Source organism: Taudactylus pleione, unplaced genomic scaffold (assembly GCF_031769625.1).
Source record: "Taudactylus pleione unplaced genomic scaffold, aTauple2 ptg001027l, whole genome shotgun sequence".
Lineage (NCBI taxonomy): Eukaryota > Metazoa > Chordata > Amphibia > Anura > Myobatrachidae > Taudactylus > Taudactylus pleione.
Genome location: NW_028285428.1, coordinates 1681813 through 1746510, shown reverse-complemented (window position 1 = coordinate 1746510; position 64698 = coordinate 1681813). Strand labels below are relative to the sequence as shown.

The following is a 64698-nucleotide window of genomic DNA, read 5'->3' as shown; positions in this document are numbered from 1 at the left end:
CCCCAATATGTACTAGTTAAATTGTTTCCAAGTTTCTTGCTTTCTTTGGATGTATCCCAATGCCAGAGGTATGTCAGTGATACACAATGACACTTTCTAGTAATTCTCTATATAGGACTTGTGACCAATTGTATCACTGAATTATCTACAGTATGAACTGGTGCAGAACACTTTAAATGGAGGGGGGGGGGGTAAATGGATCTATACAACTTGGAGGTCTATTTACTAAGCAGTGTTAGGAGACAGAGTGAAAAGTGATAAGGTGCCAGCCAATCAGCTCCTAACTGTCATTTTTCAAACACAGCCTGTGAGATGACAGTTGGGAGCTGATTGGCTGGCACCTTATCACTTTCCACTCTGTCTCCTAACACTGCTTAGTAACTAGACTCCTTACAATCTGTGACTAAAGCTACTCCTTCTCCTAGTGACAAAGCAATGACCTGTTGTCTACAGTCCTCATACCAAAAATAACTGCATGGGTTCTATTACCAAGAATGCTTTTTATTTGCTCTCCGTAAACTGTAGATCACATAGCTTTAAACCCCCGCCATTGGTTTTTTTTTTTTATTATTATTATTATTATTATTATTAAAACCTGGACCATGAATTCTGAACTCTGACCTCTGTTCCTGTAGATGAAGGCTAGCCTACTACCAATGGCTCCTTCTGCTCATTTGTGTGCGTTTAAAAACACATCTGATCTGACTCAGAGGTGGAGACTGCTGCGTCCGCTCTTGTTGCGGGAGTTGCGGGAGTGTAAATATGCAAATGCTGATACCAGTCGTCCCCTGGTGTAGTAGCCTGCGTGTGAAACTGTGAATGAGCAAGCCCTGAGATGCCCACTTTCAGCATCTTTGCGCGTTGTAACACTGCAGGTGGTTTGTGACACACCACCATCGGCGCACTATCGCATGCACCATCGGATCTTGCACCGGCCCCATGGCAGGTGCAGCTACTCCATCTGACTATGGTCTCTGTGGCCGCGGCGGTACACTGAGAACGCAGACGCTTTCACTGACATCCTCGCCACACTCCCACAACATGCCCATGTGTACAATTCTAATCATCTCCCAATCACCGCCCAGGAGCGCCCATCGCGCTGCCGCTCCATTTCTGATACCGTCTGACCCGATCGCGACAGTGCCTTTGTGCGTACACACCAGGTAATGCATGCACCGTAGGGGTTTTCTGTAGTCTCCGCACATGCGCAGTTGCAAAAAATTTGCTACACTGCATCCAAAATCTGCATCGCTTCCACCTCTGATCAGGCCCATATTGTTAGACTGAAATGTAGATACCCCATTCCACTCCAACAACCTTTATACAAAGATATTTAAGTTGTTTTATTATTGTTTTTTTTGGTGTGTATTTTTTTTGTGTTGTTTTGACATTTTTGTCTCCATTAAACAAACTTTTAAGAATATGTGTAGTCTGATTCTGTTGATCTTCATATATTATAGCTACAGCTTTATGATCGGGAATTGATATATTGCCTATATGTAATGTAAGCTTGGCTGAATACTATGTACAATCTTTCATTTACAATAGTCTATGGGGTCTATTTACTTAGCATTGTTAGGAGACAGAGTGAAAAGTGATAAGGTGCCAGCCAATCAGCTCCTAACTGCCATCTCACAGGCCGTGTTTGAAAAATGACAGTTGGGAGCTGATTGGCTGGCACCTTATCACTTTTCACTCTGTCTCCTAACACTGCTTAGTAAATAGACCCCTATGAATGGTAACACAATGACTTTACTGGTATCCTAGACAGGAAATGAAAATATATTTGCAAATAAAATACCCAATACAGAACCATTAGCTATTCAAGAAGAATGAACTCTGCTGGCTGTATAGCTGTCTCTAAATTAAAAAAAATCGGATAGCGGTGGAGATTTTAATTCAAGCTCTCAGTATGTGGACTGAGCTACTGTACATAAGCAAAATAAAGTTGGTGGAGGCGGAACAGTAACAGTAGGAGCAACAAAATGTCTCCTGGTAGACGTACGACAAGGAAAAGGTTATTGTGTTCTCACATATATTTTTTGCATTTAATATTTCATTAGTGGTGAATGCAGAATTAGACCTGTTTGGGTGTACGTAATAATGCTTGCCTACCTTCCCGAAAAGGCCTGGTAGACTCCCAAAAATCAAGTTGCGCTTCCAGGCGCCCAGAAAAGTGGGCAAGTCTCCCGGAGTATTATTAACACAATAAACCAAAGAAAAAACCAGACACTGTCTTTTTAAATGGGCTCAAAATACGCAGATATATAATGATATGTGTATACAAATTCAATTAAATTAACTAACAGCTGTCTCCACCTGATGGAGAACTGTATCCCCAACCCCAACAATAGCAGCAAACTGAACAAAGAGTAAGAAGGTGCTAAAGAGTAAGAAGGTGCTTATCAGTTAATAATATTTATTACATGAAAAATGCATATAAACATAGTCCAGCACCAATATATAAATATAGTGTCGAAGCTGGATTATTGGCTGAGACAAGATCAGTTTAAAATTGAATCGTAGCGACGCCATCTTGTGAATGACAGCTAGACTCCATTTAAGAAACAAGAATCTGCAAGACGCCATTTTGCGACCAGCGCCATTTTTAAGTTACAATTCACCAGCTAAGTACAGATGACAATGTTTTAGATAATCTACCAAGGGCAACTGGAAGAACAGCCCCTGAGAAAAAGTAAATAGAATAGACAATGCACCTGAAAACTGTGTTTTACATACAAATTGGGAATCCCTGTATGTAAACAAGTATAGTTGTGGCAATTGTAATATAACCCAGGCATTGATCTACACAATTGAATTTGTCTGAATCCTAAACAGGTTTTAGTCCCACTCCCAGACAGAATGGCCCCAGCTTCACAGCTGGGAGTAACACATTTGCATTACAGTTTGAAACTGTAAATAAGGAATGAGATATGTGTGTGTGTATGTGTGTACATACATATATATATATATATATATGTGTGTATGGAATCTCATGCATGAACAACGCATATTACGCACAGTTGAGCTGCTAACATGACGCTCAGTAGCGAATGCACAATATCCTGCATGCGAACGCTGTTTATTGGCTGCATGCGTGCACATCTGCCCCAAATCAGATAAACCTAACTAGCGTATTTTCCCATATCCCTAATACTTACATAATGCACACTTACACAAAAGGTTCCATAGCTATAAAGTAAAAGATTCAAGTTGTATTCATTTATTACAAATGCTGTGAAATAAAAACTATTTTGGTATCTAAGGTTTAATACATGATAAGTAAGCCGTGTTTGATATTATACTGATCTGCACTTTATCCACAGCTTCCCGGTATCAACGGTGTGAATATCGGAACATGCGTTCGCAACTTATGGACCGTAAAGACATAAAGAACCAAAATTTATTTTTGTGCATGCAGGGGAAATAGAGGCGGCAACAAGCTGTTAGAGGCTGTTCTGTGTCCATTTGAACCAACCTGTTAAATGCTCTGTAACAGATGCGTCCCCCTTGGGAACCAATGGCATCAGCAAAAGCCTTTCTATTGTGTTGTCTATTTCTGGGGGGGTATAAATATGTGTGCTCCAACACTGGGTCTTAGTCTTCGTGCTGAATGCTGATTGACGAAGGGTTTCTTGCTGATGTCTAAAATCTGCTCCGGAAGCGCTGCGTATGTATACTGTACTTGGCCCTCATTCAGAGCCGCTCAGTACGCTCGTAGCGTTCCAATGTTGTGAAACCATGCATGCGCCGGTGTTACACTGCGCATGTGCGTACGGCTGATTGCGATCTTTTTTTTAGTCGTTCTTCGAATAGCGAACAGGAAGTGACATGTCAAATGTGATTGACAGAACAGGCCGTTTTTGGGCGTTGACGGGGGTGGAGATGGGAAAACGCAGGCGTGTCGAGGCATTTTTTGGGCGTACATAAATTATCTCATGCGAACGGCCAATGTGATCGGAACAAGTCATACATCACTGTCTGATCCACTTTCCATTCAAACTGCTCACACAGCTTGTGGTCTGGTATACTCTACCACAATGACGATGGTCTCGTCCTCCTTCTGGTGCCTCTTCGATGTATGATCGATTTATCATTTCTTGCCCGAAAAGCAATCAACTTAGAATTGAAAACAAGCTTGTAATGTGTTTAGCAAATAGTTTTTTTTTAGTAGCACAAAACCGTACCCAGGTGAAATACTAATGCTAATTTCTGGATTAGACAATCAATTAGCGTACCAATTTTTATTTATTTTTTTGCATTTTTTTTTTGGTTTTCTGTTATTGCAACAATATTGTCATCATGTTTGTGTTTTAGCAACATTTTTAATGGGCCAGGAAAATTCGCATCCATTTTGTTTTGGCAAAATGTTCCTTAAAACTCCTAAATGGTTTTTAACCCTTTGGAATCTGAATTAATATTAATGTTTTTTTTGTTGTTGTTTTTTTTTGGCCGGGATTACCTATAAACCATTTTTAGAATAATGTCACAATACAATGGAGCAGATTTTGAAATGTTTTTATTTTTTAGACACATTTTTATTTTTTCATGTGCATTTGCCAGTTTTCAGTTCTGGCTAACGTAAAAAAAAATTTGAAATTAAAATTACAAACACAACAACAGTGGCATTTGCCCAAAAGAAAATAACACACAGTAAAAACAATTCACAAGAAAGGAGAGGGAAGTTTTGGCCCTTAAGGAATATGGGGCAAGCACAGAAGGATTGTGGGAAAATTAGCCAGTGCTGTCATCGCTTTTTGCCCCGTTTGGCCGGGGTAGGGTGGGAGCCTGACCTGGTCCGGGATGTCCTTTGGCTGGCCTGTCCAGAGGCAGATGTTGTGGCCTCTGGACTAGGCAGAGGGCTAGGCACATTTGGAGGGATGGCTGTTGTTGTGCCAGAGGTGGAGGATCCTGATGTTCCGGCAGGAAGGGAGGCCGGCTCCACCATGTGCTGGCGAACGAGCTGCTCCAGGGCATTGGCAATTCGGATGTTGGCACTGGTATTTTCGGCCAGGGCCTGAGCAATGGTCACGTTGGCCGCAGCATTTTGCTCCATGGCCTCAGCCACCCGTAGCAGACTGGCGTCCATCCTCAGCAGAATCTCCGTGTGGTGATCCGATTTAAAATTGAGATCTGTGAGGAGGGCCATTGCCTGCGAGGGGGATTGCCCTGGACTGGCTTCTGCAGGGTCCTCAGCCGGATCTACTGCTTCCTCCCCTGCAGAGCCAGCAGAAATTCTGCGGCCAAGGCTTCCCTCTGGAGCAGACTCATCCGCCTGTGTCTCTGTGAGAAAAAAGAGAAAAGAGGAACATTAGAATCTACATATTTTCACAAACACATTTCAGAGTTGGTAACATAACAACATTTACCTAGGACAACATGAGGAGCCGCAAAGTCTGGCATGTCCGTATCCATGTTGGACACGCCAAACACCTCCTCTTCCTGCACACACCCCTGTGCCAGCTCTTCCAAGTCATTCAGCTCCAATGACACAGGGGTGGGACCCCCACCTGTCCCCCTTGCATGCCTAGCCCTGTCAGCCAGTTTTTGCTTCAGGCGATATTTAAAATCGGTCCATCTGTGGGTGAAAAAGTTGGCATTATTCCTGCAGTATTTGGCCCTGTAACCACTTTTTATTAAAATGTAGTTTTTACGTACCGGCGTTTGACATCCCGCGTTAGACGGTCCAACTCACCCACCCTATTGACAGCACTGGCTATCTCATCCCACATTCTCCACTTCTGGCTTGCACCCATATTCCTTTCTGCCTGTGGCAGGGTGTCAACACACATTTGGACCAAAACCTCCATCTCCTTTCTTGTGAATTGTGGCTGCCTTTTTTTTTTGTTTGGTTTTGTTGGCCTACTCGGCCCAGCAGCCTCTTCCATGGCATCCTCAACACCTTTTTTTTAAAACATTTTTTAAATTTTGATTTCAAATTTTCTATAAATTAGGGTTCTAAATAATCCTTGAATACAAAAGAGACAAGTACTTACCGGGCGCCTCTTGGCCATTGTTTTGCTGTTCTGTAGCCATTATGAGCACCTCAACTTGAACTACAGCAGACCGTTTGTGTCTTTCCGTGACGTATTTATACATGCGTCCTCATTATTCGTCCGCATCATTGATTGTGCGCTCCTATGATCCGTCCTTAATTTGAGTGGGAAAATAAAGACTATTTATGGCTTGTTGCGACTCGAGTCGAGGTGGCGGGTGATGAATGTTGGAGGTTTAGCTTGGAGGAGTGGATTGTTGGCGTGATTAGTGGTTTGAGGCGGTTTGTTGGAGTTGGTTTTTTGTGTTTGATTTTTGGATATTACGTTCGCTTTTTTTTTTCTGGTTATTTTTTGAGTAAGTCTTTTTAAAAACTCTTTGAAAAATTAATGGATCTACTAACCAAATGTTCTTACTTTTTTTTTTACAGTTATTTAGGCAGTGCCCCATTGAAATTTTTGGACTGTGAGTTATTTGTCGCTTTTCGGTAAGTTTTTATTGTTTCATGATTTTACAATTTTGTTGTGTTGGTCTTCGCATATGTTTTGCCAAGTAATGTTTTATTTTTAAATTAAAAAATCATGTATTAACACTAAATATAGCATACTGTTTTGCTAAATATATTTCCATTTTTTAATTTTTTAAAAATGCGTACTATTTAGCGCACTGTTTCCTTCTTAACCAGTCAAAAATGCAAACTATTTAGCGCACTAATGTTTCCTTCTTAACCAGTCAAAAATGCGTACTATTTAGCGCAGTAATGTTTCCTTCTTAACCAGTCAAAAATGCGTACTATTTAGCACACTAATGTTTCCTTCTTAACCAGTCAAAAATGCGTACTATTTAGCGCACTAATGTTTCCTTCTTAACCAGTCCAAAATGCGAACAATTTTGCGCACTAATGTTTCCTTCTTTACCAGTCAAAAATGCAAACTATTTAGCGCAGTAATGTTTCCTTCTTAACCAGTCAAAAATGCGAACTATTTAGCGCAGTAATGTTTCCTTCTTAACCAGTCAAAAATGCGAACTATTTAGCGCAATAATATTTCCTTCTTAACCAGTCAAAAATGCGAACTATTTAGCGCAGTAATGTTTTTTGCCTGTAACAAATTTAAAATCATGTTTTACCACTACCAGGGCTATTCAATATGGGTGTGTTAAGTATTTTTTGGCCTTAATATCACACTTTTTTACGTTTTTGCATTAATATCACTGTTTTTACTTTTACACCGTATTCAATATCAAAGACTTTTTCCATTTTTGAATAGTCGAAGTAAAAAAACGGGGATAAGTTATCACCATTGAATAGGTGTCTTAAAAAAGTGCAGATTTGGGGTTTAGGGGTGCAGGCTTTAACAAAAATAGCCTGCACACCTGAGAATGTCCTTTAAAAAAGCACTGTGTTAAAAAAAGGTTTGTTTTAAAATAGGGATACCTCAAAAAAAATTTGGTAAATTTGGGGGTCCCAAACAAAAACATAAAAAATGTAAAACAATAGGCAAATATGTTCAGGGCTATTCTGCATGTATGCGGCAGGTGTTTTGAAGAATAGAATTACAGCGGCAGGTGCACAAATGCTGAATTTTCTAAACACCGGACTTAACCCTAATAAAACTCCGAAAGGAAATGTTAACTTCACTGTCGAAGTTAACGTTTCATATTGGAGTTTTTTTTTTTCGTTAAGTCTGGTGCGCGCTCCCGCTTATCCACCTATTCAATATAAAATTAGCGAAAAAGGGAAACTCCTTAGTTTGATTTGCGTAAACTTAAGAAGTTTTCCTTAAAAAAATTGTAAGACCCCCCTAAAGTTGGGAAAACATGGGGGCACACTGTGGGTACCCCCGTTTTAGCCTTTAATTGAAACTCGGGGATTTAAATTGACGAAGCAGGTGTTTTTTTACCAACATTGAGCAAGTGATGCAGAAGAGCACTTTGGAATTTGTTAAAAATATTTTAAGTGGTCACATCAAATTTGGGGAACATGAAAATGGGTACTAGCATATTTTGGTGTCCCTAAAGTAAGTTTTTAGAAAATTCAGCATTTGTGCACCTGCCGCTATAATTCTATTCTTCAAAACACCTGCCGCATACATGCAGAATAGCCCTGAACATATTTGCATCTTATTTTGCAAATTTTTATCATGTTTTATTTTATCACCCAAAATTTTAATTTTTTTTTGAGTGGTGTCCCTATTTATTGTGTAATTTTTTGGGTTTACACAGTTCTTTGTTAAATGTCAATCTCAGGGGTGCCGGATATTTTTTTCAAGTCTGCACCCCTAAACCCCAATTCTGCACTTTTTTGCCACACCTATTCAATGGTGAAAACTTCTCCCCGTTTTATCACTTCGCCTTTACAAAAATGCAAAAAGTCTTTGATATTGACTACGGTGTAAAAGTAAAACCTGAGATAATGACGTCTGAATTGCGAAATTAACGCAAAAAGGGACTTATCTATCCCACATTGAATACCACTGTAGCGTGCATTTCCTAACTAATGTGTGCTCCCTTCTATATATTTATGGTTTTAAAATTGTTTTGCGAATAATTTTTAATTTGAAAAATAAATGACAAATTTTTTCATCTTTTAAAATGTAGGATTTTGACATCATGACAATACCCTGGCCTGTAAGCATCTTTGGATTGATTGGAAAAGATAAATTGATTTTTATGTTCACATTTGTCACAAACAATAACTACCTGGCTTACCATTTTAGGTTGATGTTGGTCGTATTATCTTGGCCATGTTGCCGGAACCAGACCAACCTCAACTTCGTAGACGTAGGCCTCATAGGCGTGCAAGGCCCAAGATATATAGAACACATGTCACCCTTTTTGGAATGCCAGATGATGAGGTGTTAAGACGATACCATCTTCCTCCACAAATCATCCTAAACACTCTCTCATTAATAGAGAGTGATCTTGAACAGCAAATTGACAGTCCTACAGCAATACCACCACTTACGCAATTAATGTCGGTATTACATTTCTGTGCCTCAGGATCCTTTCAAACCACGGTGAGAATAGTTGCAGGAATCTCCCAATCCTCCTTTTCAAGGATCCTGAGGGAAGTGATGGAGGCCCTTTTTAAACACCTCCATCATTTTATTCAAATGCCAGTGGATATGGGTTCCCTTAGTGTGGCAAAGGCCAATTTTTACCAAATAGCTGGCTTCCCACACAACATAGAGGTTGTGGATAGCACTCACATACCACTTCAGCCTCCAGCAAGGCTGGAGGCTATTTATAGGAACCGAAAACACTTTCATTTACTGAATGTAATGGTGGTATGTGATGCCTCCCTCCAGATCCTGTCCCTGAATGCCAAATTCCCCGGGAGTGCACATGATTCCTTCGTCATCCGGCAATCAGGGATTTGGCAAAAATTAGACAACCTACAAGCTGGTGATGCGTGGCTTCTGGGTAAGTTGACACCTTCCGTGGCAACCAATGCAAAGCTTGTTACACAATGGTCCTGATGTTTGTGTTTGTTTTTTCACAGGAGACAGTGGTTACCCTTGCACGCCCTGGCTGCTCACTCCTTATTTGGCTCCCACACCAGGGCCACAAAGTGAGTATAATTCCGCACTTACAGCCACCAGGCAGGTGGTGGAGCGCTGTATCGGCCTTTTAAAAGGCCGATTCAGATGCCTCCACCGCTCTGGTGGCGAGCTCATGTATTTGCCGGATATGGTTTTGAAAATAGTGGTCCTGTGTGGGATATTTCGCAACATCGCCATAAGGAGTGGTGTCCCAATGCAGCCAGAGGATGCCTTGCCTGAGGATGGCCCCCCGAGGTTGGTCGGAGGTCAGTATGTGGGGGGGCCATACGCGATGATGTGGTGGCCCGATTTTTCAGGTAATTATTGTCAAACATTTACTTAATTGACACAATGTCGACATGTACCATTGTAATGTGCCTTTTTTAATTTTTTTTTTTTTTTTTACATCTTTCTTGTCTTCCTTTACAAACCTCGAAAAAACGATGCCTACTACCTGCTCCACTAAATTGTGTACATGTGGCCACATTGGATCTAACATTGGAATCAATTATTTAATTGCCTCATTTGTGGATTTATGTTGGCCTGCTACTTATTTCATCAGTTCTTGATTGTTTCTTTTGTTGTTTGCTTTTGGTGTTGGTTGTTTTTTGGAGTGTCTTTTCACTGTGTGAATTGCTTGTCACAATTCACTTTTTGTATGTGTTTGGTGTGTATTAAATTTTTGTTTGCCGTTAAAAAGACTGTTTTTTTCTAAATTAGAATCATGTGTAACCTGGCACAAAAAAGGCCAACTTTCGTAACGCCTAATCCTGTAATGTGTGAAATGTTTAAGTCTTTGAACATGCTTTGTGGCTTTCAAAAAACATCAAAGGTATTATGTTGATTCAGTAGGTTTGCCAAACTAGGCCTAAGCAGCTTTTTTTGAACATTTACATTACCAACCCAAAGAAAAACCAGAAAATGTTTGAATTTCTAATAACCTATTGGTATGGTGAGGTGTTTAATGTGGCAGCTTACATACTTACTAGCGCTTTGTACAATATAATTTACCTTACTTTAAAGAACATGATCAAATAGTGGACTTATGGAAGGTTAAACAATGTAATTGTTTCAGACAAGGAATGAGACTCGTTAAAATACAAATACATTTTAATTTCAAACAAATAATTTGAAAAAAACAAACAAGGAAAAAAAAAAATCAGCTCCGAAGGGCCGCCGCCATGTGGTCAAGGACCACTAACATTGCTATCAGGTGGCCACGCAAGGCGGCCAATCCCTCCTGCATACAATGCATCCGCCTCTGGTCCTCTGTTGGAAAAAAAAAAAAAATTACACCTTACATTATAAGTTTACAAAACAAACTAAAAAAAAACTCTAGTGTAAACAAAGATCCAGTTGTGATGAAAAAAAACAAAGTACTGGCAAATGCAAAGATGGGATAAATACTAAATTACAAAAGAACACACAAAAAGGCGACCACAAAAAGGACGAAGTACCCTTGTTAGGGTAAACAATAACTACCCAAGTATGAGTGTTTGGACATGTGTGATATGTATCATTGGTAAAAATCCAATACATTGTCTATCCAAATAAAAATGTCACCACTAAAAATGTAAATTTTTTTTAAAGGGAAACATACCGGTCATAGGGATTTGGGTGTTTGGAGGCCCTCCATACTCCTCCTCAGAGGAGGAGGGCCAGTGCTGTAGGCTACATGGAGGGGAGATCTCGGAGCAGCCGGATGGTGATGAAAAGCGCCGGGGGGGGGAGGGGAGGGTGAAGAAAAGAGAAGGGGGGGTGGAGTGGAGGGTGAATTTTGTTGGGGGGCAAATTTCCAGAGGGAGGGGCCTCAGGTAGTGGCCCGTCAGGGGTGGAGGGGGAATTGGGGGAAGGTTGGGGAGTTGATGCTGTGCTGGGAGTCGGACTGAGGGGCCGAGCCCGGCGTCTGCGACTGCGGCGATGCCGGCTTCTGCGTTCAGCCCCTAAATGAGTTTAGAAAAATGTTTAGTCTTTTTTTTTGGGGGGGGGGTTTGGCCACAAATTAGCAACTCCACAAATGTTATAACATTTTAAAAATTGAAAACATGCACACGCAGATAGGACCACAATAAACAAACAGGGCTAGACTGAAAACATGCACACGCAGATAGAACCACAATAAACAAACAGGGCTAGACTGAAAACATGCACACGCAGATAGGACCACAATAAACAAACAGGGCTAGACTAAAAACATGCACACGCAGATAGGACCACAATAAACAAACAGGGCTAGACTGAAAACATGCACACGCAGATAGGACCACAATAAACAAACAGGGCTAGACTGAAAACATGCACACGCAGATAGGACCACAATAAACAAACAGGGCTAGACTAAAAACATGCACACGCAGATAGGACCACAATAAACAAACGGGGCTAGACTGAAAACATGCACACGCAGATAGGGCCGCAAAAAAAGCCCAGAAAATAAGCAAATACTTACTTTCAGCTATACGCTGCCAAAAACAGGCCAGCAAGCGTGGCGTGCGGCAGCGCAGATCCGACCACCTGCGCTCTAGCTGACCGATATTTCGGCGTGAGCCGAAGGAGCGCAGGCGGCGGCTAACCTCCGCATAGGCGGATCGCTTCTGGCAGTTGCTGATGGGGGGAGGCTGGCTGGTGATCCGCCCGTCCATCACCTCCGTTAGCACCAAAAGCTCCTGCCTGGTAAACGCGGAGGCTCTCATGATGGCAATGATTTTTTTTACACCAAACAGTTTTAATAAAGGCCTGAGAAAAAATTTGATTGGCTAATGTATTTGGTAAATTAACAGGAACCATTCTATTGGCTATTGTATGAGTCATGTGTCCTCCAGCCTAAAAAATATAATGTGAGTTATGATAGGCTTGATGCAGTGACATGCGTAAACTAATTTAAATAAAGAAATGAATAAACTAAAATATGCCTATCACAAACACATGAAAACAATAGGATCATTGGTTACAACATGTAGTTTTGAAAAAGTAAACCATTGGTGAAACCGTACGTATTCTGCGGGAAAAATGACACACACGGACAAGAATAAAGTTTATTGAAAATGAAAAAATAAAACGGATTGCAGACATGTGAAGAGCAATTAAGCTAATTAATAGATTGATTGGCATGATACGATTAAAGTATGTATGCAGAATGAACGAGTAGGTAATCGAAATCTGACAGGCCCACTTCCGGTTTGGACTTGTGCGAGCGTTCCCTGCAACCAAATTTGGAAATGGACGGTCGCAATTTTGCTCGTTCGTTAGCTAGAGGAGGGGTTGGGAGACTTTGGGGCGAAGATTAGCTATGAGCAAACTTACGAGCGAGCGCTTGAATTTACATTTTCTCGCTTGCTCGTCGAACGAGCGATCATCAACTTGCGTACGGCTCTGAATCAGGCCCTTGGGTCTGTATAATTCCTTTGCGCCGAATTGTATCTGGATCAATAGCGTGTAACTGACTGTACTTTTACTTGAATAATACTTGTGCTTTGGAACCACAGATTCCAGGTCTTAAGTCTTTATTTACTGTATGACTGCGTACGCATATTAGCGTCATCCTTAGAAGGTATAGGCAGGATATTACAAGGTATAGGAAGGAGTGTATAGAGGGTCAAATATAGATTCCTTAGTTGGGGGCTCATAGTGAAGTCACTTACCTACTCACACGGTACATACTGCTATCGATATTTCAGCAAAGGGTGGAGTGGCCACATGCAGGGTTTACCTGCAACCGCTTTGTGCTGAAAGATCGCTATCCATTTCCGTGTGAGCCAAGGAAGCTGACTAGAATCCAGGGACAAGAGAGGAAACAGTTTGAACGTTTAAAAGGGGTGCCACAGTATTGAGCACGCGGCTGAGTCACAGTTTTGCGCACAGTAAAGACGCACTTTTGCGTACGCAGCTGAAAAAAGGTGTCATACGGTTGTGTGGTAGTCGCATTATTGTGTATGTGACTGGTCGCATAATAGTGTATACGTACTTCTGGTTGTGCTGCCACGGTGTTTAAACAAAGCCGTTGAGGTTTACATTTTTCAATTGTTATCAATATCTGGGTTAACGTGTATTTTTCTGCGCAGGTAAAAGTGTGTAACAGTGAGTGTTTGTTGGTAGGGGTAACTTGTTCCTACAGTTAGAGGTACCGTGTGACCTTTAAGGGCTAAGTGCTAGTCGCTCGGTAAGCAGCTTACCGTTCTATACACAGTAGCAGGTGTACATGATGTCTTTGTTGTAGAGAAATGCGTGGAAGTAGCCGACATACAAGCTTCCATAGGTGTGGAAGTTGCCTTACTAAATCTTATCCGGGTGTGGAAGTTGCCTTTTTCAAATCTTATCCAGGTGTGTGGGCGCCGCCGTTTAAATCGTCCACGCAAACAGTAGAGATGTTAGACAATGATGTGCTGCTAATGGAGGCGCCAATTGGATCGGCTCGTCGTATTATGCATACTAAGTACAGTACTTAAGCAATAAGGTATTGTGATGAATGGTTTAAAATGACGATGAAGAGTGTTAGACCATTTCCAAGAATTGGTAGTTTTGATAAGGATGTATTAGATAATGTCCGGGATCACATCAGTTTGATGCGCTCCCGAGAGAAAAAGATTAAATATTCTGAATGTTTAAATTTGTGGCAGCATGAAGGGGATGCATGGCTTAAAAATGCGCAAGCGATGCAAACTAGCATTGCGAGCGCATTGCCAGAGAATACATCCGCGATGCTAAATTGCAATACGGGCGAGACGCAAAATGGCGCGCACGTGCAGCAAGGTAGCGTTGTGGAGAGTATTGCCAGCAGTTCACGCTCACCACCCCCACCTTATGTGGATGGAGGTGCAAGCACAGTTACCAAAAATACCCATAAAAATGTAACAAGCAATTTGTACCATCTCTTAAGCAACCATAAGGAAAATGTTTATGATGTGGATGATGAGCCTATTGTAATGTCTGCCATTTCCCATGCTGTGCAAATGATAGATGCTGCATCACCACAATCACGAGTGGTGCCGCCATCTTCATCGGTAACAGCAAGGGAAGTGCTAACACACTCTGCACCCGTAGAGGAAGTTGTTAATACCATACGTAGCAGCAGCAGATTAAACCCCCAGCCAGGTAACCAGGTCAAAGGTAGCAGCGCTGCTGGTCTGCATCCCATTCGGACAATAACTGTTCCGAATGGAAATGCAGATGCGAACGGTGTAGTGCCCACGAGGGAAGTAGTAATGCATTGTCCTTGGACAAAAGCAGAACTAAATTCCATCATAAATGATTTCCCCGATCCCAAAAAGGAACTAGCCAAATGTCAAAGATTTTTGAGAAATTTGGGTAGTTCTCATGAGCCAATTAATAAAGATTGGGGTGTGGTGTTAAGGGCCTGTCTACCACGCAATACCGAAGTGACAAAATGTATCACGGATTGTGTATTGGATGGTGACGTTCCCTTAACAGACCAAGTAAACCAAGGTAACATTTCCCGCATTGTAACTCAATTGGGTATATAGTTTCCAGTAGTAGTTAACTGGAACAAAATTTTCACCATTAAGCAAAAGGAGAGTGAATCTGCAGGAGAATATTGCGATCGGGCTCTGCAAACTATCACCCAGTACACTGGGATAGAAGATATTAAAGATAGCACTCACCACAGGGGAATGATAGTCACGGTACTCATGGATGGTCTGAAAGACAACTTAAAGACTCGGGTTCAGACCTCACAACCTGGCTAGAGGGGAGTCACAATAGATACACTCATAGAATCTGCCACAGAACATGATAAAAATATCACAAAGAAGAGAGAGACCCAGAGCGAAAAACTAATGGCTGTCAGTATCCAAGCTCTGGAAGGAATGACAATAACATCACAGCCAACCGACACACCTGCACCCACACACACACCTGCACCTGAACAGTTACACGTCCTCATCAATCCCACACCACAGCAAACACATCCTTACCCCACATATCATACACAACCACAGGTCTCATGCTACCCACAAACTTCATACCTCCCACCATACCCTTACCCATACCCACCATCTTTTCCTCTTGCTCAACTCCCACAAAAATCCTTTCATCCACCCCGTTCAAAAAGATGTTTTAACTGTCACCAAGTGGGACACATAAGTAAGTACTGCAAAGTGAAGAACACCACACATGAACATGAGTTTCCCATGGGTTCATAGGCAACCCCAGTATCTTCTCCCAGGCCTTATATGACTGTTTACAATCTTTTCAACCTGCCGATGGATCTGTTCTAATGTAAGATGTGGACGATTTATTGTTGTATTTAGGTCATGTTTAAATTATATTAAACTGTTGTGCTTTGTCTCCCACTCACAGGACACAAAGTTGCTAAGGATAAACGGCAGCCATGCCAGGCTAAGGTTGAATACTCAGAATACTATCCAACCCAGTGGCCCAGGCATTATTTAGAGCAGTAGCTATTAATAACAAGATTTAATTGCAGGAACCTGTATGCAGATACTATATCCCTAGAATTATTAAAAATGATAGGGGGACTTATTTTACAGGTGACGTTTCCAAGAACATGTGTAAGGTGATGGGTAACAACACTAAGATTATCCCAGACTGTCCTTTCCTTTATTTGCCCCCCTTTGAGAAACTGTTCAAACAGGCAGCCTCATGTGAGAATATGATAATGAGGTTACTGTGCAGTGTCTCACGAAGATGAGTAAGAACAACTGAAATTGATAATGTTATTTTCCAACATGTCTGATGCAAACTGTCATGATGTGGAACCTGGGGAATTTGTTATGACCTGAATTTTTTTAGCTCAGGTTGTTTGACTGATCGGTGGAAAGGTCTGTATTTGACATTGTTAACGATACCACATCCTCAAAAGGTGGCCGGGGAAGATACGTGGGTCTATTCCACTCACTATAGGGAGGTTAACCAACCGGTGGAGATACAAGGTGGACAAGGCCGATAGCGTGGACCTGTCAATTGCCAGCTTGTGCCGAGAGGATTAAAAAGGTGACAGTGAGATATCTGAGCTAAAGAAATGTGTAGATCAGTGCTTCCAGCAATGGAGTGGTCTGCTGTGGTCATCCTAGTTTTGTTTTTCCAAAGTTTCTGTCGTGATGATCTGTTTGGGGATACTGAGTGTCTTTGATGGGGGACCAATTGAGGAAATGGGAGCTGATGGCAGTACTGATGGAGTGGAATCAGGAGGAGCGCAATGCCAATCAGGGGAGTGTCTGACCAATCTTAGTACTGTTATTGTGTTATCTGGGAAGAGTAGCCCCAGAAGTTATGACCCTCACACATGTTGAAATGCTTGGTATACATTTATTTAGACATGCATAGAATGTACTATTGAAATGTTATTTTTAAAACACCTCAGATAATGTAAAGTCTCAATTCCCCTTCAAGACTGCCTTTATAAGACTGGTGCATTCCCACACCTTTCACATGATCTTCCAAGATCCGCGGTGTGCGTATAATAGTAGTTTTATGTCCCCACCCAGAGACACATTATTGATGGATTAAGAACCACCTTGTGCCATCCCATAATAACACTAAATAGTATATAAATGTAACCCTAAATTATATTTTAAAATCAGATTGTGATAGCATGTTGTTCGCTATCAAAGGGTGGACTGTAGACGCTGGATTATTGGCTGAGACAAGATCAGTTTAAAATTGAATCGTAGCGACGCCATCTTTCGAATGACAGCTAGTTTCCATTTTAGAAACAAGAATCTGCAAGACGCCATTTTGCGACCAGCGCCATTTTTAAGTTACAATTCACCAGCTAAGTACAGATGACAATGTTTTAGATAATCTACCAAGGGCAACTGGAAGAACAGCCCCTGAGAAAAAGTAAATAGAATAGACAATGCACCTGAAAACTGTGTTTTACATACAAATTGGGAATCCCTGTATGTAAACAAGTATAGTTGTGGCAATTGTAATATAACCCAGGCATTGATCTACACAATTGAATTTGTCTGAATCCTAAACAGGTTTTAGTCCCACACCCAGACAGAATGGCCCCAGCTTCACAGCTGGGAGTAACACATTTGCATTACAGTTTGAAACTGTAAATAAGGAATGAGATATGTGTGTGTGTATGTGTGTACATATATATATATATATGTTTATGGAATCTCATGCATGAACACCGCACATTACGCATAGTTGAGCTGCTAACATGACGCTCAGTAGCGAATGCACAATATCCTGCATGCGAACGCTGTTTATTAGCTGCATGCATGCATATCTGCCCCAAATCAGATAAACCTAACTAGCGTCTTTTCCCATATCCCTAATACTTACATAATGCACACTTACACAAAAGGTTCCATAGCTATAAAGTAAAAGATTCAAGTTTTATTCATTTATTACAAATGCTGTGAAATAAAGACTATTTTGGTATCTAAGGTTTAATACATGATAAGTAAGCCGTGTTTGATATTATACTGATCCGCACTTTATCCACAGCTTCCCGGTATCAACGGTGTGAAGATCGGAACATGCGTTCGCAACTTATGGACTGTAAAGACATAAAAAACCAAAATGTATTTTTGTGCATGCAGGGGAAATAGAGGATTTAACAAGCTGTTAGAGGCTGTTCTGTGTCCATTTGAACCAACCTGTTAAATGCTCTGTAACAGATGCGTCCCCCTTGGGAACCAATGGCATCAGCAAAAGCCTTTCTATTGTGTTGTCTATTTCTGGGGGGGTATAAATATGTGTGCTCCAATACTGGGTCTTTGTCTTCGTGCTGAATGCTGATTGACGAAGGGGTTTCTTGCTGATGCCTAACATCTGGTCCGGAAGCGCTGCGTATGTATACTGTACTTGGGTCTGTATAATTCCTTTGCGCCGAATTGTATCTGGATCAATAGCGTGTAACTGACTGTACTTTTACTTGAATAATACTTGTGCTTTGGAACCACAGATTCCAGGTCTTAAGTCTTTATTTACTCTATGACTGCGTAAGCAAATTAGCATCATCCTTAGAAGGTATAGGCAGGATATTAGAAGGTATAGGCAGGAGTGTATAGAGGTTCAAATATAGATTCCTTAGTAGGTTCTCACAAAACTAATATATGCAGTTTTAAATGACACAGTTAAATATCATTCTTTAAAAAACATCCCTACAGCACAATAAAAAGAGTCAACTGTGGTTATAATATAAAAATCAGCAATTTGCATTTATAACATAATATAATCCACAGATGATGCAGAACAGTAATAGTAATACACTGTAACACCTCCAATAAATAATGTGATAAGCCTATTTAGGCTAGAGTGACCATCCTGTTTATGTGAAAAATAAACAACCATCCAATTAGCGTTAATAGCATTAAGGAGGAGTTCCAAGCAGATATTTGCTTATTAAAGCCACATAATATAGTCCACAGCTCTATCCCTCATATGTTAATTAGCACAATCACAGTGCATATATTGAAGTTAAAAGCAGTAGAGGGAGAGTATTGTGCAGTCATACACCTTATGTTAGGGCAATCTGTTGTAATACAGCGTGGAGCTCTATCCCTCATACAGTATGTCCATTCTTCACAGGTATTGGTATTTTGGATCTAGACTCGTGGTAATAAGCAATATTTTACTCCATATATTGCTGTTTTGGAGGGTTTTAGCCAAATCCGCAACACATGCCAATTACCTCAAAGACAGGTTAAATTGTCAACACAACAAGAGTCCAGCTACAGGGGTACCTCTTAACTCGTTTCCCTGCCTCAAACGCCCATGAGAAGTTTCATGCCCCCCCCCCTTCCCCCCCCGCAGTGCCGTCCTGGATGCCAAAATGTCAGCAAGTATGATGTAATTAGTCACTGTGATGGGAAAACATGAGTTTCTTAGCTATAATACAATGTATGTGCCATGCACAGCATTAATCCTGCAAATATTCTGGATAGAGTTGAAGGGAAGTCATGCTGATCTACAGTACAGTGCATCCAATTGCTTTAGAAGTAGGGATGTGCGGGCACGGATTAGTATGGATTTTCCAGCCAAGTTCAGATTTTTCCCGCCAAAAATCAGGTCTCAGAAATAGACAAAACATCATCTTTTATGGACAACATCATCTTTCATGGACTTTTGTCCAGGATTGATGATGTTTGTCCATGAAAGATGATGTTTTGCCTCTTTCTGAGACCCGATTTTTGGCTGGAAAAAAAAAATCAAAATTTGGCGGGAAAATCTGACCTAATCCGAGCCTGCACATCCCTATTTAGAAGTATACTTGGGCTTCAGAGAAATAATATTTCTGAAAAATCTACTGTATGCCTGGTAAACCCCAATTTTCTATTGACCTCAGAGTAATGGGGCCCATACATCTAGCTGCTATTTCCTGTTCTGATGATGGACGATCTAGATTCCCTGATTCCGGCCCAAAAATGGTTGGAATTGGCGAGTCAGGGATTTCCAACATGTTGGATTTCCCTGATTGCCCGACGTATCACCGATCATCGGTGTCCGCCGATTGGCCGTTGAGAATGGCGGATCAGCATCGGCATTACTCTTGAATCAGAAAAGTGCTACATAAATAATACAATCATTATTATTATTATTACAATATATGGTTTGTTCACAATCTTATTAATACCCATGAATATTAATACTTGCCCAGAAGTTGGTTAATTTGAACCATGACTGCAAAAGATTTTTTACAGCATTTACTAAAGGTCGGATTTGATGTCTAAACTGAAACCCAGTTGATCCCCCGCAGTTTCAAAATGACAAACTGCCGTGGCGTGTTCTATTTGATGGTGGTTTCTATTGAAATAACCACTGTGTTTTACAAGGCATTCAGATTAAGGCCCTGATTCAGAGCCGGACGTTCTGACAGAGCGCTCGCTCTGAATCAGGGCCGGCCTTCTTGTTTTTTAGAGCGGCCTCTTGGCCGCTCGCATAGCTGTGGGTAACCACCCACAGCTATAGCGAGCGGACAGGAAGATGGTCGAGATGGTCAAGACCATCGCAACCATCAGGCTTGCGATGAGACCCTTGTGGTAGGGTCTCGTTGCCGCAAGCCCCAGAGAGATTTCGGCTCTAACAGAGCCGAAATCTCTCCCACTGACATCACGAGTGATGTCAGTGGGGCCGCCCCCAGTCGGAGGCGTTCACATGGGAATGCCTCCGTTTGGGTAGCCACTCCCCCGGCCCGCCCACCAAAGGGGGCGTGCTGTCACTCAACATCGACAGCACGCACCCTTTGGTACGAGACCCGGAGCGACGGATTGCCCGTCGTTATCCGGGTCTCGCACATGTGCACAATGGCGCCGGCTCTGTCGTGCACATGTGCACTGGGCCACCATCGACCCGCATGCGAGTCAGGCCCTAATTTCCTGGGGTTTTTCAATTTTCAATAGATGTGAGAGAAGCCCAGTCAACTGACATTAGCACAACATGCATAAATAGGTTATCCGGTTCCTCTTTCACTTTGAGGTTTGTGAGTAGATTCAGAGGAATGACAGTTATTGTTATAGAGAGTAGAGATTTCACAGTGCGCTGAGTGTTGTTTTTTTTTTTTTAACTATAATTTATTTTTCCCAAATGTCCCCAAGATTGTAGATTTATTTTTAATTATCACATTATGTAAATAATAGCTATTTAAACTTAAGTTTGCATTTGTTTAAAAAAATATATTGAATCAGGTTTAAAAAGTTATTATTTACATCATTTAATAATAAAAAGACAAAACAATTTGGGAACACTTTTGCAATAAATATTAGCCAGTTAAGTGGTTAAATAGGACAAAGTCTGCACAGACCACTAAGGGCCCGATTCAGCAAGGAACGCAGCTGATTATACGCACGCAATCGGTCAATGAATTCGCACTACGCATGCATGTGCATCGCAGTGTGCCAGACGCTGCGATCAGGACTTGCGATGGCAGAGTGATTGACAGGAAGTGCCGTTTGTGGGTGGTGACGGGGGGGGTGGTCTGGCAAACGCAGGCGTGCCAGTGCGTTTCAATGATGTTGCATGGGCGTGCATAAATTAGCCACTGCGAAAGCAGACGCCGCCTGAGGACTCATAGCGTGCGCTGAAGTAAGCAATTCCTGAATGAGGTGTGGGCCTCATTAACTGAGCGTATGGGTCCGATGGTTTCACTATGTTGACCAAGTATACGGATGTGAGTAAGGGGAAGTGGGCGTCCTTATGTCAGGCTGCGATCGCAATGCGAATGCAAACATTTAAATATCACCGCCGATATTAGCAACTGCGTTGCATGCGTATAAGCAGAATAGCGATTCGTAGTGAGTCAGGCCCCTATTAGCACAAACTCATCTACTGTTTGGGAGGGTTTGGTGGCAGATTTTTACGGTGGTTTTCAAAGCCCCTGATTGATAAATCTGGGGTTTCTAAATTATTATATTCTTTCTATGGTGTAAAACAGGGCTGTCAAACTCGTGGCCATCCAGCTGCTGTGGGACTACATATCCCAGCATGCCCTGCCACAGTTTTAGGATGCCTTAAGAGCAAAACTGTGGCAGGGCATGCTGGGATGTGTAGTTCCACTGCAGCTGGCTGGCCCGAGATTGACACCACTGGTCTAAAACATTTGATGGTGCTTTGATATTGAATTCTGTTCTATTCTATTCTAAAGTGTGGTTTGCTGGCGGTTTTGGCCTTAGTAAATCTGTGGATAGCAAAACCACTGCCAAACCGGGTTTAAACCCCACTGCTTAGTAAATTTCTGCTTTAGTTTTTCTTATCTAGTTCAAAGCTGTTATTTAAAATGTAACAAAGTATATGATGCATCGTACAGATTCAGGAACATACACATGTGATAAAGCATTTACAGAAGATTATGTGATTATAGTTATACCCCTTTTACACCAAAATCCCGGGTCCGACCCAGGAAATTGAACACTGGTCAATCCCGGGTCGAAACCAGCTTCAGACCCCGTTTACACTGCAACTCGACCCGAGGTTGTTCCCGGGTTGGCCCCGTTACACTGAACCAGGGTAATCCCTGCTTTTCCCTATAGATGTCATTAAAAATTTACTTTTTAAGGGCTGACAGATGAGGTCACAAAAGGCAAAAAAAGGGAGGGTTGGGGACTGCTCACAGCATTGCAGCAATGGCAGACTGCAGTTCTGGCTGTGTATCAGCCTGCGTTTGTAGCTGCTGGTCAGGCTGCAGCTCTGGCTGTGGTAGGCTGTGTGTCTGCCTGCTGTTGGTCAGGCTGTTGCGGTGCAGGAGGTTAGGCAGGCAAGCGATGGCTGAATGTGCTGTCTCTCTCTACAGGGCACTGACAAATGACATCATCTGCCAGCGCCCCAGAAGCTCCAATCAGCATCTTTCGGAGCTAGCCGGGTCAAATATTCTGGCTAGCACCCATTTACACTGCCGCATGACCCAGGACCAACCTGTTTTCAACCCTGCTCTCAACCCGAGTAGGATTGCTGGGGAAATCGTCCCGAGTTATTTTTTGGGGTGCCGTTCGCAATGAGGCCCAACCCGGATCGACCCGGCAATAACCCGGGTTATTCGGTTGGTGTAAAAGGGGTATAAATGAGTAGTCAGTTTGCTTCTATTTTATTCCACCTCTTTGAAATCATAGGGGCAGAATGCTTATATGTATTAGTATATCAGCAAGGTGTACAATACTAATAGTGCATAATATAGTGAAAATGTTATCCACAATGACTGTAAACGAATTATAATGGCATGAGAGTACGTGTCATTACTCAGAACTGTTGAAAAGCTGTGTTACTCTATTTATTATTATTATAAACTATAATATATGTAATTCAAATACTTGAAATAACAAGACACTGAAAACATGTTCTTGACACTTATTTTATTCAGTTTACTTTGACAATAGACAAAGACATAAAATAATTCTGAAATGACATTTTGCTTTGTAATGATCACTATTTTAGTGTTACTGGAGTCGAGAATCTATAAGTGAGCAATAATGATCATGTACTACTAAGAGACACTATCACTGGACCAGCTACATAATGGTTTTTTTGGGACTACAGCTCCAGGGCCTCCAAAATTAGGCCCATTATCATGACCAGCCACCTAGCTGACCACATGATTGGCCATAAGTCATAAGTATTAAAATTGGATTTATATTTTCTTCTCAAAACAATGCGATTTTTCTACTTTAACATATTTTGAGAGACTGTCACGGCTGCCGACACTTGAGACTCCTGGGAGGAGGCAGGCCTACTAGGCACAATAAACTGGGGTGGTTTTAGGATTGACCTTTTCATGAAATCTCGATAGCACGGAATAAAGTAAATAGAATTTATTCACAGGAGAAATATAATAGTAACGTCTCACATAAAGTCTCAACAACACTGAGGTTCACATATGCAACAATAAATATAGGAGAGAATCCCCAAATATATATGCAGTCTTTAACATACTGTATAAGAACTACTGTGGTAGGGAACCCCGAGTCCAGTGTGAGGCTAACACTTCAGGATGGCATTGAGGACCTTGGACAGGGCAGAACCCTGTAGTATTGGAATTCCGGAGCAGAGCGAACCCTGCAGAATAATATAGTTCCGGTACAGGGCCGAGCCCTATAGTGCAGTGAGAAATGAAGCAAACTTGAGCCTTGTGGTATAGTGAAGACGGAGCAGGGTTAAACCCTGTAAGGCAATGAGATTCCAGAACAAGGTTTAGCCCTGCGGCGTGACTAGAGTTCGTAGCGGGGTTGAACCCCGTAATGCAGAGGAGATTGAAGCAGGGTTGAACCCTGTGATGCGCTGGAATTCTGGAACAGGGTTGAGCCCTGTAACGTGGCAGGAGTACGGAGAGGGTTTGAGCCCCGTGATGCGGCGAAGATTGTAGCAGGGTTGAGCACTGTGGTGTGGCTAGGGTTCGGAGCGGGGTTGAACACTGTGATGCGGAGAAGATTGTAGCAGGGCTGAGCCCTGTGGTGTGGTTAGGGTTCGGAGCGGGGTTGAGCCCTGTGATGCGGAGATGACACTGTAACGGTGCAGTTGACAACTTTAACAAGGATGAGTTCAATATCCACAGGAACGAAAAGACAACAGGTAAAGTACAGCAAAGTGATGAAAGCACAATGATGGAGCAAAAGGCAATACTTAGACAATAGGAATGCTGGGCTCTGTAGTGCAGCAGATAACTGGCATCAGAGGTTCATCTGGAATATAACAAAGTCCACAGCAATCCACAGGAACAGCGGGGATCTGGCAGGAGTCCAAGAAAAGACCTGAAAGCAACGTTGCACAGACACTGAGACACAGTTAGTAACAGGCTTTATACTAGAGGTCTGTGATCCATAGGAAGTTTCAGAACATGTGACCCAAATGGAATCAGGTTTGAAATAATGAGCAATCTAGGAATCCCACAACCTGACAACACCTGGGAAATAGATGATCACTTTAACACTCTATCCGCTGAATGAGAAGCATGCCAGCAAGCAGGATAGCTCCTCCAACGACCACAATGGAACTTTGGCAAAAGTAGTCTATCTTTATGTACTGAAATAGTCGCAGTCCTGACAGAGACTTTGGGACTGATCATGTACGGGTGTGTACATACCCACATGGCACTGGCCACACATCACTGGCCACACCCACACAACACTGGCCACACACCTTCTGATCCTCACAATAGGCTCTTCATAATTTTCAGCCCCAGGCCCATGTGGCCATTAATCTGGTCTTGCACTTTGGAAGCAAGCTACAAGGTAAACCCACCAACATTTTCACCCTATCTAGTTTTACATGTGCCAGAATGTGGATTAATGCAGGTTTACAGGAAATGATATGAACTCACAGGCAGTTTGACACCTATATTGTTTTGCTCTGCTCTGCAATCACCTCAAAATAGTAATTGTCACTATGAGGAACACTCAGAACTAACGTCTCCTTCAGAATTTACCTGGTGTTTTGGATAGTACATAGAGCATATTCCTCGTAGGGTTCAATAGGTCACTACTTATTGGGTCTGCATAAGAAGCGTTCACCTCCCAGAGACAGTAGAGCAGGGAAACAAACCACCTATACCGCCTCTAAGTGCGGGCATACCTCTAATACCCCTTTTACACCGACCTGAAAATCCCGGTTTGATGCAGGTGAATGCGCATCAACCCGGGATTTTTGTTGGTGTAAATGGATCCACCCGGGGATCAACCTCGGATAGTTTGCAGGGTCGTTCCAGCTGTATAAACGGTGCGATCTGGGTCCTGGGATCTGATTGGCCCGGCTTCAGTGGTGCTTGGAGATGACATCATCTCCAAGCGTCCACTGCAACCAGCGCCGGCCCGAGCAGCATGGAGCAGCGCACCCCACCTGCACTCCCTGCCTCTGGACCGCTGCGGAGTGAGGTAAGAGGGTCGGGGAGGAAGGGGAAGAAGCGCTGCTCACCTGCGCCAGAAGAGCTGGGTCAGTATCGGCCCGGGCTTTGCCGCAGTGTAAAAGGAGTCTGTGTCAGGCCTTAACCAGGTTGGAAACGTGTTCCAAATCCTGGGTCAGACCCGGGACTTTTGCTATAATAGAGGTATATGTATCAACATACTGTATACTAAAATAAATTCCATTTGCAACCAATTTTAGGATCATTTGTCATTCCTGAAAATTAGTTCATGTAAACCTTATTTTATTGCACGGTGCAAATATGTAACGGACTCATAGTGCTTGTTTAATGTATGTAACAGTATTTGTCGAAAACCAAGATGACACCTCAGTGTTTCAGCAGGTCTGTGGGCTGCTCCTTTAGGGCTAAGGACTAACAATATAGGGCTTCATTTAGAAGTGGATGCAATGCCGATATTTATGCAGTTTAGTGATTACTGGCCGACTGCGCACACATCACAGTCGCACTTCGCACGCGCCAAGATACCTTAGAGATGCTGCTTGCAGTGTGGTCTTCTTTGCAAAGAAATTGACAGGGACCATTTGGAGGCAGTTTCAGGGAGTGGCGTCAAAAATGCAGGCCGTTTTTGGGGCGTGTCTCGACCTACAACTACAATCCGTGCGCAGAACACTTGGCGCCAGTGTCTCAGTTCCCGCGGCCATTCTGCGCGAACATAGAGTTGAACAGATGGTCAATTATGCTTGGATCTGCGACGCCGACGAAGGGCGCCTAAAATACATTTCAAGGCGGCTGCACGCATTAGCATATTTTCGCACAACAGCTGCGTATGGGATTGTAGTTATCAGAACGGTGGACGGTCTGAATCCCGACAGGGGAAGCCCAAAACGGGACTTAAGATAGGCTTTGAAATACTGACGCATATCTTAATCCCGACGCTGGAATCCAGAGGGACACCAACCCAAACGAGGTAAGTCTGGGGTGTCTTAGCTGTTAGCCACGCGGGGGGGAGGAGGGTTAGGTTTAGGTAGCGTAGCGGGGTTAGGTTTTTTTGAGGGGGAGGTTAGGGTTAGTCACCCATAGGGGGAGGGTTAGTGTTAGGCACCACTGGGGGTGTGGGGGGTTAGGCAGTAAGGGGAGAGGGTTAGGTATAGGCACGAAGGGGGGAGACTTAGGTTTAGGCACTAAATGGGAGGATTACGGTTAGGGTGCAAGGTGGGGAGGGTTAGGCTACAAGAAGGGAGGGTTAGGGGGAGAAGGGGGGAGGGTAAGTATACTTACCCGATCCTGTCGGGATACCAACCATCGGGGTGCCGTTGTCGGTATATTGACAAGAGGCGTCCCGACAGTCGGCATTACATACCGATTCCGATGGCCACAACTATAGTCCACAGAGCACCTTACATGTGGCTGAAATGAGATAATTACTCCACCACTTAGAAATCGCAGTGTGAAGGAGCCCTTATTCAGGGTTTGATCAGATCACATTTGTGTGACTTTGAGCCCCAAGAAAACTGTGCAAGAAAAAAAAAAATATGTGGCAATGAATACGGCATCACTACGAACAAACAGGAAAATAATTTATTACAATTCATCGTGCCTAAAGACGTTGTATTCATTTTTGGATATGAAGCCGTCTTTGTTGTGGTCATTTTTCTGAAATATGTCCGTTAAAACCGAACCATGTACCGAGGGGTCTCGTCGCTTCCCATCCTTCTTAAACTCTTCTGTTAAATAATGGCTTATCTGCGTAAAAATATAAAGGAAACAGAAGCATAACTGGATGGGCCTTATCAAACCAAAAAAGAAAGAACCATGGAAAACTGTTACAATATCAAGATCCATACATTTTTTTATTTTTTTTTTGCATCTTTGTCCTAATATTTTTTACTGTGTTTTTAAGTACCAGTGTAATTTTGAGTGATCCTACTGTTCACAAAAGCTTTGATATGGTTACACTCAGTGACGGCTCCAGGGGTGGGGCTGCAGCTCAGTCCAAAATTCAAATAGGGGAGTCACACCAACTGCCGTTCCAAACGCTGCCACACAGGACTCACTGGCAGTTGGTGTGGCTCCCCTATTTGAATTTTGGACTATGCTGCAGCCTCACCTCTGGAGTCATCACTGGTTACACTGTATGTATTAACAGATCTGTCCCTGTAATAATCCATATAGGTGTATACCTAGGGCAGCATTGCTCCAGGGGGGGAGTCACCTAGCAGGATGAACACAATGCTTGGTGGTGGGATTGACTACAGTTTAAGGCAGGGGTGATGAACCTTTTTTCTGCCGAGGGCCATTTTGATAAATATAGTATCATTCACAGGCCCTGTACAGGCCACGCCCCCTCCGTGTGATGTCACACGGGGCGGGGCCACAATCACCACTGATTACAGCACAGCCCGGAGCATCCTGAGGATGCTCCAGGGAGCTGTAAGGGCAGCGGTGTACCGCCAAAAGGGTCCTAAGGACTGCTACATAGATTTTGGCTGCAGTGTGCCATTCTGTGCACCCTGCTAGCCAAATGAGGCTAGCATGGAAAAGTTCAGAGGGCCAGACCAAATGACTACGAGGGCCTTATACGGCCCCCGGGCCTGAGGTTCCCCATCCCTGGTTTAAGGGATAAAATCTTGCCTAGTGAACCATTTGGTCAAAGCTGGATCTATGTATTAATGTCTGAATTATATATGTTCGTATTTTATTAATGTGATTACTAAGATCATAAATATTTTATTAATTTTCAAACCACTTAATTACTGTGATTTGTAATCACACATTTATATAATAAGAACTTTATTATTGTCTGTCATAGGTAGCACCAGCCACGTGCACAGGAATGCATCAACATCTGGCCAGCGGTCACCATTACTGGTGCCATGATTTTATATTTAACCACACCGGTATTAAACATTTGGCATTATCCTTTGAGGATAGATAAGGACAATTATAAATCATATGTAAAAAGAACCCAATGTCGTCATTTGAGTTTAAAATCCTGAGAATTCAGTCAAACTGTGGGGACCACTGTCAACATCCGTCCAGGAATTTGTATACCCGGTTGCGCCTCGCAGGTTACCTAACAAGACTGAATCTCCCACTGCCTGACCAAAAACAATCTGTAGGACAGAAAGAACCCTATATTCTAGATTTTTGTGCCTGATGTTTACATTACATCATGTAAAAGGGATTGTTTAAATGTATATATTGACATATATCTGTACTTTCAGTTGTTTAGTTCTGACCCAAAAGTAGTAAAGAAAAGGGTATTTAAAGCCCTTACACCTCGTCTCCTTGATAAAGATTTTATATCGAAACGCGTTGACAGCAGTGTGGTATCCAGTGAAACCAAAAGGGAAGATTATCCAGTGACAGCAAAGAATCAGGATCGCTTACTTCATCCAGCTGGATTTCAGAACTAGAGATGTGTGCTGACCCCTGTGTTTTGGTATTGGATCTGGATTAATCTTCGTGTTTTGGCTTTGATTTTGCAAAACCATCCTCAAGTGTTTTGGATTTGGATCTCTTGATTTTTTATTTTTTTTTAAATTGGATAAAAAGTTTTTTAAAAATAGCTAAAATCATCTAACTTTTGCATTCCAAACCCCTAAATTCAGATTCAAAATCCAAATTCCAAACCGTGGGAAGATCAGAACCGAAACTCAGATCTGTTCGGATTCACAAAATTCGGGTGGATTCGGACTCCTGGAAAACCGAACTGCACATCTCTATTCAGTGCCCATAATATGTACTTTATTCTGGTAGGTGTCCAGTCTTGATTTCTGTTGGAAGTATTTACTATGTGTACAACGTTTTGGGCCTGACTATGTTAGGTATACAAGACCAATTTACTATGTTACAGAATAAAAATTCAGGTTTATATAAAGGTTTGTTTACCATTGCTTGTTTCCTTTGTTTTATCTTATCTTGGGGACGTTGAGTGGAAGATTATTCCATCATGCTGGAGATTTCATTCTCTTTAAAGTCCCTTTGAAATTGCTTATTTTAGTTTTATTGTGGTGACCTAGTGTATCATACAGGCTGGTAATACACTGAGAAGCTGCAGGATGTGTCTACTTTTTTTGTCTGTTCTCTCATTCACTACCACCAAGCTGTTTTTGACACTCATCAGTCTGGAAGGTAATTGAAAAGGTGGGGTAGCTTTCCCAACCATGGGGTGGCAAATCCAACATTCGTAAATATTAATAAGTAAAAATGAATGTAGGGGAGATGCCCACGGGTGCCCCAATCTCTGCAACCTAAGATGAACTAATGGGATTCCAAACTTTCTGGCACTGAGAAAGGAACTTTATAGATCAAAACTTCATTGTGACACTTTTGTTATGTAAAACTAGTCCCTTACTCTTCACAAATGGGAAACAAGCCATATATTACTGTTAAAGGTAGTGTCAGCACTTAAGATAAAAGTGGTCAAACAGCCTCCTACCCAAACGTGAAATATGGGCTGCAATTGGCAAAAAAGGGATGACCGAAAAAAAAATGAATAGTCAATAATCAAAATATTTATTTGTTTGACTAATGGCATCGTAACATAACTCACTATTGTCATTGATAAACGAAATTTAAAAATATTAAAATTGCTTTCACTACTGTACTGTAGACAAAAATAGTTAGAGGAAAATTTACAAACACTTTAAAAATAATTTCAGAAACACAGTATCACAAGTTAAAAATCAGGCACAAAAAACAGGATTTTGGTACTTACCGATAAATCCCTTTCTCCGATTCCACAGGGGACCCTGGAGTTCAAGACAATGGGGTATAGACGATGGTAGAGTAGAGCCTGGCACTTTAAATAATTTAGAAGTGTGACTGGCTCCTCCCCCACTATGCCCCATCAGCCCCAGTTTAAGAACTGAGCCCGAGAGGAGACGGAGGACAATAGGAAGACAAGGAGAAGGAGAAAGTCCACAGAACGGAACAAGACCGATGGAAGGAGAACAGAGGAACCAACTGCAGGGAACACATGCAGTCACACAACCTTATAAGGAACCAACCAAAACGGCAGGTACGCAGCGCTGGGCGGGCGTCCAGTGTCCCCAGTGGAATCGGAGGAAGGGATTTATCGGTAAGTACCAAAATCCTGTTTTCTCCTTTATCCACTAGGGGACACTGGAGTTCAAGACAGTGGGGACGTCCCAAAGCCAACCTCCCGGGTGGGAAGTGCGGAGAACTGGCCGACCCCTTGGCCAAACCTAAACAGGGACTGCCAATAACCGTAGGCCCAAAGAAAAGGCAAGGGCTAAGGATCAAGTGTCGTAGAGCACAAAAGACAATCAGAATTCCATCACTGAACAGCCACAGAATTTCCACAACATACAGCATAGGTGGAAAGGTACAGAACGGCTAGCGAGGCAACGACCGCAGATGAGAAGCTACAGAACACTGTAATCTCAGGTGAAACAGAAAAAACCGGACTGTTGGTAGCAGAGAGCTCCAACCAGAATCCATTGGAGAAAGTCAATAACACGAGAAGAACTCGAGAAAATCCCAATGTAGAGTCGAAAACAGGAAGATGCCACAGTCGCAGACAGGATAATCCCAGCACTGCCGGACATAAACAAATCATAGAGATACGTATAAAGATATCGACACTGATGCAACAGTCACCAAGGGAGAGTGAGCTACCCACATTGTGAAGCATCCCATAAAGCAAGGTTAGAGCACTAGGACAACCATGAAAGTACCCGACAGGAACCTGTCAGAGTCATGAAAGTATCAACAGATACTGAACAGGAAAGCCAACCAGTGTACCTACAGCACCTGGTATTCCCAGGTGGTCTCCCATCCAAGTACTAACCAGGCCCAACACAGCATAGCTTCCAATATCATGTGTGGTGTGGCTGTAGTTTTTGCGTCAGGCATGGAACATAGTGAATGTTACACATCCACGTAAGATGTGCATTAGCCCATAGATGCACCCTAGGCCAGAACCGAAGAGATTCTAATAGAATAGTGGCACTGATTGCTTTGTAGGAACTATGAACCTACATGCCCGTATAAGCTCGAAAAAGTGTAGAGCCAACAGATATGAACAGGTGCCATAAAGGAGTACATTGGCTGCTAGGACAGCAGCTAGGGTGCAGAAGAGAATAACGACTATGTAATGTTAGGTTGCATTGAATAGGAGCATCTTCCGAGACCTTAATGGGTAAGCCCACTTACCTGTGAGCGACCAGAAGCCTTCTGGACGCTACGTAGAATGTCACTTACCTTTTCCATCCCACAGCAACCTGCCTCAATTTGAGTGTGGCTTTGTTGGGTAAGAACCCATGCTCAACAGCACTAACTGCAGTCTGGAGATGTTAGAAAATATTGTAGAAACTAGCAGAATGTTAGTGGAGACATGAAGGTCATCAACAGGACCACATTCTATACCTGAGCTTGTTCCATTAGGGATGTGTATCCATATAGAGATTATACATATACCCCAAAACCGGTCTACTAGTGTATCATTACAATAACACTTATAATGATGAAGTACTTATAAGCCAAGAGACAGAATTAAGGTATTAACTAAAACCCTGTACAGGTCAAGGAACACATGGAAATATCACCTATTAGATGATGGATCCCTACCAGTGACCCCTGACATCATAGTAGTCACAACAAGAGTGATATGGAAAACAAACATTTTACCTTATGCCCATCATCTAATATAACCCAGGCCTGACCCTATAACACTGAAGGAGCCATCTATCTTCTGACATGCCCATGTGGGTTAAATTATATGGGTCAAAGTAAAAGGAAAATAAAAATACGCATAGCGGAACATATAAATAATATTAAAAAAGGACTTAGCACACATAGCGTCTCTCAGCATTTCGCAGAAGTGCACGGTAAAAACCCAACAGGATTGAAATTTTTTGGAATAGAAAAAGTTGAAATTAATTGGAGGGGGGTGATTTAGTGAAAGAGCTAAAAAAACATGAGAGCAAGTGGATTTTCTTACTAAAAACCCTAAAACCACAGGGCCTCAATATAGACATTGAGCTAAATGTCTTTTTAGAATAAAGTATTTATTTTTTTAACATACAAATTCATTCCTCTGGAATACTTTTAGCCACATATAATTAATACTAATAGAAACCACGATTTTTTAAACTATTAACTTAAGAAGACACAAAGTGTCGTTTTAATCAATAAAGTTTTATGAAAGAAAAAAGAGGAAAGGAAATCATGGAGGAGGAATAAAAGGTCCCCCCAGGAGAGTAAACGTCATCCTTGACAAAGTACGTATGGTACGAAACGCGTTGGTGATGGAAACAAAGTTTACAGGCTGCTCGATTAATCTCTCCACCCCATTGAAAGCAAGACGCTGACTGACCGCCACGCAAGGAGGCACAGCACGCCAAAGCTGAAAGGGACGGAGGAAGCATCGCGCACCGCACTGATAAAGGAATACCGGAGGGACGGCAACCATAGGGTAAGAATAGGGACAGTGTGCTATTTTTATTAACGCCTATGCTCCCGCATTCACCGGACCACCTTTGAGACATTCCACTCCATACCACTCTATCATAGAAAGAGCTATAGACATAGAGTGTGTATAGGAGGTTCTGTTTATGTTTTTAATTGAATCGTGGTTTGGTTTATTTATTTAGTGACATAGAATATTGCATAAACAAATACATGTTCAAGCGCTCATTTTTTAACATTTAACTTATGGTATTATAATTTAATTGAGCAGCTCATATCCGCGCAACACTTCAGTTATCATGTTTGCCAGGCCTGACCCTGCCTATATCAGCAGGTGACCCCAGGCCTTCAGGCATAGGAGCAGTAACTCTGTTGTAATTTAGCCACTTAAGCCTTGAGGATGGAATAGAACTTGGATTCTCCATTCTCCGATAGGAAACGTATCCAGCGGCCACTGTAGAGATTCTGATTTCTGAGATAGCTTGTGCCGTATGCGGCAAATCAATAATATGGAGTACCGCAAAGGGTACCGTGCATCAGATTTCCCATGAAAGGGATATATCGTCAGTCATAACCCCAGTTAGAGATTATAAACCGGAATTCCCAATTATTAGGAAATATTATATGAAAAGGCTGGAGACAGCCTAATGTGCGACCGGCTCTCTCGGGCACATTCTAAAAACTGGGGCTGATGGGGCATAGAGGGGGAGGAGCCAGTCACACTTCTAAGTTATTTAAAGTGCCAGGCTCTACTCTACCACCGTCTATACCCCACTGTCTTGAACTCCAGTGTTCCCTAGTGGATGAAGGAGAAAATTTTAAGTTTCACTTAAGACTGCAGCGCATTTCACAGCACCTGGACTGCACTGTCGGGATGGCGGCTGCACTCAGGGCCTGATTCTGCAAGTATCGCTGATGCAATCACGCACGCAGGTCTGCTATGAAAGTACGCTAATGCTTGCAATCGCAAAGCACTCACAGGGACAGCATGCAGACACCCACTTTCCCTCTCTCACATCCGTAATACCATGCAAACCTCATCAAACATCGGAAACATCGAGTACCATCGACCCCTCACGCAGAATTACAGCAGCCCTGTCCTTACCTCTAAACCGTTGCTCACAGTGAGTACACAAGCTGTGTATGCAATCACAGAGGCTAATATATGCACACCCATTCAGTGGCGCTCTAACGGATAGGCACGCCTGCGTTTCTCCGAACAACCCCTCTGTCACCATCCCCAATCGCTCACTGCCTGTCAGTCATTCAGCGATGGCTCTTCAGGGTCTCCAAGATCGCAGTGGTGCCTACCCGCACGCACACTGCGATGCATACGCATGCCCAGTACGCAACAATCGGCCGTCTGCATATGCTTTAGCATCAGCGATCCTTGCTGAACCAGGCCCTGAGCCCACCCCCACTCCTGAATTTTTTTTTAACCATAAAGGCCTAAGTTATTCTTACACTGGACTTCCCCTTCACTAAAAGATTTTTCACAATTTTATATATATATATACTGTGAAAGGTAAGAATTCCTGGCAAAGTAAAATTAAAATATCACACTGATTAATTCATACTTTATAAAATAGTACCAAAAATAGCCCAGGTGTTTCGAAAATTAGATTGTTAGCTCAACTGAGGAAGATTGATGTGTCTGAATAAAATGATCTGATTGTGAAGCACTGTGCAATATTTTGGCTTTATATAAATGAAGCATTATAATATCACTATAATATGTACATTTTGAATAGAGTATTTTGAATATAACTAGTGAACTTTCAATTACCTCATCTCTGGAGAGCTGTTTGTCATTGTCCAAATCTATTTGCTTAAAGGCTTCAATGCTGCGCGGTCCTTTACTGATTCCGTACAGCTCTATTTCAAAGATCAAGGTTGCATTGGGTGGAATTTTGTCTTGTTAAGGAGAAAATAGAAAATGCCCATTAACATAAGTTATTGCAAAAGGTAGATTTTAGGACTTTCTAAGAAAAACAAACAATGGATCGAGTCTTATGTAGGACTACAAAAAAAATGTTTGTTTAAGAAAAACAATAAATAAGATTTATACAGAGCAAATATGCAGTAAAAAAAAAAAAAAAACACAAAAAATTACTTATTTTTTAAAGAACTGAGTGAGTGTATTCAATAATGTATTCACGGTAGGACCCCACTGTGGTGCTTGAATAAATTCATTATCCTCCAGGAATGTTACTGAGGCAGACGTACAGTTTGTCCACAGCAACAATTGACTCGCTAGATTCTGTCCAACTACAAGTTCCAGCATTCCTTTCCGTCCAAAGGTTTATGGTTTTCAACACCAGGGCCGTAACTACGGTAGGACGACCAGTGCCATGGCACAGTGTACCGCAGGGCAGGGGGCGCTGTTTGGACCTGTCAATTGTCCTGTTTATTATCATTCTCACTTGTAGCTTCCTCTTCTGTTATCCCCAGCATCTCCTGGCTGCCCCTATCTCTTCCCTGGCCCTTCCCCATGAGGCCATGGCCCTTTGGCCCTCATTCAGACCCAGTCGCGAGCGGCTGTCTGCTTGCAAGAGGGTCGATGGTCTGCACTGCGCATGACGGAGGGAGCTCCGTCGTGCGCATGTGCGAGACGCGACGAGCGAAGGACTTTCCTTCGCTCGTAGTGTCTCATCAAAAGGGGCGTGCTGTCGATGTTGACTGACAGCACGCCCCCTTTGGTGGGCGTGCCTGCCAGACGGAGGCGTTCCCAAGGGAACGCCTACCGTCTGAAGCCGGCCCCACTGACATCACTAGTGATGTCAGTGGGAGTGATTTTGGCTCTGATAGAGCCAAAATCACTCCTGGCCTTGCGGTTGAGAAACTCAACCGCAGGCTTCTGCTCGCAGTGGCGATGGTCGCGATGGTCAAGACCATCGCGACCATCATCCTGCACGCTCGTATATGCTGTGGGTGGTGACCCACAGCTATACGAGCGTCCAGGAGGATGCCCCATATTAATGGAGGTGGGCCCTGATTCAGAGCGAGCGCTCTGGTCAGAGCGTCCGGCTCTGAATCAGGGCCTTTTTCAGGTGCACTGTCTTATGTCCCTATTTAAAAAAATGGGGGGTGGGGGTGCCAATGCTCTGCTAACAAATGCCAAACTGATGGTTTCTCTCATCAAAATGTATTTTGCAGCTATGAAGGCAATCAGGAATAGATATTCAGAATATTTGTCAGGACAAGAAGATGAGGACAGAGTAATCTTCTGTTGGGCTCAGTGACCCTTCTCAATCTATTCCAACATTAACGGAAATAAAACAATTTATTGCAACTCTGCTGAAAAAATTGGCATTATCTGAAAAGAAACACACAATATTATAAGTAGGATTTCTTTCTACCTACTTTATAATTATTATTATTCATACAGTCCTATGTTATTCTGCAAAAATTGTTATTGTCTTCTGCATTACTCAGGCATGTTCATATTCACAGTTCTGAATTTTCAATGTCTCCTTCGTGTATATATATATATATATATATATATATATATATAAAAAGGCAGGAGCTTTAAAGGGTTGTCCATAGGGGAGAGTTTGAGACGGAGCAAGGGAGTGCACACATATACTCAGTGTTACACATGGCAAAGCTCTGCCCTAAAAAGAGGACCACTGCGTCTCTATGTACGTTAGTACATAAAGCCCATTATATTTGAATGTAATGTCCCCTTAAGGGTACAGTATGTAATAAGGGCATTTGCACAGCTGGCTGCTGCACGTCGCCCGCACTAGGTTCCCCAGAGGGCACCTTAACTTGACAGGTAAGGTTGAAACAAAAAGTGCTCTGCAAATATATTTTTAATGCTGCTTCCTCCTATCTGCAGGAGAAGTGTGCGCAATGGAGCAATACATACAATTACTGTGGTGCCATATGGAGCAGCAGAAGCTACGTGGGTGTAGTGTGACACACCTGCCATTCAGAAACACAAATATAAAAAAGGCTATAAATATATTTTATTGTCATAATAGTCACAGAGCCAGTATTGCCTAAACACATATGGCAGTTGTTTTCATGCGGTGTCCTAGCCTTAAGGAGAGCAGTTTCAGGCTTCAGACTGTGAGGGAAGGTTCAGAGACTAACAAACACAATGTTAGGGCAGTGGGTAATGGGGACACGGCTTACAGAACACAGTAATCAGACATTGACGGAAACACTTACATTCACATGCATTTCCATTTACAAGGTTAGCCAGCCAGCTCTCCCAGCATGCAGTGCTACGTTTGAGAGTAGGATAAAGGTGTGTACTGTAGATGAAGAACAGGCTTATGTTCAAACATGCCATGAACTGATAGACAAGATATCACATACTAAACTTACACAGGTGATGTTCAGGTTATTATGGAGAATAGTTGGAGGCTGTCTATTACCTGTGATTCTGTCTAGGACTTGTCAACAAGCTAAGCTATGAAGAGGATTTACAATGTTATACAGGTTGAGTCTCCCATATCCAAATGTTCCGAAATACAGAATTTTTGGAGCCTGACTGAGATAGTAAAACCTTTGCTTTTTGATGGTTCAATCTACACAAACTTTGTTTAAAGCACAAAATGATTAAGGGGTCTATGTACTAAGCAGTGATAAGAGACAGAGGGCCTGATTCAGAGCCGGACGCTATTTGCGGACGGTCATTCCAAAAAAGGGTCCAGCTATTTAAATTTAGCGCTCACTCTTTGCGGTTTGTTGACGCCTCTATGTCTGAGCGAGCGAGCTAACGAAAAATGCGCTCGCTATTTTGTAAAGATGCCCCTTTGCCGTTCGCATCACACATCATCTCCGGTATTTATTAGATTAATCGGGTACATCGAAAGGCATCAGAACTGCTCGCAGTGCTTGTGGTAGGATTTTCTTACCGCTATCACTGCGAGCAGTTCAGGCTAAAAGACAACCAAGTGACGTGGTCGATGACGCTCCTTTACTAATTATGCACTCCCATTAAACGCCCTTTTGACCGTTTGGCACGCCTGCGTTCGGATCTCCACTCCCCCGTTTTCAAGCACCTTCCCCTGTAATCACACACAAACGGTACATTCTGTCAATCAAATTAGCAGCCCCTCGCTATTTTGCGAGCGCACGATTTCCGACCGCAATGACTGGCTTGCGCATGCGCAGTTGTGCGAACATCGCTCAGAGCGAACGAGCGGCCGCTTATGAGCGGCTCTGAATCAGGCCCAGAGTGAAAAGTGATAAGGAAGTGATAAGGTGCCAGCCAATAAGCTCCCAACTGTCATTTTTCAAACACAGGCTGTGAGATGACAGCTGGGAACTGATTGGCTGGCACCTTATCACTTTTCACTCTGTCTTTTATCATTGCTTAGTACATAGACCCCTAAAAATATTGTATAAAATGACCTTCAGGCTGTGTGTATAAGGTGTATATGAAACATAAATGAATTTCATGTATGAACATTAACTTTGTTTGAGCCACAAAATTATTGAAAATATTGTATAAAATTACCTGCAGGCTGTGTATATAAGGTGTATATAATACATAAATGCATTCTGTGTTTAGATTTGGTTCTGATTCCCAAGGTATCTGATTATAGTATGCAAATATTCCAAAATATGGAATATTCCGATAACCAAAATACCCCTGGTCCCAAGCATTTTTAACATGAGAGACTCAACCTGTACCTTCAATGCTAATAGCACCTGTCTCTGACAGGACTTGTGTATCCAGCTGACCTAACAAGGACCATCATTGCGTGTGAAAGAAACTACACCATGGATGGGATGTGCGGCCTCGGGCTGGATGATTGAACTTTACTAACCACTAACATGGGCAAAATGTGCACAGCTACCTTTCAAAGGTATACAAATCATCAGAAAAAAAGAAATCACCAGATTGTGAACAGGATGTACCAAGCTCAGAAATGTGGCCTGAAAATACGGTTTTGGGGGTTTTACCGGATTTATGTGTACTAAGCACTGCTTCGACCCGATGGGTGACGCCATCTTTAGATTGCATCATCAAGTAGGAGTCTATGGGCTTATTTTTGGGACACCTCCTGAGAGGGATCCAATCGGATTCCTTCCAGCGCCCCACGCGGCAATGTGTAGAAGGACGCCAGAGGGACTTCTGGGTCATAGCTCTGACCAGGAGAGCTGTCCTTTGTGATTTTCTAGGTACATACCAGCGATATCGTCACCAGTATGTACACGATAATTGGCGGTATCGTGGACCTTTTGTTCAGGAATAACAATATATAAGGGGGAATGAACATCACCACACGGATAATAATGAATGATTGAAATAAATAAATTGACACTTAGGACGGTATCCAATTAGCAGCGCTAAAGTAGCGCTGTTAATTGATCATGGCGAGGCTATCCTATTAGCTGCATTGTGCTGCCCGACGCTGGCACTTATTGTGGATATTTGTTTGGACCTGATGTGTCCTGAAAAATAATCCACAATAAGTGCCGATTTTTTTACCACCTAAATGGCGAAAAACACCCAGCTCCGCAAGCTTATCGCGGCCCCTATGTGTTTTCGGGAGAATTATCCTATTATTTAGACCGAAATAATAGGATAGGGTGAAAAAAACATTGGCGAAAAACTGGATAATCCCCGTTTTTCGCCGATTGCGGTTATCCATTAGCACCTGAACTATGGGCCTAATTCAGCAAGGATCGCAATTGCAAAGCTGCACGCAGGTAAAGGATTGCGTGCATCTTAGCAGGACCCATTCTGCCAAGGCATTCAAGGGCTTGCGTGTGTCTAGATTCTGCACGCTCGCAAAATGGATCCTGCGCACGCGCAGATTCCCGATAATCGGGAATCTGCGTGCACTGTTGAAGCAGGCCCTATGTTCAGGGCTAATTGGATGTTCAGGGTAGTTGAGCGATTTTTTTGCAACTGCGCATGTGCGAAAATCCCTAGAAACCCGAACGGCGCATGCGTTACACAGAGTATGCGCACAAAGGCACTGCTGTGATCGGGAAGCACAGTATCAGAAATGTTGTGGAAAATGATGGGCGCTCATAGACGGTGACTGGGGGGGTGTGGCTAGAAATGCGGTCAGTAAATGGTCCCTCTAGTGGGCGTGTCTTGGGAGTGTCACAGCTGCTTACATGGACGCACAACTGCAGGCATAGGAGGCCGTGGTCAGCCATAGGGCTGGTGCAAGCAGGTGAGCCATCAGGAAGGGGTAGCAGGTACTATTTACCCAGGGCACGGGTCCTGCAGCCCGCCTCTCCACCCCAATACTTTAGTTCGGGCAGGGAGAGAAAGGACTGACTGCTGCTGCAGCAACCTCTCTCCCCAGCCCAGCACACACACTGCTGTCATGCTGTATATGCTGGGCTAGCGATAGAGGCTGCTGCAGCAGTCAGTCCTCTCTCTCCCTGCGTTATATTCAGGGGAGGGAGCGATTGTGCCCCCACCCCTGGACACCGGCGCCTCCCTGTGCTGTGCAGCAGACATGTTTAATTTTTTTTAGGAGGGGGTCTGGCTACACCTTCCCGGGTTGGTCACGCCACCTGCCTGTACCTTGGCCCCGACAGAGCTGTCGGCAGCCATGGGTGCAAGTTTCGATGGTTGACCGATGGTGGTGTCTGGAAAATTATTTCTGTTTCAAGAAAGGTAATATCAGCACCGGTATATGCGTGATCAGATTTACCATAGCCTTTATCTCCGTAGGCCCATGAAGAAGGAATGATCACTTTCCTTTTCTCTCCTGGGCACATGTCCATCAAAGCTACATCAAGCCCCTTGATCACTTGCCCAACACCGAGAACAAACCACTTGGGATGGCCATCGCTTTCCGATCGACTGCAGGAGAAAAAAAGACATCAATGGAGCGAGAGTCATAATAACACATGTGGCTATAAACAAGGATGAGGACAGACGAACCATCATAGAAAGTATTATAGAGTACACTCCAACATTCAGATCTGTGTACTGGTGCTCTGTTTTCATGGTCTTCACCAAGGTCTTACTCTGGATCAGAAAGTGCTGCTCTAATAATGTGGCGGTGACCTATAATTTCTTTTTTTGATTTTAAAATCAAAAGTATGATTGGGAAAAATTGTTTGTTTTTATGATTTTTGCTCTTTATTTTTTTACATTCAGGTATTTCCCATGCAGAACACTTCATTTACTAGGGCTACTTTTTTTTACTACCACTATGGCCCTGATTCAGAGCCGGACGCTCTGACCAGAGCGCTCGCTCTGAATCAGGGCCCACCTCCATAAATATGGAGCGTCCTCCTGGACGCTCGAATAGCTGTGGGTCACCACCCACAGCATATACGAGCGTGCAGGGTGATGGTCGCGATGGTCTTGACCATCGCGACCATCGCCACTGCGAGCAGAAGCCTGCGGTTGAGTTTCTCAACCGCAAGGCCAGGTGTGATGTCAGTGGGGCCGGCTTCTGACGGTAGGCGTTCCCTTGGGAACGCCTCCGTCTGGGAGGCACGCCCCCGGCACGCCCACCAAAGGGGGCGTGCTGTCAATCAACATCGACAGCACGCCCCCTTTGATCAGACACTCCGAGCGAAGGAAAGTCCTTCGCTCGGCGCGTCTCGCACATGCGCACGACGGAGCTCCCTCCGTCGTGCGCATGCGCAGTGCAGACCATCGACCCACTTGCGAGCGGACAGCCACTCGCGAGTGGGTCTGAATCAGGCCCTATATTTTTGCATTTTATAATTAGCATATATGTGTGTGTGTACATGTACTGTACATACTGTATATATCAAGCCCTGAGAGAAGAGCTGCTTCTCCCTATATAACTAGAGAGATTGCTCCTGCGGTCCCTCAGTTTGCGCATTGCCCGTGATGTGGAAGCAATTTATTAAACTGAGCTTAGCTAATCTTATGGCAGTTTAAGGAAAAAAAAAAACATAACACTTTAACAGATTTATTATTAATACTTTCGGTGCAATCTGGCGTCCAAATTCTTTGGTGATTCTTCTGTGCATGCACCAAGGGTCTAATTATAGTATCAATTAACAGTACAGCAGCGATCTCTGAGGATTTATTTACTGCGCTTGCGCATCCTTTTAGATCTGTGCATGGGCTGAACGGCCATTACCAAAGAAGAATTGTCTGGAGGCATTTGCAGTCAGCGTTATGCTGACTGCGGAGGGTAGAATTACGCCGCAGGAGAGTTGGGTGCAATATTGTTATACAGCTGCGGTACTTAATTCAGAATGCTATGCTCCACAGTGAAAGTGAGGATTAGATAGAGCCATACTTGTTATGTGCTGCTGAGAATCATCCGTTTACTGACTGTAGAGATAACCACTGCTCTTGGAACCTGGTCAGAATGTCGATAGAATGTCAACATGTAACATATCGACATATAGAAGTTCAGTCAAAGGGGACGATTCAATTGTTTTAGACGCCCTCACTGGGCATCTAAACAAATAGGCGACCGATGGAGCAATTCATTTGTTGCTTTATTCGGACGCCTAAATCTGCAGGGGGACACATATCTTCTCGCAGCCTCCTGAGATGTGAGAAGAACTGTGTACAAAGTACGTTTTTTGGGGGGGCACCCTAATATAGCAATTTATACAGCATTTTATTGTTAAATTTAGGATTAGGGTTGGGTTTAATTTTAGGGTGGGTACACACCTGAATGACTGGCAATCTTGCCCATGTTCAGGGTGATTTGCCTTCACTCAGGACATCGCATGATTGCCGGTACACACTGCACGATTTAATGAACAACGGAACGATCACTTGTTCCGTCCTTCATTACTATGTATGGCGCTGCATGTGATATCGTGTGATTGGCCGTGCTGCACGACCAATCAAGTTATTGCATGCGACCGTGGGCACACACACTGCATGATACAGTATGCCCGATTTTTCATTCCAATTTGTCTAAATCGGCCAAATTGGGCCGATATCGTGCAGGTGTGTACCCAGCTTTAGGATTAGGATTAAATAATGAAAAATACTAACTTGACATTTTGACTGTCCACTTGCATGATATCATGGTAACTTTATGACCACGTTGACATTTCTGGCCCAACGGTAAATAATCTTCTACCGGGCAACTGCAGCGGCTCCAGTGGCATCTTCTGGTTCCAGGTGGTAATGTGAGTGTGACTTCCTTTGCAGATATCTGACAGTGGCGGTTCCGGTGAGTATTCTTACCTTATGCCCAATCCCTAACCCTCTCGTCCTGCAGCCTAACCCTAATTTCAACATTCTTACAGTCTCGACGTTTTACATATTGACATTCTAATGCTGGGTACACACTAGACGATATGCGGACGATATGTCGTCCGATCCGGTGGATCGGGCGACATATCGTCCACATCGTCCAGTGTGTACAGACTATGTCACTGATGATGCGTGCTCCTGCGCACCGTCAGCGACACCGCCTGTCGGACCTATACGCACTTGCCGATGCCGGGACCCCTGCCGGGTCCTGTCGCGCGACAGCTCGGATGGGTACACATCGTTAAATGTGTACCCAGCCTAAGAATGTCGACATGTTGCCTGTTGACATTTTAACAATGAAGATATCATAACTGTGTCGACCTAATGACTACATCTCGATCAGAGAACAATCAATCCTGTGACAGCTGCATTGCTCAGGTGAATAATACGCAGTCTGCCCAAATCATATTTTTTGCCTACCAGACGTGTTAACACATGTATTCACTGATTGCATATACAGTGCCTGATTCCCAGTCAGACTCATCTGTGCCCACTTTGCCCTCCCACCACGGCAGACTGCTTACTACTTTACACTGCCGAAAACTGAGGTTTCGTGACAACATGGAGGTGGGGTGTGAGTGGATGACCAATCAGCATCTGCAACCGTAGAGATTGTAGATACAGATTGGTCCTCCCCACTGTCATTTTAGTGGGGTGAACTAAAAAGTATTGCTGGTCATGGGCATACCTACCATAGGTGCAAGGGGAGCAGCTGCTATGGGGCCCATCTTCCTTGTCAAAGTTACATGTGTTATATACATTTTTCACCATTGGGTGGTACATAAGGGCCCTTATAAACTGTTGCTATGGGGCCTTCAAATACCTAGTTACGCCCCTGTTGCTGGTTCTATATTTGCTCTAGGGATGGGAACGAGCTGGTGAGTAAAAATGTAGCAATTACGTGGTACTATGGGCCTGATTCAGAGCCGCTTGCTATTTGTGAGCGCACGCTCTGAATCAGGGCGGGGAGTATTTTATTTTATTTTTTCATGTCCACTCACTAAGCTGTGGGCAGGAGATGATTATCGCGACCATCGGCATTGCGAGGAGACCCTAAGGTAGGGTCTCAGCACTCGCAATGCCGAGTGGACTTCCAGCTCTAATAGAGCCGTCTAATAGAGTAGTCAGTAGGGACGCCCACAAACGCCAGGCGTTCCTGTTCAGCCACCCCCCCCTACCCGCCTACAAAACGAGGCGAGCTGTTGATCAACATCGACAGCCGCCCCGTTTTGCTGCGAGCTCCGGAGCGAGTGAAGGTCTCACTCGCTACGGGGCTTGCACATGTGCGCACTGGGCCACCATCGACCCCGCTTGCGAGCGGGTCTGAATCAGGCCGTGTGTCTTTAAGTTAAAGTAATGAAAGACCATCCTACCTAAAATCCTATAAATATATGACTGCCTATAAATAGTTTAGCACAGTGGTTCCCAAACTGTGGGCTGTGGCACCCTGGGGTGCCTCGGGACACTTGCAGGGGTGCCTCAGGTTGGTTGTCCAGCACCAAATCAAAGTATTTATTGTCAATGTAATGTAAATATGTGGACAAACAGAAGAGGAAACCCGTCCATCACCACATAACTGAGCCTAAGGATGACAGGTCAGCACAATTTACTTCACTTTACTACATTTTTTTCTGAATTTCTCAATAACAAACTTTTGGCTTAGGGGTGCTGTGAAAACAATGCTGATAAACTACGGCGCCGTGATGCAAAAAAGTTTAGGAACCTCTGGTTTAGCATTTTATAGTTAGTACCGTCCTGTTAGAAGTGCTGAATGGCTAGCACGCAAGTACAAATTTAGCAAGTAACACTTCTGTCATTTATTTATAAATAGGAGGCAGATGTTATTAGCCATATTTTACTGGCAGTCAGTTTATTTTCCGGGGACTTTCTGGACAAATCCTTTCTTTTGAGATCCTGTTATTACTTATTGTTGATTATATGTTGATTATTCTTTATCATCAACATCATCTTATTATAAGTTTATCCATTCACACACAGAATCAGTATGTAATACCGCCGGTTCAAATCCGGACACGAGAAGCCTGACAGCAGGAGATCCCGACACTGGCTGGTAAGTACCCTAACCCTTCCCTCTCCCCCCTCAACCCTCCCATAGGGTTGCCTAATCCTAACCCCCCCTTCCCGCACCCTACACCTTACCCTCCCGGGGAGGGGGGGGGTGCCTAACCCTCATCTAGCCCGGGGGTGCCTAACCCTCCCCCCAAAACCTAACTCCGCTACACTCCCTAAACCTAACTCTTCCCTCCCCCTTCCACGGCTAGCGCTAAAGACTTACCTCGTTCGGGCTGTCGTCCTTCGGCGGCGGGTGTCAGATAGGTTTCAGTATTTTGACACCTATCTGAAGTCCCCCGTCGGGCTCCTGGTATCGGGATATAGACCCGGCGGCATTTAGTCCGCCAACCTATAAACTGCATCCCTTCACACACATCCTACCATAAACTGAGGGGTATATTCACTAAAGTGCGGGTTTATAGAACTGAAATTGTTACCGATAGCAACCAATCAGATTCTACTTATCATTTATCTAGCACCTTCTAGAAGATAATAGCTAGAATCTGATTGGTTGCTATGGGCAACATCTCCATTTCTATAAACCCGCACTTTAGTAAACATACCCCTGAAACTCATCCTACAAAGATATAAATAATGTGACAAGATGCTTTCTGGATTTGCACAGATTTCCTACCATGGTCCATAAGCTGTGCAAGTACAGTAACTGGATTGTGACTAAAAGGAGTGCAGGGCTGGTGCGAAAAGATTCCCTAATTGATACAACACTGAGTAATATGTTGGAGCTTTTTAAATAAAGAACAATCATTTTCTAAATAATGTTACATTATGTCCTAGGAATTATTATTATTATGCTGCTATATATTTTACATTTAAGCTCTGTGCTCTCTAGCCTGTGTCTGTTAGTAAGCACCTAGCTGTAATCTCCCCAGGTGTACAGCACTTCGGAATGCGGCGACCACTTTATAAATAAATAATGTAATACAGTAAGAATCACAAAAACTACAATCACTCATTATCTTAAAATTAATTTAAACAAGACAAAAAAATAAATCTGAGCTGTATTATAAGATGAATGTTTATCTGGACACTTTTAACCATTTTCGTTGCCACTTACCTGCAATAAAATTTGGAGAGATCCTTCGCTAAGTACCCATCGTAATGGGCATTTACTAGATCGCCTCTTTTGCTCTTCTGCGTGCAGACACTTGGCATGTGTTTGACTTCTATTTTAACTTTGTCTTCTTCGCTTTCACACTGAATATGGAGAGTGAGTAGGCTGAAGGCCTGCAGGAAGAAAAGAAACTTGGGGTAGGGAGGCATTGTTACCTTCTCTATTCCCTGCCAGCAACAAAAGAGGGTCAAACCCTTGATCTTTTCGCTACTGTTACTATATTACACGTGGCACTCTGCAGAATAAAAAACACACACTCCCAAATAGTTCTGTCTAAGATGCAAGTCAGAAAGCTGGCTCAGCTTGAATCACTGCAGTATGTAAAATGCCATTTGATTGGCCATCCGAATAACGTAGCTCAGCCTCTCATCCAATGTATTCCTTGTTTTCCTGGAAGAAAAAGTTATAGAACTGCAGCCTATGGCTTTAGCCACTATCTCAAGTTACTGACCTGAGGCATCTGCCATTATTCCCAGGAGGAATGCAGCAACAACATTAACCCCTCTCCTTCCAAACTGATTTAAAACACATCTGGAACAAACACATTGAACGTAAGGATGTGCAAACGGCATATCATTGTGCTATTAAATGAATGCAACTTCTTTTATTTTATTGGTTACATAGCTATTGCTCTGAATGTTTATTTAGAATGAGCGTTTAACCACTACAAACACCTGAGCTAATGCGAGTGCGCCACCACACCCCCACACCACATGCCGTTGGCGCCACCACACCTCCTGCAGTGCCGAAAGTCGGCATGTATGGATATATGCTACTTTGCTATCTCTGCGCAAGCGCCATCACACAATATCATACACAGTATGGCACCGCCAGCAGGAGGGAGGGGATCTATGTGCAGTGCACATTGGCGCCCCCCAGCGTTAATATGTCACTGTTGTTATAGCATAATGGCAGTTGCAGTTTGATACCTTTGGGCGGTATAATGTTAGATAGTTGTATTCTGCAAGTAAATCTGCACTGTCCCTCATTCCCGAACCTGCACAACCTGACAATATTGTCAGGTGGTTGGACAGCAGGTTCGGGCGATGAGCCACGGCGTCAACAACCAGTGGGAGCGCGCATTGCTGGTCGTTGACGGCATATCTACTGCACGATATTGCGGATGATGAGCGATTATCGTTCAATTTATCGTGTGATGGATATGCGCCTTTACTTGTCCCTATTGGAACTGTGGAAGACTGCAGCTTAACTGTTTTCTTTAAATCTTGTGATCTAAACAACTGCAGGTTATACGCAATCTGGTTTCAGAGCTGAACATAGTAGAGTTAAGGTACCAGGCCAAGGTGCTAATGCTGGGGACACACTAAACGACATGTGTACCCAGCGATGCGACAGACGACCCCCCCACCCTCCCCGCCGGCTGACATACCAGGCGGTCCAGGCACACTGGACGATCCGGTGCCTGACCAGATGGGACTGCATGTACATGTTGTACCGATGCGTCGGAATCGGGCAAATCGTTTACAAAATCGTGTAGTGTGTAGGGGCCTTAAATGACTGGCAATGTGAGATAGAGAACAAGGATTGTTCCTGCCACCAAGTGTCTAGCCCAAAGTAAGGTCTGCAATACTGCCATTGTCAGCCTTCTCTTTCTTTAACAAAAGCTATTTGCTTAAATTCTACCTTCCAAACAGGCACCAACGGCTCAAGGCTGAACGTGAACTTTCTCTGAAATATCTGTTAAAATATATGGGGGAGATGTATCAAACTTTGGAGAGAGATAAAGGGGCCCATTTATCATTAAATATTTGCAGCTTATTCCCCAAAATGACCCGTTTTCAGGTGTGGGGGGGAACCACAAATACAGTATTTAGGATTCCTCCACGTATGAAGGAAGGACCGCAGCAGATGTCTCTGATACCTGCTGCGATCCCTCCATTCCCGCCACCAGCCCCCATAGGTTTCTGTGGGGGATGCAATGCTGACAGATTTACCAACTTCCGGAATGCACAGCATTCCGGAGATTGGCCCCCGCAGATAACGCCATCTGAAGATGGCATTAGCGTGTTGTAGCCTATGGGCTGCACATTGCATAATTAGCCGGCAGAGGTTTCCCCCGGAACCCTTTCCGGGAATGGCGGGCACGCATATGCAGTCAGAGGAACTACGCATGCGCAGTAGACAAGGCGGCACTCGGGGCACATCATAGAGACGGACTCCTTTCGGCGTCCGTCCCTGCGGTGATACATTCCAGCGCTATGATCGCATCTTGCAATACGATCATGGGTGGTAGTATCATGCTCATTAATAAATGGAACCCATAGTACCAACCAATCTGGTCATTTTTCAGACACAGCATGTAAAATGGCAGAAGCTGATTGGTTGGTGCTAAGGGGTCTATGTACTAAGCCTCGGAGCAATGGCATATCCATCCATATATAGTTATACTTACCCTATCCGTAATCTCCAGAGTGCTGTTCTGCAGTGCTGGACTGGTGCTGCAGAGCAGCAAAAATCACAGGGAAAACGGCAGTGCCCATTTTTCCGGTGACTTGTGCATGCACAGTAGAGATGTCCCCAGTGTTGGACTGGGGAATGAAGGGCCCATCAGGGGAATGCAATCATAAATGCCCACTAAGGGGTGTGGCCAGTTGCTGGTAGGGGTGTGGCCATCTGACCAGAGCGGTGTGGCCCGCCATTAAAGAGCGCCATATTATATGGGTTGGATATGGGATGCCAACGCTCAGGATCCCGGCGGACAGAATCCCGATGTCCGCATCCGAAAAGGGGTAGGATACCGACACATGTCAGTAAATATCCTACCCCTAAACCTAACCCTCCCCGCAGCCTAACTCTAACCCCTATGCTTAACCATCGGGATGCCGATGCCGGGATTATGCCTGATGTCGGAATTCCAGGGGCTGGTATTGTAAGCGCCGGCATCGCGACTGCCAATATTTAAACTACACCCCTATTATATAAATAAAAGAATGTATCTTTCAAATAAAGCCGGTTTCACATTTATCATTGATCCCCATCATGCTAGCAGGATATAGCATCATCTTTATCATAGTATCCCCATGTGCGGCCCTTATAAAGGATAGAGGGCATCCCAATGTGGCTCCCAAAGTGTATCAGGTTGGCTATCACTGCCATAGTGGATGGTCCTGCAGTACAGCAGGCAAATTCTGTATACCGTCTATGGATTCACCAGTCGGTATTACAGCGTGCACAGATGCTGATAGTGGGCCTCTCCAGTGGCATATCTATAATGGGTGCAATGTGTGTGAGGCACACGGGCCCCCATATTATTTTACTAACCTATCCGTGGTCCCGCGTCGGGTGTCTGCGCTGCTCAGAACACCGGAAAATGACCGCGGCGGCCATTTTCCGGCGTTCTGCGCATGCGCAGTAGACTCCGGGCACTAGAGTGTGCCCGAAGTCTACTGCGCATGCACAGAATGCCGGAAAAATGGCCACCATGGCCATTTTCCGGCGTTCTGCGCATGCGTCAGTCGGCTGCCGGCCACCGGGGAGAGAGAAGGGGGCCCCGCAAGGGAGTGCACACAGGCCCCCTCCTCTCTTAAGACGCCTCTGGGCCTCTCAGTCCTTGCACATTCAGTCGCACAGATGTACAGCAGGGAAAGAGTATGTAGCAGCATTTGCACAGAGTTGCAGAGATTGTAGCATCAGTTGCTTCTGCATACGCTTCTGCCTCCATCCCTGAAACAGGCCCTCTGTCTGATTCTCAGAGACGTAACTTTTTCCATGGAAAACAAATTAGAAAGTTTTAGTTTACACAAACACTGTTTACAACACCTTATGGGCACTTTTCAAAGGGTGTTAATGTCTCTGACAGGTGGAGACTGAGGGTTACACTTGTTATTAGAATCTGTGGTCAAATGAAGAGAGAACTGTATTTATATACACCGTGATTTTCAACCTTTTTCAACTCGCGGCACACCGAATAAGATTATAAAATTGCCAAGGCACACCATCAGTCCCACATGGGAAGAAAACGCACACGCAGTGTCCCTCACTGTAAAATGGGATTTTGGTACCTACCGGTAAATCCTTTTCTCTGATTCCACAAGGGACACTGGAGGTGCTTACGCTGGGGTATAGAGGCGTGGATAACTGGAGCCGGCACTTTAAATAATTTAGAAGTGTGAAGCTCCTCCCCCTCTATGCCCCATCAGCCCTCAGTTTAGAAAATGAAGACTGAGAGGAGATGGAGAACAAGCGGAGTAAAAAGGGAGAGAACACACAATAATCAAAACATACAACATATGGAACAAACCGAACAGGAAGGCTAAGAGCGCAGAGGTGGGCGTCCAGTGTCCCCTGTGGAATCAGAGAAAAGGATTTACCGGTAGGTACCAAAATCCCATTTTCTCTTTCATCCACTAGGGGACACTGGAGGTGGTTACGCTGGGGACGTCCCAAAGTTTTCCCCACGGGCGGGAGCGCTCTGCGGGGCCTGCAGAACAAGACGGCCAAAACGGGATGCCGAACCCGCGAATGTATCAAATTTGTAAAACTTGACAAACGTGTGCACAGAAGACCAAGTGGGCGCATGGCACAACTGTGACGTGGAGGCTCCCCTACCGGCCGCCTAGGACGCACCCACAGAATGTGTGGAATGAGCCGAAATGGACGAAGGAGGCCGGCGTTCGGCACCAACATAAGCCTGATGAATAGTCAGTCGGATCCAACGTGCCAAAGTCTGCTTAGATGCTGGCCAACCCCTCCGAACCGCATCATAGAGGACAAAAAGTGACTCAGACTCACGGAGGGAAGCAGTCCTTCAATATAGATGCGGAGAGCTCTAACCACATCCAAGGTAGAAGAACCACCAGAGTCCTCCACCAAAGACGGTACCACAATAGGCTTATTAATATGAAAAGCCGACATTACCTTGGGAAGGCGGCTACCGTCCGGAGTTCCGCCCTATCAGCATGGAACACAAGGTAAGGTGGCTTATAGGACAGAGCACCCAATTCCGAAACTCAACGAGCCGAAGCTAGAGCCAAGAGAAGGACCGTCTTCCAAGACAAGTACTTAATATTCACCTCTTCCAAAGGTTCAAACATGGACGACTGAAGAAACAAAAGCACTAAGTTCAAGTCCCAAGGAGCAATCGGAGGTACAAAAGGAGGCTGCACCCGCAAGACCCCCTGAAGAAACGCCTGCACCTCAGGAATGAGGGCCAATTTCCGTTGAAAGAAAATGGAAAGGGCAGAAACCTGCACCTTTAAAGTTCCAAGACAAAGGCCAGAATCCAGACCCGTCTGAAGAAAAAGCAGAAACCTGGACAACCGAAAAGTCCTAGACGGAAGATCCCGACTGGAACACCACGAGATATAAGAACGCCAGATGCGGTGATAATGCGCAGCAAAAACTGGTTTCCTGGCGCATAGCATGGTGGGAATGACAGAGTCTGGGATTCCTCTGCGTCTTAAGATATCGGTTTCAAGAGCCACCCCGTTAAACGCAGTTGCGCTAGGTTGGGCTGTACTAAAGGACCTTGCTGTAGCAGATCCGGGCGTAGAGGAAGGGGCCACGGATCGTCTGACAATAGGGACCGAAGGTCCGCGAACCAACTCCCCCGAGGCCAGTTCGGAGCCACGAGAATGACAGAGGCTGACTCGTGTTTTATCCTTTTTAGCAGTCGAGGAAGAAGTGGAATCGGAGGAAAGAGGTAAACCAAGTCGTAGTACCATGGAACTGTCAGAGCGTCTACTGCCACTGCCTGCGGATCTCGAGTTCTTGACACGTATTCCGGGAGCTGACGATTCAATCGTGATGCCATGAGGTCCACCTGAGGACATCCCCATCGACGTATCAGTGCGTTGAACATGTCTGGATGAAGCATCCATTCCCCGGGGTGGATATCCTATCGGCTTAGGTAATCTGCCTCCCATTTGTCCACACCCGGGATGAATACCGCCGACAGGATTACTGACTGGCTCTCGGCCCACCTGAGAATCTGAGTTACTTCTCGCATGGCCATGCAACTCCGAGTCCCTCCTTGACTGAACTCTTACCGGACGAGTTCTTAGAAACTCTGTTGCTTCTGTTGCATTGTAGATCGCTCTGAGGGCCTGACGCAATTAGCGCTCGCTCGTCCAGAAAATAGGGGTGGCTATTCAAATCAACCGTTCGCTCTTTGCGGTCTGTTCACGCCTCTAGGTCTGAACGAGCGAACAAAACTTGCGGTCGTTTTTTGAAAAACTACATGCCCCCTGGCCGCTCGCATCCTACGTCATGTCCGCTATTTATTAGATTAATCGAGTACATCGACCAGGGTATGAACTGCTCGCTATTCTTGGGGTTGGTTTTTGCTACCACAATTTTGCGAGCAGTTCTGGCTATAAAATAACCCAGTGACGTGGTCAATGACACTGCTGTTTTAATTATGCACACCCATAAAACGACCGTTTTGACCTTTAAGCACGCCTGCGTTCGGATCTCCACTCCCCGTTTTCAAGCACCTTCCCCCGTTACCACCCACATACGCCTACTCCTGTCACTCAAATTATCAGGCATTCGCTATTTTGCGAGCACATGAATTTCGACCACACTGACTGGTTCGCGCATGCGTATAACGATCCGAACGCATGCGCAGTTGGGCAAACATCGCTCGGAGCGAACGAGCGTCCGCTTACGAGCGGCTCTGAATCAGGCCCTGAGTTCCAACACATTTATGGGCCACTTTTGTTCAAGAAGGGACCATCGACCCTGTAAATGATGATCGAGGACTACAGCACCCCATCCTCGAAGGCTGGCATCCGTTGTTACGATGATCCAGTCCCACACTCCGAATCTCCGGCCAGCAAGAAGATTGTTGGATTGTGTCCACCAGAGAAGGGCCACTCTGGTAGCTGTGCTCAGACGGATCTGGCGATGTAGGAGCAGATGTAGGAGCATACCCTGACCCCTGTGTTAGTAGGTCCAGCTGAAACACCCTGGAGTGGAACCGCCCGAACTGTATTACCTCGAAGGCTGCTACCATCTTCCCCAGGAGACGCAGACAAAGAAGGAGGGACACCCTCTTTGGTCTGAGGACCAGCTGAACTAACAACCGGATATCCCGGGCCTTGTCTACTGGAAGGAAGATCCTCTGTGATGCTGTATCTAAGATCATGCCCAGAAATAGGAGCTTCGATTTCTTGAAGTTTATTATCCAACCGTGTTGGATTAGAGTCTGATATGTCAGTAAGGCATGGCTTGTAAGAAGAGATACCGACTGCGCCTTGAGTAGCAGGTCGTCCAAATAAGGGATTATGGCCCCCATTCAGGGCCACTCGCTAGCGGCAGTACGCTCGTTCGGAGCGATGTTCGCACATCTGCGCATGCGTACGGTTTTTAGTACGCATGCGCGAACCAGTCAGTGCGGCCGAAAATCGTTGGTACGCAATATAGCGAGGGCCTGCTATTTTGAGTGACAGAATGAGGCGTATGTGGGTGGTAACAGGGGAAGGTGCTTGAAAACGGGGAGTGGAGATCCGAACGCAGGCGTGCTTAAAGGTCAAAACGGGCGTTTTAAGGGAGTGCATAATTAATACAGCAGCGTCATTGACCACGTCACTTGGTTTTTTTTAACTCGCAAAATAGCGGTTGAAAACACCAACCACAGAATAGCGAGCAGTTCATACACTGTACGATGTACTCGATTAATCTAATAAATAGCGGACATGACGTATGGTGCGTGCGGCCAGGGGGCGTTTTTATCAAATAAACGAGCGTATGTTTTGCTCGCTTGTTCAGACTTAGAGGTGGGAACAGACTGCAATTTGCGAACGGATCATTTGAATAGCCACCCCTTGTTTTTGAACGAACGACCACAAATAGCGAACGGCTCTGAATCAGGCCCTATGTTCACTCCCGATGACCGAAGGAGAGCAATCATGACTGACATGAGTTTGGTGAAGATGCGGGGAGCCGAGGATAACCCGAACGGCAATGCCCGAAACTGATAATGATCCTTCAATATGGCGAAACGCAGAAAGGCTTGGTGTGGTTCCCAAATGGGAACGTGGAGATAAGCATCCTTGATATCCATGGATAATAGGAACTCTCCCGGTTCCAAGCTCGCAATAACGGACTGCAGAGACTCCATTTTGAACCGATACATCTTCAGATACAGGTTCAATGACTTGAGGTTCAAGATGGGCCTGACCGATCCATCCGGTTTGGGTACTACAAACAGGTTTGAGTAAAACTCCATACCTCATTGATGTTCTGGAACTGGGACTAGCACAGATGATACTACTAAAGACTGGATAGCCTCCTGTAGAACCCTGGCCTTGTCTGCAGGTATTGGTAGACTTGTAGTGAAGAACCGAGGTGGAGGAAGACCGTCATGCCACCTGTTTTTCAGCTGGCTTAGGCTCCTGTCTACGTGCAACCGAGTGTGGGCGACCTCTACCTCTGCCGCCTCTTGCTTGGGAGGGAGCACCTCTGGCTCTACCACAAAAGGAATGAAAGGAAAGTCCAGTGTAAGATCGTCTGGGAACCGGTGCAGTTGACGGGAGGAAGGAAGACTTACCCCCTGTGGCCTGGGATATCCATTTGTCTAATTCCGGGCCAAACAGCATGGCGCCATTAAATGGTAAACCCTCCACCGCACGCTTGGATTCTGCATCCGCATGCCAGGCGTGCAACCAGAGGGCTCTGCGGCCCGAAATAGCAGAAGCAGATATGCGAGCACTAATCTGACTGATATCTTTTGACGCTTCAGGAAAACTGCAGACTCGCGGATGTGTTCAGCTAGTAAGCGTAACTCTGCTCTAGAAGTACCCGAGTCCAAACCTGTAATCAACTGGTCAGCCCAGCAAACCACCGCTTTGTTAACCCAAGCAGTAACAAGGGTGGGCCTAAGTTGAGCACCCGCTGTGGTATAAATAGATCTTAGTGTTGTCTCCAATTTACGATCTGAAGGATCTTTTAGTACTGTAGCTCCCGGTACTGGGAGTGCTGTTTTTTTAGAAAGACGGGAGACGAATGCATCTACTGGAGGGGGTGTTTCCCACTTCTCCATCATGGTTGATGGAAAAGGGTAGCTAGAAGGAAACCGGCGCGGAATTTGGAACCGTTTATCCGGTTGCTTCCAGGCCACTGAGAGCTGCTGTTGAAGTTGCTGTGAGAACGGAAAAACCGCCGAGCTCTTTGGTTGTTCATGAAATAATTCACACTCCTGGGATGCAGGAATCACATCCCCAGGTAAGTTAAGGATTTTTCTGACCGCCAAAATTAAAGATTCCACCCCGGGAGAGGTGGACTCTAACTCTAGAGGGGTATCGTCCTGTAATGCTTCCTCCAATTCCCCTTCCTCAGTATCCTCCGTAGCGAGGAATTCCTCCTCAGACTCTTCTGATTGGAGAACAGTCGATAAAGGACGCTTTTGTGTCGGTCCCTGTAAGGAAGTGGAGGGTGCGGACACAGCTGTACCCATTACCTGTACCAGGGTGTCTAGAGACTTGGTTAGCCCAGCAACCCAGGGAGGCTGAGACTTACGTGCCTCAGCTCAGACGTTAAATCCGTCATTATTCCTACCATGTCAGCGGCCCATGTAGGCGCAGGTGAGGCAGTAATAGCCATAGGTGGATCAATTGATATACAAGCATCACATAACGTGGACCCAGCAGCATGCGGCTTGGATAGTTTGTTGTCACACCTAGAACAAACAAACATCTTTTGAGACGCCTTTGTTCTGTTTGACATGGATACACACAGTCACCACACACAGAGGGACAGAGTATATACAGAGGTAAAGAAAAACAGAAGGCTGGCTTGGGACACAGAGGAGGAGCACACCCCACTCCCTTCCCACAGATCAGATTCCCTGCACCCCCAGTGTATTATGCACAGCCTCTGCTTAACTTATAGCTGCTGTAGCCAGGAATGGGGAGCCAAAGAATCCAGCCTACAGATCTGCTGCACTCTTCCTGTATAAGGGAGAGATGCAGGCATTTAAGAGTTAATAAACGGCAGCCACGCTGATTTTTTTACAGCCGCTTGCCGCGCATAGAAGAGAGAGAGCCCACGCTGATTAGGCTCCGCCCCCTTCTTCATGCCCTAAGGGCTCCATTATGGCTACTATGTCCGCCCCCCCCTTCCACGCTACCCGCGTGTATCAGCAGGGAGAAGGGAGAAGCAGGGAGCCGCGTGTAGCGCTGTGTATCTCTAACACAGCGCAGGGCAGCGCTGACAGCGGGACCTGCAGCGCTGTCTAACAGCGTTATGCACAGCAACACAGCGCAACATGCTGTGTCAGCGCCGGGCAGCGGAGGCAGGAGCCGGGGGATGCGCAGCTTGTTACTCACTGCGTGTCCCCAGAGAGGCTTCTCTCGGCAGGTCAGCAGAGTCTTCTTCTTGTGTGAAGACCTGCTGTGGCGATAAGGAGCTGTCAGGAGCTCTTGTAATGAGCCCTGTGCACTCCTTCCTGGTGTTTGCTAAAACACCAGGACGCCAGGTACCCGGACCCCACCTTTTAGATAGGTGGCGAAGGGTACCTATAGGATGTGTAAAAGATAAAATAAAATGAAATAAAATAAATGTATTGCTGGAGCACAGCATAATGTGACCAGCTCCTAGTAGGCACATTTTCTAAACTGAGGGCTGATGGGGCATAGAGGGGGAGGAGCTTCACACTTCGAAATTATTTAAAGTGCCGGCTCCAGTTATCCACGCCTCTATACCCCAGCGTAAGCACCTCCAGTGTCCCCTAGTGGATGAAAGAGAAAAAAAAATACACACATTATCTCTCATAGGAAAAAAAAGAAACACACATTGACCCCATGGACAAAAACATACACACACTGGGCCCCACGGTGAAAAATACACAAATACATTGGACCCCACGGGGGAAAAAAACACACATATTGGCCCCCATGGGGAAAAACACACACATTGGCCCCATGGGAAAAACACACACATTGGCCCCCACAGGAAAAAAACACAAGCATTGGCCCCCACAGGAAAAAAAACACACGCATTAGACCCATGGGCAAAAGCATACATACATACATTGGTCCACAGGAATAAAAACACACAATGGCCCCCACAGAAAAAGGAACAAATTTGCTTTTTACTGAATGTCGCTGACATTGAATGACCACTATACCTAAAATTCAAGGCATTATAAAAAAAAGAGCTGCTATTAACATTCACCAATAAATATGCAAATGTTTCAGTACCTTTTTTAAAATGTTAGTTATTTTAGATAAGGCTGCATTAATGGAGGAAGCAGTGACAGACCTGGCTCTTCTATGCCACGTGGAGTCTGTGTATGTCTCCTTCTCCCTGCACTGCAGGAGCCTGGTCTCCAGTCATCTCCCCCTAGCAGCTGCATGGGCTCCACGATCCAGACTCCCGCTTTCGAAGAGCGCACCTGACTACCTCTACCATTTTTATATCAAATCTCAGGAGTATGACAGGGGAGGCTCCCTGCCTACCCTGACTGCACGTCCCTGCATCCTGCTTTGTGGCAATGCACACACTTGTCTCCATAGGCAGTGTTGGACTGGTGCATGAAGGACCCACCGGCGGAATGCAGTGTTAGGAGCTTATGCTTAAGGGGTGTTGGCAGCCACCACAGAAGATGAGGCTTAGCCAACCATTAGAGAGGACCAGACCCGGCAACGGGGGCTTTGCCCAAAACACTTAGAGGCCGCCAACCACCTATATGTATAAGAATTTAAATTAGGTACCACGTCGACCAGCGGCACAATAAGTTAAATCAGAAACCCAAAAGTAACCCCCCCTTCCTCCCCCCTTGGTTACCGATGGGAAATGTCATCCAGAGCACTACTAATGCATCAGAGTAATCAATGAGCTGCGGTGGCATCATTACGTGCAGTGCCAGCGCTTCTCCGTCCCTGCCTCCAGTCATGGCACAGCCACCTAGGATCAACTGTAGGAGCCGAGAGCAAACGCCGCTGCAACACCATCCATCCATCCGTGGATGATTTGCAGCACGCAGTGTCGCACCAAGCAGCACAGCACTGGTACCAGGCCAGCAGTACCTACTACAGTCTAGTATACAAGAACAAGCAAACGGGTAGACCAGTGGTGGAGCACCCATTCGGATAGGATGTGTGACTGTCAGATAAGGTCTTACTTCAGATAATGTGTGACTGGCCGAGTGCATCTAACAATGGCCACTGTATTTTAAGTGGAAGGGTTTGAAGGTGTGTTAAGCAATAGCAATGCCCATTCGTTTAGCATAGTGGCACACACAGACACTTTGGCTCAACATGAGGCCACAAAAACCTACACATTAATATTACTAAAATTGTGATCATTTGCATTACTTAAAAAAGTCTAAAATATACATATATCAAGTTTAACAGATCATGGATTCGTTTTAGAAAGTACAGCATTTTTGTGGAGCACAAGAAATGAAAAGATACAGAAACAAATCGTTTGGTATGGTTTATCCAAGTCATGAAAACAACTCTTTTTTTAAGTTATGTATGAAATGACTTATGCCTATGGTCTATATCTAGGATAAGCCTAGTGATAATGGGGGTCATTCAGACCTGCTCGCGAGCAGCAGTACGCTCGCAAGCGGGTCGATGTTCCCCAGTGCACATGCGCACGACAGAGGGAGCTCCGTCGTGCGCATGCGCGAGACCCGGGGAGCGACGGGCTTTCCATCGCTCCGGGTCTCGCACCAAAGGGGGCATGCTGTCGATGTTGATTGACAGCACGCCCCCTTTGGTGGGCGGGCCTGCCAGACGGAGGCGTTCCCATGGGAACGCCTACCGTCTGAAGCCGGTCCCACTGACATCACTAGGGCTTGTGGCAGGGAGACCCTACCGCATCGCGACCATTTGGCCGCTCGCATATGCTGTGGGTGGTCACACACAGCTATACGAGCGGCCAGGAGGCCGCTCCATTTTCATAGAGGAGGGCCCTGATTCAGAGCGAGCGCTCTGGTCAGAGTGTCCGGCTCTGAATCAGGCCCTATGTCCAACAGCTATTTTGTAATACATATGATTTTCTAAGTAGGGCAAAGGGCTTTTGCAAGCCACACGTTATTACTGTCATTTTTTCCATTCTATTGTCAGCTGTGTCTTTGTCAGCACAAATCCTTCATTTACAACTTGTTAGTCTAAGCAAATCAAATAGCATTCTGCTCAACTCTTAAGCTGGCCACGTGTTAATTATTGCTTCATATGTAGCCTGAATAATTGGCATGCTGTCTGTTAATAGATCAAAAATGTAATTGATCAGTGAAAGATAAGACCCATAAATTCAGGGACTGGCTGCCATTGACCTGTGTGTGTCAAATGGGGCCACCCAGCATCGGGCCCCACTGGACCTGTCAGCGGCCCTGCTAGCACTGACACACACCATCATCAGGAAGCAATCCAAGCGCCGATTATTTATATATATCGCGCCAGCAAATGCGTAATGCCTAAATCTATCTGGCCACATTGGAAAGTGATCCTGTCACTGTGACAAGACCAAGGTGTAAAATTTTTCAAAGCCATTTCGGCTTAGGCCACTATATTTAAGGGGGGCAATCAAATTAGAAAGTGTTTTTTATTCAATATTACAATTTAAAATAGAGCAGCTTAAACCATTCAAGAGGTGGCAGACTTCGAAAGGTGCACCTTAGTACATGTACCAAGCGTCAGGATTGGCCTGTGGGTTTGCGAGCTTTACAAAAATATACACTTTAAAAAAAAAAAAAAATTGTTTTTATTTTCAAAATAAGACATAAGACAAATTATAGGTCATATAATAGTAAGGGAGAAAAGGAAAGATTAGTTGCTATGGGTAACACCACCAGTTTTCTGATTTAGTAAAATCTACCTCTTGGGAGAGAGAAAGTGGAGAAGATGCTCATAGCAACCTATCGGGTATGCCGCATCCCGACTGTCTAATCCCGGCAAGGGTTTAATGACAGGCGTCGAAATCCCGATGCCTGTCATATTACCTCCGCCAGGAGCCCGACATCCTGATAGAAGGTAAGCCAGGCGCGGACAACCACGGGGTAGGGGGGGGTTAGGGGCTCCCGGGGGGACTTAGGGTTAGGCACCCCCCGGGATGGTTAGGCTAGGGGAAGGGGGGGTTAGGCACCCCTCTGGGAGACTTAGGTTTAGGCTGCGGAGAAGGGGGGGTGGGCCAGCTTTAGGCACTTACAGGGGGGGGTTAGGCACTTGAGGGGGAGGTTAGGCACCCCTAAGGGAGGGTTAGGTTAGTTAGTACGTACCTTAGCTGCTGTTGGGATCTTCACTGGTGCCGGTCTTCCGGCGTCGGGATTTGAACCGCCGGACGTACAGATCCCATCTATCAGCTTATATGATTTTTCAAGCACAGCCTGCAAAATGACAGTTGCTGTTTGGTTGTTATGAGCAACTTCTTCACTCTATCTCTGTCCAAGATTTGATAAATCTCCCCCATTACCTCTCAAAATTTTAAATGACAAGAGTGACACGTCAAGAGCTACTCCACCCAAAATGCTTATTTTAGCTATTCCCTCACTCCTACTGGACTACTCTACTTAAACCCAATCTGACGTGGTCGCATTGTTTGCAACCAGTCAGAAAAGCACAGTGGTCGGCTGCTGGAAGGTAATCTTCCATGAGCCGCCAATGACAGAGGGACCTCCTGAGCCCTCTGCATGGCTGCACCCTCCCCTAGTGTCTGCCGTGCTGTCGATCACTGCTGAACAGGCAGCAGGACAGGACTCCCCACCGGGTTAATGTAAACGAACACCCCTGGCGGCTGCTGAGAGGAGCAGCTGCTGGGGAAATCAAAGTCGCGACATTCCAATCATCGATAGTCCGATATATTGATGATCGATGCAGCAACCTATGCAAAAAGTGCCTTTTTTTTCACATGATCATTTTTGGCACCAAATGTTTTCAACTCTACATGATCACCTTAAATCCATAAGGAACACTGCTGCTACACATCAGAAAGGAGCAAGCAATGGTGGCAACCATCGCAATTGAATGGCAAAACCATCAATGAATCATCAATTACCGATGGACATCCCTACCAACTAGCACTATGGTTGTGGCCCATTCTCTGGAACCCTGCCATTATCCATACCTCCCAAATGCCCTTACTTTGTCAGGGCGGTCCTGACTCCATATTGATAGCGGAGGGACAATGCAGCACATAGGCGACTGAAGTCCAATGGAAGAAGTGAGTGCATGTGCTATTGCCAAAAATCGATACCTCAACTATTGATGGTTTCATGCCCATGGGTAGGAATCGACCATTGATGGTGCATTTAGATGGACAACACTGATCTTGCCTGAATTGACACAAGGCGAGTTCAGAGTTGTACACTATCCTGTGATTAACAGTCAGGAGGCATTTGGTGGAGGTAACAAGGAGAGCTGACAGAATGCAGGCATGTCATGACCGTTTCGGGGGGTGCCACACCCTGTGTCTGCGATCCATATGCAAAAAATACAGCTAGGGAATCTCAGTTCCAATGACCACTTTGAGGGACCATAGACTCATTCAGAACTGCGATAATCGAATGACCTTCGATCGATGCCTCATCTTTCTGCGCAGATGTTTGGATTTGCAAAACTGCTAGCGGGTGTCTCAATACATTGCCCAGGGTCTGCGACATTTGCATATTTTCGCACAGCATCTGCGCACACATTCGCAGCAGCGGCGGAATTAACGCACAACTCTGTATGAGACCCACAGTCGGGAAGTATACAATAGAACTCAAATGGAAAAGGGTCCAAATGAAAATGGAAGGGGTTTTACCAAAAACCAGACCTTTACAGGCAGATTGAGGCGTGCTTTGGTGGAATTGCTTATTTTAACTCAATTTCACTTTCCTAAAGGTCCCCATACATCAGGCGGCCATTTCCACAATTCCCTGGTCTGCCTGTCGCAAACGGAAGTCAGCGGCCATCAATGATCGCCGATCCGTCGGGGAATCGGATAAATTCTTCATGTTAAAAATTCCTGATTTGCCGGATACCGATCATATTCAAATCAGGGAAATTCAACATGTTAATTTTCACTGATGACCCAACTCTGGTGTCTGGGGATCAGGGAATTGCGGCAATCCGTTGCCGATTTATGGTGGCCTTAAAGGGACATATTATTGAGAAGCTGGATAATACATAAGTGCTGATGTGATACAGAACTACCCCTGGTGGGCGCGCTATGTGAAAACTTCCAAAAAATGCAAGATCTCAATGTGACAGTGCCAAGGCATGCATTAAGACGTAGTAGGGAGGCAGCGTCTGAGCTTGTAACAAATAGTCCCAATCCACAAATGGCACTGTGTATTATGCCGGGTACACACTGGGACGATGTCATTCCGATTTGGCCGAATCAGACTGACAAAATGTGCAATGTGTATGCGCGCTCCCGCGGTCGCATGCGGTATTGTCCAGTGTGTACCCACCTTGTGGCAACGAACAGCTCTGCATTTCATTGCTTAGTAAGTGCCAATCACACTTCGCAGACATTACTGGCTATGGCGGTGGCTAAACTAACAGACCTCTGAATTCTCCAGTCTGCTTCATACCTTTTCCCCTAAATTTTGTACCTCCCAGCAGTCTCAACTTGTGGACCTCAAAAGAGACAGGTTTATTTTGTCACACTATTGCGCACATAAATGTTTTGACTCAGAAGGTATGGGGTAAGAAGGTATAGGGTATTTATTACCAGTTATTTATATAGCGCACACATATTCCACAGCGCTCTGCAGAGAATAGTTGGCCATTCACATCGGGTATGTCATTACTTGGTAGCCAGGTGAGGATTAAGCAGGGGGCGAGCTGAGGTGTGGAGATCTATATGAAATACCGACAGTCGGGATCCTGACTGTCAGAATCCCGACGCCGGGATTCCGACAGGGTTAACATACCAATACTTGTTGGTCAGTATGCTAACCCTCCCCCTCCCTTTGGTGCCTAACCCTAACCTACCCCCCCTAGTGCCTGAACCTAACCTCCCCGCTTAGTGCCTAACCTTCCCCCCAACCCCCGCTACTTACGTTCGGCATCCCAGTGGTCGGGATGCTTGTGCTGGAGTGATGACCGGCGTCTGTATTCTGGCGGCGGTAATGTAAGCATCAGCATCCCGACCGCATCCCGAGGTGTGCACCACCAGGGATTTGTGAAGCCGTTAGTGGGCGTCTCAATACATCGCCCAGCGTCTGCGTCATTCATTTGCATATTTTCGCACGGCATCTGCGCACACATTCGCAGCAGTGGCGGCATTAACGCGCAGTTTTGTATCAGACCCAGGCCCCCTTTTATTAACGAGTTTTATCACCAAAACGAGTGATAACTGTCACTGTGTATGATAAATGGTGCTCCAGCCAATCACCTTCCAACTGTCATTTTTCTAACAGTTGACAGCTGATTGGCTGGAGCACCATTATCATACACAGGGGGGAGATGTATGAAGCCCAGAAGCGGTATCAGCGCACGTTAAGTGCGCTGATACCACTTCTCCCCGATGTATGATCGGGGGTCTGGGCGGTAAACGACAGGGGCGATATGCGCCCGTCATTATCGGCGCTGCTATCTACAAGATTGCAGCGCCGATAGCCGGGGCCATGTACAAACGGTCATATCGCCTGACCGTTCGGCCCGCTGTAGCTGTCGTTATCGACAGCTACAGCCTGGCGCTAGCCTATCCCCACAGCAGGGACAGCGCTGTCCCTGCTGCGGCAGCTGCCGGCTCCACTCGGGGATCTCGCGATACTTGCAAGATCCCGCGCATGCTCAGTGGAGCCGGCCGGGACTGACACACAGCGCGTCAGCACTAGGTATTGTGGTCTCTAGCGGGTAGCGCCAGAGGGGGGAGTTAACGCTCCCCCTCTCCGGCAGTTGAGATGTTTATACATCTCATCGTTAGTGCTTCCTGCTTCACCTCGGTAAAAAGGCGAAACGGGAAGCGTTATAGCGGCACGTTAAGTGCTGCTATCATACATCTACCCCACAGTGACTTTTATCACTCGTTTTGGTGATTAAAAAAGGGGTCTATTTACTAAGCAGTGTTAGGAGACAGTGAAAATTGATAAGTGATAAGGTGCCAGCCAATCAGCTCCCAACTGTCATTTTTCAAACACAGCCTGTGA

The 64698-nt window shown here is 44.8% G+C and overlaps 1 protein-coding gene across 1 annotated transcript; it reads right to left on the bottom strand.

Annotated features, from left to right (window-relative positions):
* Positions 1-27379: 27379 nt before the first annotated feature.
* FKBP7 (FKBP prolyl isomerase 7) lies at positions 27380-47096 on the bottom strand. The gene is made up of 4 exons (XM_088461205.1): positions 46593-47096; positions 40887-41038; positions 35036-35163; positions 27380-27558 (listed from the first exon to the last, which is right to left on the bottom strand). The coding sequence occupies exons 1-4, from the start codon at positions 46796-46798 to the stop codon at positions 27397-27399; spliced, it is 648 nt and encodes a 215-aa protein (XP_088317331.1). The 5' UTR covers positions 46799-47096; the 3' UTR covers positions 27380-27396.
* Between the last annotated feature and the right edge of the window lie 17602 nt (positions 47097-64698).

Excerpts from the sequence above, each read along its gene's own strand:
- FKBP7 (XM_088461205.1), bottom strand. The coding sequence starts at position 46,798 with ATGCCTCCCTACCCCAAGTTTCTTTTCTTCCTGCAGGCCTTCAGCCTA. Across the intron at positions 41,039-46,592 it reads CTCTCCAAATTTTATTGCAG|TCGATCGGAAAGCGATGGCC; the intron begins GTAAGTGGCAAC and ends TTTCTCCTGCAG. Across the intron at positions 27,559-35,035 it reads AACAGCTCTCCAGAGATGAG|ATAAGCCATTATTTAACAGA; the intron begins GTAATTGAAAGT and ends ATTTTTACGCAG.